The sequence below is a fragment of the Triticum urartu genome, chromosome 3 (genome assembly GCF_003073215.2).
Source record: "Triticum urartu cultivar G1812 chromosome 3, Tu2.1, whole genome shotgun sequence".
Taxonomy (NCBI): domain Eukaryota; kingdom Viridiplantae; phylum Streptophyta; class Magnoliopsida; order Poales; family Poaceae; genus Triticum; species Triticum urartu.
This window is the reverse complement of record NC_053024.1, coordinates 20,354,369-20,426,457: the sequence shown is the minus strand read 5'-3', so window position 1 is coordinate 20,426,457 and position 72,089 is coordinate 20,354,369.

The window sequence follows — 72,089 nt, the reverse complement described above, 5'->3', positions numbered from 1 at the left end:
TTTGCGAGGTAAACCGGGTTGAGGGAGTCCTGGATTAGGGGGTATCCGGACAACCAGATTATATCCTTTGGACGGACTGTTGGACTATGAAGATACAAGATTGAAGACTTCGTCCCGTGTCCGGATGGGACTCTCCTTGGCGTGGAAGGCAAGCTTGGTAATACGGATATGTAGATCTCCTTCCTTGTAACCGACTCTGTGTAACCCTAGCCCCCTCCGGTGTCTATATAAACCGGAGGGTTTTAGTCCGTAGGACAACATACAATCATACCATAGGCTAGCTTCTAGGGTTTAGCCTCTCTGATCTCGTGGTATATCAACTCTTGTACTACTCATATCATCAAGAACAATCAAGCAGGACGTAGGGTTTTACCTCCATCAAGAGGGACCGAACCTGGGTAAACATCGTGTCCCCTGCCTCCTGTTACCATCCGCCTAGACGCACAGTTCGGGACCCCCTACCCGAGATCCGCCGGTTTTGACACCGACATTGGTGCTTTCATTGAGAGTTCCTCTGTGTCGTCATCATTAGGCTTGATGGCTCCTTCAATCATCGATAGCGATGCAGTCCAGGGTGAGACTTTTCTCCCCGGACAGATCTTTGTATTCAGCGGCTTCGTACTGCGGGCCAACTCGCTTGGCCATCTAGAGCGGATCGAGAGTTACGCTCCTGGCCACCAGGTCAGGTTTGGAAGCTTAAACTACACGGCCGATATCCGCGGAGACTTGATCTTCGACGGATTCGAGCCCCTGCCGAGTGCGCCACACGGTCATGATGAGCATGATTTAGCTCTACCATCAGACAGTGTTCGGGAGATCGCACCGGCAACCACTCCGACCCTCAATTCGGAGCCAATTGCGCCATCCATGAATGGGTGGATAGACCCCGCCACGGAGGCCGTATTCTCAGCGGCGATCGAGCTAGGTATCGACCTTACCCTTCATGGGAGCCGTGACCCCGAACTACCGGACTCGTCCCTGGCCACGGACTCTGAATCGCCCGTGCCTATCGAATCCAAATGGGCGCCGATCATGGAGTTCGCCTCCGCGGATATCTTTCAGCACTCGCCCTTCGGCGACATACTGAATTCATTAAAGTCTCTCTCCTTGTCAGGAGAGTCCTGGCCGAACTATGTCCGGCAGGATTAGGATGCGGATGACGAAGAAATTCACCGCCCACCCATCACCCACTTAGTAGCCACTGTCGATTATTTGACCGACATGCTCGACTTCGACTCCGAAGACATCGACGGTATGGACGACGATGCAGGAGACGAACAGGAGCCACTGCCCACAGGGCACTGGACGCCCACTTCATCATATGATGTATACATGGTGGACACACCGAAAGAAAACGACGACGAGGAACGGAAGGACGCAGCGAAGGATCGTTCCCCCGAGAAGCAGTCAAAGCGGCAGCGGAAGCGCCGCTCCAAATCCCGCATTGGCAGAAATAGCGATCATATAGACCAAGCGATAGAGCAGGGTGAGCCAGCGGACGACAAACATGGCATTGAACCACCGTCCGACCACGGCAACATGGAGAATCAAACCGAACAACCCGACTCCGGCGAGGATAACAGTCCGGATGACATCACACCGGACAGGCACCCGGAGCAACAGAATACCCATCAAAGGCTGGTTGCCACTGCGAGGAGTCTGAAAAAGCAAAAGCAAAGGCTCAGGGTTGCACAAGACCCACTCAGAATTAGATGGAGTGAATTACTCAACACTGCAGCAAAATACGGCGGTAGTCGCCACACAAAGAGCTACCCGAAGCGAAAGCTGCTACCTGAATTCGATGAGGAGTCCTTAGATCCGCCGCAATCAAAAACAAAACAGCCATCCGGTCGGATAGACAACCTCGTGGCCAACATAGAGCGGCAAACGACGCCGCACACAAGCCAGTACGTGATCCACGCGAGGGCTCGCATCAAAAGGACAGCGCAAGCAGATCCATCCACGGACCAAGCAAGCGCGCTCCAGCACGCAATGCAACACAACAAAAATCCGAACACCACGATACACCCAAATATAGGGGTGTCGTGCACCCCCTATGTTTCACCGATGAGGTGCTGGACCATGCATTTCCAGAGGGATTCAAACCCGTAAACATAGAGGCGTACGACGGAACGACAGACCCTGGGGTCTGGATTGAGGACTACATCCTCCATATCCACATGGCTCGAGGAGACGATCTCCATGCCATCAAGTACTTACCCCTCAAGCTCAAAGGGCCAGCTCGGCACTGGCTTAAAAGCCTCCCCGAAAACTCCATTGGAAGTTGGGAAGAGCTCGAAGACGCTTTTCGGGCAAATTTTCAAGGGGTCTATGTCCAACCACCGGATACAGACGATTTAAATCATATAACTCAACAGCCCGGAGAGTCAGACCGAAAGCTTTGGAACAGGTTCCTCACTAAAAAGAACCAACACTACAAAAAAATACACTTCCGTGATGATACGTGTTTGTCACAGTAGGTCGCTTTTTTGTCAGGCATGTACATCCATGACAAATTTATGACAGAATCAACATAGTCATACCTGTGCTGTCATAGAAGTGTTCCATGACATTACCAAAATTATCATCAGGGAAGTGTCCACTTCCATGACGATAAATCACGCGTCACAGAAGTGCTTTCGTCAAGGGTGACCGACACGTGGCATCCACCGTAACGGAACGCCATTAAGCTATCGGGTCGGGTTTTGGATCCGATAACCCATTAACAACCCCGACCAATGGGGATTTTCCACGTGTAAAATCATCATTGGCTGGAGGAAACACGTGTCGGCTCATCGTTGGGACAGATGTCAACCACTCATTGGACGGAGGTGCCTATGATACGTCGACACATGGCAAGGCCCAATAGTGGCCCATTCCTATGAAAAGGCCGGCCCGTTTGACTTGGTCAAAAGCTGGCGGGCCGGCCCATGGAAAGCCTGTTAACGGCCTGTTTGAATATAGCCCATTTACAACCCGCTAACCCAAGGCCTGTTACACCCTATCCGAATTAGGCCCAGTAGCGTCATCTGGGCCATCCAATATGATTCCAGCCCATTTTCACTTCTGGCCCATGTATGACCCATGACGTCTTTCGGCCCATATGAGGCCCTATGTAACTCTTGGCCTACTAACGGCCCGTGGTGAAACTGGGCTGTAATGAATAGTGTATCACTTTACACCCATTAACGGCCCGTGGTGAAACTGGCCCGTAATGAACAGTGTATCACTTTATACCCATTAACGGCCCATTATTCCGTTGGGCCGTTTCCAGCCCATGTTATCTTTCGGCCTTCTCAGAGCCCATTTACTCTTGGGCTCATTTCCAGCATTCATTTACTTACAGCCCGTTACTGTCTTTTTCTGCTTGTGGGCCAAATTCAGCCCGTGGTTACAGTCGGCCCGTTTGTGGTCCCTTAATACATTGGGCCGATTTCATAGCGTCATCAAATACGGCCTATTAACGATGGCCCATTATGGTCGGCCCATGAACGGACGATTCCAACTCTAGCCCGTTTACGGCCATAATGCGGTCTGTTTGGCCCATGTTTGGCCAATCGATTACGGCCCGCAAAAGGCCCATTGTTTCTACGGCCCGTAGTAGGCCCATTATTTCTACGGCCCGTAGAAGGCCCACTATTTCTACGGCCGGTAGGAGGCCCAGTGTCACTATAGTAAATATTAGCCCGTGGTTATTGTGGCCTAGTTTTAAAAAATAGGTTATTGCAGCCACTAGCTAACCGCAGAAAAAGAACTGCAATGACTACAAGCAAACAAATAAACAAGAGAACAAGGAAATAAATAAGCAAGCAACTAACGCTAGGCTATCACGGCTATTACACATATTACATCCACTGGGCATCAAAGTTCGCCACCAGTGCAAATATAGGGAACAAAGCAGCATATCATATACACTGGTTGTCAAAGTTGGCGACCAGTGCAAATAAACGCCGCAGCAAAACAAATCCAGAACTGAAACCACTTCAGAAGATCTCAAGAAACAATATCCTGGCTACATATAATGCTGGCAAGATGCTTAGCAAGCTTATTAACTTTCTCTTATTTGGCGCTTAAATCCTTCAGCGCTTGCTGTTGCACCAGAAAATATGCATCTGAATTCTGCAAGGACTTCCTCAGTCCTTCAGCTTCCTGTCGCAGCACATCTGATCGATGTCTTTCAACTTGAAGTTGAGACTCAAGAAGACGAACTAATTCAGGCAGCGAGTTCGAAGAGCTTGTGCCAGCAGTAGTGGCCAGTAACTCGAACACTACATCAAGACAGGACTTTTGGGTTCCCTCACTGTCGTCAAGATAGTTTTTATCAGCTTTCTTGGAGACCAACAGGGATGTCTCAATATCTTGAACCTTATCTGCATTACTTCCTTTACCATTGGATAACGCGATACTGTTCTCCAATATTTTGTCCGCATTCTAAAAGAGAAACAAGCAGACATCTCACATGTTTACCATGTTGTATATGAAACTCATTTTGGTAAATGAGTTCAGTAGTAAAGTGGACAGGATAACAACATGAAACAAACATATATCTATGTACCATGGTCACTTTATGGTGTATACCATTCTAGTTTTTGTTGCCAAATCAAGATAGAGACACAGTTCAAATAATATTTGTTCAAGACAAAGCAGAATAGACAGAATATAAGTGTGGGTAACTATAGAGCAATAGCAACACTTTTAATGTGCATGACATGAGAACATAACTGTTTATTCAATTGAGAGCAATAGCAACATAGAGCAGGTTACAACAACAAACCAGTTAAAGAAACAGGTTTAAAACATACCTGTTGCGCCATTGAAGTTTCAATTCCATCCTTCAAATTTGAAAAAGTTGGTATGAGTAAATACAGTCATGCAAGAGCAAAGGAGTATGAACCATAGATACAGAACCTGATCTAAGAACAAATCTTCTTCTCCTTTAAGCGTTGAGTTGGGATTCGGAGTGGTGGTCCTCGTGCTTTGGGCACTGCAGTTCCCTTACTAACGGCTCGTGTTTGGGTGCTCTGTGGTGGATACGGTGCTGTGTCAACTGGAACTGGGTTACTATCTGCCGGGGTTGGGGTTAGAAGGGGTGTAGCTGGTTCTCTGTCCAACTGGGTAGGGGTACAATCTGCGAGAGTCTGGGTTATGTGTGGTGGATCTGGTCCTTGGGCAAGTACAATCGTGGTTCTATCTGCATCAACTGGTAGCACTATCTTTTCTGAAGACCGTGTTGTTACTCCCTTAGATACTGCCATCATGCTCTCCAATTCAAATGGCTGATAAACAAGAAAAGTAATTGAAAGTATAGACATTGTATGATAGACAGGTGCAATGGATAGTGGGGAATAAAAGAGGGCATGAAATAATTCATATTTATGTTGTCTAACCAAACAGGATAGCATGACACAATTTCACATATATGATGGCTAACTAAATAGGATATCATGACACAATTTCACATTATGATGGCTAACTAAAAAACATGGAAAGACATAGTTCAAAATATGAGACTATGTAAACAGGATGACGTGACATAACTATATAATGTGTTTATTAAATAGGTTGGCATGCCATAATTCACATACATTCACGGATAGAATGCCATAATTCAAAATATGATGACTGTAAACACTAAACAGGATGAGATGATATAACTATATGATGTCTTTATTAAATGGGTTGCCATGCCATAATTCAGATAGATGATGTGTGTGTACTATGTAAACATGATGGCATGATATAATTCAAATATATGATTTATATAGTAAGCAAGTAAGCAGATGGCAATCCATATATGATGTAAAAACTAAGCAATGCAAGACAACATGCATGACATGGGTAATATAACCCTGCCAAGTTTGAGCATAGACCTCAGGAGGAAAATAGGACTGGTCATCAGTCTCTGAATCCTCCTTTGAGGAGCTCTCTGTAACCAGCAAGACGTCTGCTTCAGCAGGTAGCATTGTCTACTCTGAATACCTTGTTTTCATTCCAGATACTTCCATCACCGCTTCAGAAGGCTGATGCACAGGAAGAGTAGTTGAATATACAAACGTTGTCGCCAAATGGAACACGTAATACAAAAAATTGATAGCATGATATAATTCACATACATGATGATTGGCTAAACAGCATGGCATTGCATAATTCACATATATAATGTCTTGCGACAAGATGGCAATGTATAATTCACATATACAATGTCTTGCAACAAGATGGCAATGCATAATTCACATATATGGTAATTAGACACTGAACAGGTGGCATTCACACAAAGCATGTCTAAACTAATCAAATGACATAGCAATGAGAGACACCATATGCACGATATGAGCAACATAACCCTGCCAAGTTAGAGCATACACCTCGGGGGGGGGAATAGGACTGGTCATCTGTCTCTGAATCCTCCTCTGAGGAGCTATCTGTAACCAGCGAGATATGCGCTTCGTCAGATAGCATAGTCTGCTCTGAAGACCTTGTTTTCACTCCAGAATTTGCCATCACCGTGTCAAATGGCTGATGCACACGAAGAGCAGTTGAATGTAATAACATTGTTGACAAATGTAATATGTAACGAAAAAAAGGATGGCCTGATATAATTTACATATAAGATGACTGGCTAAGTAGGATGGCATTGCAAGATTCACATATATGATGCCTGGCTAAACAAGATGGCGTTGCATAATTCACATAAACGATGAATGAACTAAACAGATGGCATTCGCACAAAGGATGTCTAAACTAAGCAGATGACATATTTGATGTATAAAGTAAGCAATGCAAGACACCATATGCATGATATAACCGACATCAGCATGCCAAGTTAGAGCGAAGACCTCAGGGGGTAAATACGATTTGTCTTCTCCTTCTGAATCCCCCTCAAAAGAGATATCTTCCTCTCGATTACAATCCAAAATGCGTGGAGGGGGGCTGCCTTTGCGCCTACCATGGAGCGACGTCTACATGAAATTTTATTGCCACACAAGGCTCGTCTCTTTTGCTCTACATGTTCAGTTCCATTGTTTACAATAACTGTCATGCATAGGAATAAAACATAGTGAGATTATGTAAGGAATGCATGCAGAAATCCAGAGTGATGGTAGCAACCTGTGGATAGACCCAAAACCAATAATAGCAGGCAGATAGTGGCTTCAGTTAAAAAATACAGATAATGGCTTCTTTACTGTTTGTTTCCCACCCAACATGAAACTCATAGTAGACACCAGAGATTAACCAGATAGTAGATAGATACTATTGATAGCGGCCCCGATATCTACCCCACAAACATTTAAAAACTCAAGTTTGACCATTAGTTTGGAGCTGACTCAGAGTCTAGTCGGTGAACAGGATGATAAAGTAGCATGTAATATTAAGCGATGCATAACGTAAGCAGACACGAAAGAGTGCGACCTCTCTTGCGGACCCGTGTAGTCCTCGAGATCATCTGCTCGGTTGATGATGGTAGTGCAATTTTCATGGCTGCCAGCGGCGGGGAAGAAGATCTAAGGCGGCGAAAGACAGTCTGGAGGCCGGATCCCTGCTGTCCTGGACCCTTCTATCGTTGGAGCAGCTGAGCTGGGGTGGACGACGGCACAGCAGGAGTGGGACAAACCACGCAAGGTTTTCTTTGACAACTATCTGTAAGAGATGTAATTCTGTAAGGGCTCGTTTGAATTGGAGGATTACAACAATGAAGGGATAGGAAATAGACAAGAATAGGATAGGAATGCACGTGCAAAACAGAGAATTTAAAAACACAGGATTTCTGCCAATCTGGGTGTTTGATTCACAACAATTGGAAGATCACATGATGCAAAGAAGCATGGTGAGATTAAGTCAAACGACAAGAATATGTACGGTTATAATGCTATTATGCTACTATCTCTTAGTCTTGTGCTTCATGAATAGGAATTTGAAAAGGAGGACAAGGGAAAATTAAAATTCCTACGTTTTTTCTTTCAAGGAGACACTAAAGGAAAAAATCCACATGCTCAGTGGACAATATATATAACATGTAGAGTAAAAAAGAGATGCAACAAGTGTACAACCTCTTTGGCGAAGCCATGTCGATCTCAGCGTGATTGGGTTGGCCGGTGAGGATGCTCCGGCTGACTTGGCTGTCGGAGGAGGGGAAGAAGATCTTAGGCGTCTGGAGATGGAGCCCGAGGTACTGCTCCACTGTGATGGAGGGTTTCGTCGTTGGAGCATCTCCGGTGAGTTGTACGACGCCGAGGCTGAAGCAGGACAAGAGAGACAACGAACAACGTTATCCTGAGTGGAATTCTAATAGCATCTCCAATACATGACGTAAAATACATAACCACAAAGTGCTAGATGTAAAATACATCAGCCGCTCATCTCTGAACTTAACTGTCAAAACTGAATTTAATTGTCGAAACTGAACTTAACTGTCGAAACTGAACTTAACTGTCGAAACTGAATTTTTCCGTCGAAACTGAATTTTGCTGTCGAAACTGGACGCACTAGCAAGGTGAGGCTACACGTCGGTCGACTGACTTTTTCATCTCTGGTCAGTCGATTTTGCAGCCGTTGGATACGAAATCAAGGGCCTGCGGTTCATCTTCAACCTCCACCCCCTGAGCTGGCCCAACAGCAGCCCCCCGCGGCCGGCGGTGCGCCGCCCCGCCCGCCCCGAAAACACTCCCCACCGCCGGTCCACCGCCGCCCGGCCATCCCTCTAGGCCCCCCCGTGCCGAGCTTTTTCTCCGGCGATCCCCACGCCACCGCCCCGCCAAATCCCTGCCACCGCCGGTGACCACCGCCCCCATCCTGAACCCTAAGATAGATAGTGGGGTACCTCTCCGGCGAGCCCCCCTCCTCGCTGCGGCTGGTTCTTCCTTCACCCCGGCGGCATCGGAGTGAAGTGTAGCTAAATTGGAGCAGCATCGCAAGCAAGAGCAATAGCGAGAGCAGCAGCGCGAGCAAGAGCAATAGCAAGAGCAGACCAGGCAGGGGACCGAGAGCAAGAGTAGAGCAGCAGCGCGAGCGAGAGCTAAAGCAGCAGCAGGTCCTACTGATGTGAACTTCACCGCCGAGGGAGCGACACCATGGAGGAAGTGGCCGGCGACGCCGCCGTGGATGGAGCCGCGCCATGTCGGCTCGAGACCGAGCGCCGGCAGCACCTTGAGATCAAATCAAGAAGAAAATGTGGTGATTAGTGTACAACCTCTTTGGTGGCGCCGATTAGGCCGCAGCTTCATCCGAGGAAACGGTGATGATGATGCTCTTCCGGTGGTGCAGGTGAAGATGGCGGTGTGGGAATGGAGGTGGCGCGAAAGACGAGGGGAACATCGGGGCGGCTCCTTGGAGGTGGAGGATGGTGTGGCTGAACCGGTGGGACGATGAGATCGACGACGGATCATCATCCGGTACGGTGGATGAGGGACGTCGAGGTGTTGCTGTGGACGACGTCATCGGGGAAGAGGCTCCGGCTGGGTGGCGGACGGAGCAGGGTGTGGGGTTTCGTCGCGGGTTTTCGCGTCCTCGGTGTATGAATGGGTGGGCGGATGGGATGGCAGTGGGGAACCATGGCTTAGAGATGCGCTTGTCCGTAATGTGGGGTAAGTTACGAAAGTACCCCCACCGATTTGAGGCGGTTCTTTCGGTTCAGGGGTACCACGGGCATTTCGCGTGTCGGGATTTCATAGGAGGTGGGAGTTTTCGCGCGCATTGTAATTTTGGAATAGCAAGGCGCGGGTTGAGATGGAGAGATTTGTCGGAGCACAACGAGACAAAGATATATCTTAAATATTTCGGGCTAACAAGGCGCGGGTTGAAATTTCCGGAAAGGCCTAACATGTACTGTACCAAATCAATGCGCCCTACAAATGTCATTCAAAACTTTGAATTCATGTTATGTTCAATTAAAATATTTCGCTACGTGTATAATGCATGCGACCTACTACTCAAATGAACGTTTTAGTGCATTCCAAACGTATATACTACCGCTTCAATATGAACTAAATTTGAATTCGTTTCTCTATTTGAATAAGATCTACAGTAATGATTGTTGTGAAGTCAAAGCATTTGAATTTGTTTCTTTGTTTTAATAAGATCTACAATCATCATTATTGTCAAGTTAAACCATCATTTGTGTATTATCTTCACAGCACACCACATGATTAGTCTCGAGTTACATATGAACTATGTGTACTATATGAACTTGAACTAGATTTTTTGAATCCACTTTATTTTGATTTCAAATCACATTACATTTCTAGCTCTAGCTAGATTTTCATAATCTAAACCATGTCTCATATGTATAATGTGTTTATCACATTATGTATGGTGCCCCACCCCATACGCCTACAAGTATTTAGATGTGAGTTGCAAACACCACACATTACCACAAATTCAAATAAAATGTGAGAATGTTCGATATATAGTATTCTTTAGATTGTTCGATATTTAGTTGTAAGCTGCAAACGCCACACATTATCAGAAATTCAAATAAAATGTGAGATTGTTTGATGTATAGTATGGTTTAGATTGTTCGGCATTTAGCTGTGAGTTGCAAACACCATGCATTATCACATTATGGTATAACATGTGCACAACACGTGTATCACCGCTATATTCATGCATGCAATGTTTAAAACTCTATGATCTCCTATTCAAATATATGAATCCACTTTCATATCAAATTATGATCTTTGTTAGTCTCTTACACCCACACAATCCTCTAACCTTTGTAGCTATACCACTAACTTTCTCTCGTGCATGCACACGCCCTCCTCGCCCTCCCCCTCCCTCGGCATTCTATGCACCGGGCACATTCATTTTTTTCTTTAGGTCGTTCTCCCAGAGTCTCCACATCTCCTTTCCGACACACACCGATCGATAAACCTCTCCAGCGATGCCTGCCTACAACATACAAACACACCTTCAATCTCCTCCTTTATGTGTCCTTGCCTCGCGTCTCTCATACGGTCAGACACACGTGTAAACTCTCGCCCCTCTTTTCATCGCTCTCTCACAACCGCACACTCCTCCCCCTATCTAGCTAGTAGTTGGGCCTCTCGCACCACCTCCTAGCTCCATTCTCTCTGTCTATCCGTCTCGCTGGGCCTTATTAGCCTCTAACAAATGGACGTACACCGACCGATCTCTCGCTATACATATAGCTAGCTAGGTCCTTATAACTCGTTTTTACCCACACGTCAATCGATCTACCTCATTAGTTGTGTCTCTCCCTTCCTCCGACAAACAACAATTGATCTACCGATCTAGTTAGGTTTGCTTACCAAACACATGGTTCCCCTTCATCATCCATGGATGCGTCCCGACAGATCTATCATGCACAGGCACACGCAGAAACACATCCCCACTCTTATTGATAACATTGCAGTTCCACCCTCAGTTTGTCTAGTAGGCCTCTCCCACCATCTTCGAGAAGCAACTCCATCACCCATCTAGCACTCTACCCCTCTCCCTCCCTCTCTCTCTCCTCTATCTCTCTCCCATCATATTTCCCGTCCTTCAGTTATGTATGGATGTCGACCGATCTCCCTCAAGACATAGCTGGGTTTCTCCTTCTCAATACATATATGAGTCGTTCTACCTCTATAGTTAGGCCTCTGCCTACCCGTCCCACCACCCTCCTCCCCCCACACACACCGATACATCGAGCGCTCTAGTCATGTCTCCCTGCCACACACAAACTTGGCGTGTGCCCTCTAACGTTCCGGTAGGCCAGTCGCCCTATATCTTTGACTTGTACACACACACAATTTCGATGGCTCTCTTCATTGATCTCGCACCCACCCACTTGATCCTCTCTTCGACTCTATCGATAGCTATGACCCCTCCCTCTCTTCTCGTGGATTGCCCGACCCTCTATGTATGATATGGATAGCCCTCCATTTCACACACATTGCATGCAAAATTTTGTTTGAGATGTCATCGACACATATTCCCATAAATAATTCACGAAATCAACCCCCCACCCCCCCCCCCCCCCCAAAAAAAAAAAACTCATGAATGCGGTTTGTATCTCTCACACACACCCACGTAGGTGGGGAACGTGCACGAAGAGAAGAGGTGCATGCACAGCGCATGTACTCCCGTCTCTTTCCCAACCACACCCGTGCGGGTACATGGTGGAGTTCATTTCTGTACAAAAAAGGCAGCCCACGTGGTAATTTGGCACGTGTACTGGTTGTCCACTTGGTGGAGGGAGGATCGTCTACCACGGGTGAATAAACAAATTGTGACTTGACGTGTTATGTTAAAAAAAGAGGCAAACCATGTGGGGCCTACCTTAGAGGCAAGGCTCTATACACTGGAGTACTTTTGATGTGTCCCGTCAACTCGCAGAACGAGGAGAAGCTTGCTTAGTACGCCCTCTCCCCCGCCCACAGGCGCGGTGGCTCGCAGGATGAGGTGAAGCTTGCTTACTACGCCTTACGCCCGCTCCCTCGCCCATGCGCGTGGTGGCTCGCAGGACGAGGAGAAAAATTTACTACTCCCTAGGTTTCCTCCTCATCCCTACTACATTGGTTATAGAGATTATATCATATTGTTTGGAATATATATGTCCTTTAGTACATTTCAATATGAACTACTAGTACATACTCCAAACACTGATGTATATAGACGTATTTTAGAGTGTAGATTCACTCATTTTGCTCCGTATGTGGCACTCTCCCTCGCCCGTCGACCCTCGCCCACGTGGTGGACGTGCAGCAATTCATTCGGTCTCATATAACCAGAACGATATATACTGCACTACCATTATTTCTCGACTTCCTGAAGAGGCGAAGAGCCAATCGCAAGGTCAATATTTTGGAGATGCCAAGCGCAAGGTTATAGGAGAACGAGTAGTAGGTGCCGCGTGATTTATAAATAAAGTGTTTTTCTTCAGTGGCACGTACGCAATATGACAGGTTCATATGGAGGGAAAAGGAGTACATAGTCAGGACAGGCCAGCCTACACGGTTGCTCGCTGGGGTTGCTCTCTTCACACTCTCTTGCACAAAATGACTGTGGCCACATCTCTAACATCCCGGTGGATCACGTCCGCTTGGGGAAGGGGTGGATGCTTAGTGGAGATGCGGTGGCCGTCGCCGACGGTGAAAACCCACTGTCGGCACGTCCCGATCAGGGGTCCCCGCCGTTCTCTCTCACAAAGCCGGTGAGGTTGCCTTCGTCCCTTGCTCATTACCGCGATGTGGGCAGTTGCTGCCTCTCGCCGCCCTCCTCAAGGTTGAGCTACGTCCCTCAGGTACAACTCCCTTTACAGCCGACTTGCACCACTGCTCCAGCTGCCCACATCACTCATGTGGATATTTCTCTACTTCTTTGCCCCGCACATACCTCTACTGGCTTCTATGTACTGTATTTGTGATGAGTTTATGTCTCATCAACTAGTCTCAGTAATCTTATTCTAATCACGCTTGTTCAATTTCTTTGCCACAGGGATGCTCATCTCGATTTTGGTGAAACTGCACAAAATGATCCGATGGTCAAAAGGTTGCAAACTTCATTTATTAGGAATCTCGAACGTTGCCAGCAAATTGAAGCCTGGTCAGGGTTCACGGTTCAAGGGCTAGGGACTGCATGGATTGTTTTTTTCTTTAGCTGCCTCTGTTCCAAAATAAGTGTCAACTTTAGTAGTAGTACAACTTTGTACTAAAGTTTGCACAAAGTTGAGAAACTTATTTTGGAACGGAGGGAGTACATATTTGCTATGATCTGTCAATCATTGAGATGCAATAGCATGCATGTTAGTCTCCTTTGTATTTGATGAAATGTTGCAACGGGCAACCTTGGACGCAAGATACATGTAACAGAAGCTGGAAGCTTCATAGCATTGTACAAATTTATCTCGCTGATAAATTACAGTACGTACTATACTAGTACTTCCTCCGTTCCTAAATATAAGTCTTTGTAGAGATTTCACCATCAACCACATGCGGATGTATATAGACGCATTTTAAGTGTACATTCATTCATTTTGTTCCGTATGTAGTGGAATCTCTACAAAGACTTATATCTACTAGTAATAGCTAGCCCCCACTACTAGGAATTCTCTATCCTCTCCTTGAGCCACATCATCAAAATTGATGTAGCCGTTAGATGAAGTAGATCAGTCCATAATAGCCGTCTGATCTTGACGTTGAGTGGCTCCGCACTAAGCCACATGCAAGCATGCAGAAATACTGTGCCACATGCATGTGAGTGGGTTTTAAATCACATCAACATGTCTGCATGCAAGCATGCACCGGTAGCATGCATGTAAGTGAGCTTTTAAGTCCCATTAACATGTCAAAAAGAAAAATATAATCCCATTATGCAGTAGGAGTTCAGGAGTTGGCTGATCTTTTTTCCTTACGTGGGATGATCTAAATGATGATGGGAGTTTATTTAGTTTGGCTACCACATTTGTCATGCGGTTATAGAGTTTTTTGTTCTATGAAATCGATAATTTTGCGCAGAGAGATATACCGCTGTTCCGCGCCAACGCGCGGGGACTCATCTAGTAATATTTAGGAACGGAGGGAGTACTATGTAAAGAGTTAGGTGTCGCACGGTGATAGTAGTGTGAGGTGGGCCATGTAATCACTGAGCCTGGGTGTTTTCACTGCTCTTGCACGCCTCCGCTGTAAGAATGGAGAAAATTGTAATCTAGTAGTAGTAGTATACCTCCTTTCGCTGAAAGCGTGGGACATCCAACAATCCTACCACCTTAGTAATAAAGACCAATGAGCCGTCAAATCACATAGACCCAGCAGTAAGTTGGACGGACGAAGCAACCATCACTCTTGCGCCAGTGAGAGGTCGCGTCCGCTCTGCCCGGGCATGAATGCGGCATCGATTCTTTGGAGCGGCGCTGACCGTTTCGGGCGGGAAGCGCGCGGGCGATGGAGGGGCTTTGGGTGGGCCAGGCTGGTCAGGAGCTGTCGGGACCCCGATCCTAAGTCACACCGATCTAGCATGTAACACTTCATATCACTTTGCGGCCTCACGCACGATATTCCCACGGGTGCCACCTTACCTGGACCGGGACCGTTTGCGCCTTTTGGCTCACGTATATGATAGTGTCGCTAGCATCCATATGACAGAGAACCCGGGCCGACATGACTAGTCGTGAACCCAAAGTAGCACTAACTTACAGGGACAGGCATACATGAATCAACCTCGAGCATGTCGGTCAACAGCGTATGAATCCGGGCTGTAGCACTGGGCTAACAGGACTCCGGGAACCCGGGCTGTAGCAGGCTAGGCAGGACTCCGGATGTCACCGCGTGACATTTCCCCAAAGGGACAGACACAGGAACAAAGTGAATCACATGCCGGCCAGTCAAGTGTTCCGGAGCAGTAGTGCTGGGCTAGCAGGACTCCGGTGAACTGGGCTGTAGCGGACTACTATGGCTCATGGAAGCATAAGACTACATTTCCCCATAATAGAGGCTACCAGAGGTAAACAACTAGGTTGTCGGATCCCACACATAGCAATACACGTTACACGTACGCATAACATGCAAGTATGTGATGTACAACATGGCATCACAACATAACTCAAACTCATATAGATAAAGGCCCAGAAGAGCCACATAGCATTCAATACAAACAGGGGTCTCATGACCCATCATTCAGAGCATAGAAGCAACGGAGGCATTACATGTCTGAGTACAGACAACTACAAAAGGAAAGGACTAAGAAGCCTGACTAAACACGACCCTCCCAAGGGTACAAGATCGTAGCTGGGATACACGCTACTTGTCGAAGTCACTAGCGTAACCAACTGCAAAACATAAATAAGAAAACGTGAGTACAAAGGTACTCAGCAAGTCTTACATCAGAACTATCTACATATGCAAGATTATCAACAAAGGGGGTGGTGGAGTTTTAACAGCAGCAACCAAGCTTTGACTCAGTGGCTAACCTATACTATGAGTATCAGAAACTTCTTTGAGGTGAAAAGACGCACACGAGTTCGCATATTCACCATATCAATACTCCACTATGGATCCGTCCCCGTCTCCCTACGAGAAGGCCATCCATAGCACTCACACTTATCTTGCGTATTTTAGAGTATCCACTTCAAGTTGTCTATGTACTACATAAGTCCTCCAAGTTTCCATATCCGAGGAAAACGGCTATTCGAATAGATAATATTAACCCTGCAGGGGTGTACTTCTTCACACACGCTCTCGCCACTTATAGCCCTGTACACATCATGTACCTCGGCAACCTTCAAGCGGAAGCCGGGAGAGGGTGTCGGCCATGACCTGACTAACCACACAAGTCTCTCGTCCAGGTTTATCGCCTATTCGGGTTCCATCCGCAAGGAGATCCAGCCGGGGTGTCACTCACGGCCCCAAACGATGTGTGCAGGGTTCCCAAGCCCACCATCCGGGAGCCACTTGGTACACCGTGCCACGGTGCCTAGTCTGTCCCAGGCCCGTCCCGTCAGACACCACCTGGTAGACAAGTAGCACTACCTACAAACGCCAGAAACTAGTTGCAACTCCTGAACAGAGATCGAGTGGATTAATAAGTCGAGAGGGGCCGGATAACCGGAACCCAATGTGTGGTAGTAACTGGACTTGGATAACATACACAGAACTCAGTGCTTAAGGGCGGTTCCAATCAGACAACCCACCATGTACTCCTACATGGCCTCTCATCGCTACCTTTACCAAAACGTGTTCACACACTTAGCCTTTATCGGTAGAACATGTTCACCACTCCGATTCATTTCCGATGAATCAAACCTGACACAACTCTAAGCATAGCTGGCATAAACAAAACAAGCATGGATGAGCAGGCACATCAAGACTCAAGCAACTCCTACTCATGCTAGTGGGTTTCAACTATTTACTATGGCAATGACAAGTCATGCAGAGGAATGGGTTCAGCTACCGCAGTAGAAAGTAGCAGTTTGAATCGTTGTTGTCCTAATGCAGTAAAAGGAGCAGGAGCGAGAGAGTGGGATTTATCGAGATGCTCAAGGGGGCTTGCTTGCTTGATAGATCCACAAAGAAGCACTGCTCCTCAGATAGGTACTCGGGACACCTTCCGGAGTAGAACCTATCGAGGAGGGACGGTGCCGGCAATCAATAAACAACCATATGCAACAATATGATGCATGAAGATGACATTTCAAAGATGCTATGATTTGCCCTAATGCATCTAGCATCAATTTGGTTGAAGTCCATATGAACCAAGGGTTCATATGCAAACCCCAAATTAAGTATATAACATGCCATTATTACGTTTTCACTTATACAGCAAGTATAAGTTTGTTTTTCATGCATGAAACTGGCATAAATGGATTCCTTGCATTTTTCTGATGATTTTTCATATATAAATTATTTCATTCTGAGCTACGGTTTAATTATTATAAATTTTAGAAGTTTTAAATATTTTCTGAAATTCTTTGAATTATTTAAAATCCCGAAAATCAATTACTGCATCAGCGTGACGTCACAAAGGCATCAGCAGGGCTGACCAGGTCAAACCTGACGTGTGGGGGCCACACGTCAGTGACACTGGGGTTAACCCTGAGTCAAACCTGGGCTGATTAGCTTTGACTAAGCCCTGGGGCCCACTGGTCAGTCTCAGGGGGGATTAGGCTGTGGGATTAGCGCTATTGACAGCCACGTCGGCCTCACCGGAGTTCGGCCAGCGACGACCTCGAGCCACGGCAGAGCCCGCTCGGAACTCGCCAGAGGCCACGGGTCGACGCGTCAGGGGCACCAGAAGGAAGCCCGTGCCCGTGCGCATCCGGGGAGACCAACGGGAGGGCGCCGGATGGCCGGAGTTCGCCAGAAGCAAGCTCCTGGCGGCAGCCGGAGCTTGGTCAGGATCGGCTACTCGCTATGGTACATGGGAAGGTGAGCTAGCAGGTGCGTTCGTCTCCTGGGAGCAGCACGAGCACGATGACGTGCTCAGGGGCAAGCTACGGCGTCTGTAGCCACGACGGCGACGAGGCACGGCTGCGGTGGCCAGGGGGGCTAGAGGAGGGATTCAACGGCGGGGAGAGAGGGGTTGGGAGCGGGAGCTCACAGGGAGGCGGCGGAGTAGGTCAGTGGGCTCGGGGACGTCCTTGACGGCGCGAATCGACGGCGAGGGGCTCGGGTGCCCGAGGTTGAAGATGACCATGAAGACGATGATGCAGGGCCTCCTGCGAGGCGTGAGTCGGCGGAGGGGACGTGGGCAGTGTTGCGGTTCTTCCGGACGCGTCAGCGAGGCGAGTGGTGGACGGTGGCCGCGGTGGCAGCGAGCGGCGGCGACGAGCGCGCTCAGGTGTGCTGCGGGGAGAGGACAGAGGAGGGGGAGGAGCGAGAGGGAGTGAGAGGGGGGTCGGGGAGACTGCGTGGCGTCATCCTGGGCGTCGAGGCAGCGGCGGGAAGCAGGAGGTGGCCGGGCGTTCGCCGGCGTGCGTCGGCCACGCGCTCGGCGTCCTCCTGTCGGGAGGTAAGTGGTGACTGGCAGAGGCCAGTGGGCTGGGCCTCTGCTGGGCCGGCTGGGGGTGCCAGGTAAGCCAGGCCTCAGGTAAGTGTTTTCTATTTTTTGTTTTCTTTTTCTATTTCTGACATTTTTTTTGACTTAAAATAAATACTAGCACAAAAGTAAAAATGTTGAGATTCCTTGTGACCACTAGTTATAATATACCAGAGGCCCTCACCAAATTCCAACATTTTTGGAGCCTCTAAAATATTTATATTATTTTAAACAGCTCCAATTCAAATACATATGGATTCATTCAAAAATCCGAAATGTTTAGCAAAAATGTGCATCACCTCTGGTTGTTGGTTGCAACATTTTCCAAAGACCATGAACATTTTTGAAGAGCATTTTGGGTTTATTGAAATTCCATTTTTAATTTGAACCTATTTGAATTTGTTTTGGTGCTAGGGTTTGAAACATCCCCATTTCAACTTCATTTGAAATTTAAACATGATGCACAAAGCAAGCCTAGGTCATACCAGAACTAGGGATGTGACAGGAGCGGGCGTGGCAGCTGTCCGCATGTCCCTACCGGACACGCCCGGAAACGAGAGGATGCACCGACTCTCGCGGCTAAAATCGTACACTACACAACATCTCTCTGTAGGAGTAGGTCGATCTGTCGCTCTCTCTAACACACACATGGTGTTAAACACACAGACACACACACACACATGCACACGCACGCACCTTGGTCCCGTTGCACCTTATAACGTGACTTATTACACCTAGACGGAGGGAGTAGTAAGTATACGAGATACGGTGGTACACTGACTTAAGTCGAATACAAGTGGCCAAAATTTGTGTGCATGTTATAATAAGGATTCACTTAAAATAGTACGTGAGCGAACAGAGGGATCAATTGGACAGTGTTCCCGAGCAGTAGCGAGATGTGTGAGGTAAGATACACCGCTGGCGCTTTTAATTTTTCTTATTAATTTGTTTGTTTCACCCTCTAACTGGTGGGACCCAACGTACTACGTGGAGAGAGGTAAGGTGACTAAGGCTGCATTATTTCTGCACCACTGTGGATAGTCTTACCACCAAAGCTACATGACACGATTATGATTGAAATCCCAATGACTCCCACACACACAAAAAAACACGACATGCTTGTCACACGAATGCAGGAATGTATAAAAGGTTATTTCCCTCTCGTTGAATATAACGGGAGGGTTGTGTAGCTGGTTAGCCTGTTCGCTCACTCTCTCGCCCTCTCCCGCTGGAGCCTCAGTCCTTGTAGTTGCTCTCTTCACACTCTCTCGCCCTCTCCAGATCTAAAAAGGACTTCGTTGGCCTCTCTCTCCCCTCACTGCTGCTCAAAGAGCCGGCAGGATCCGTCCGCCGGGAAGGGAATGAGGCTTAACGTTGTCGCCGTCGGCGAGGGACTACCGGCGCAGCTATTCACTTTCCACCCAGCGGCGGCACGGGAGGGCCTCTGACCCCTTCTTCTTCACCGTCGTCCCGTCGCCCACCGAACCACGCCCCAAGAACCTTAAGGTATAATTTACTTACTCGACATGCATTGCTCTAGCTGCATGTATACCATGAATCTAGGATGTGGTTCAAAGAGGAAAGGAGTGGGGGAAAGTAGTGGGAAAAGTTGTATATAGCATGAATCTAGGACGTGGTTCAAAGAGGAAATGAAGGGGGAAAGTTGTATAGCATTAATCTAGGACGTGGTTCAAAGAGGAAAGGAATGGGGGAAAGTTGTGGGGAAAGTTGTATCGCATAAATCTAGGACGTGGTTCAAAGAGGAAAGGAAGGGGCGAAAGTACTAGTTCAAAAAGGAAAGGAAGGGACAAGGCTTTAGAGTTTGAGCAGGACTAGATTTGCTGCGCTCACATAGGGAAAGGCGTCTAAAGATAATAAAACTGGGACCAACACAAATATGCTCCTTGGTTGCTTGTTCTTTGTTGCAACAGATTGTGCATGACCACAGTACATCGGTAGATGCACATGGTGCTGGTGCGTCCACTGTCCCGTGCAACTCATTAGCTGTTGTTAATCTAAGGCCCTGTTTGGTTAAAAACTCCCTAGTCCCTACCTGCTGGGTTCCAGGGACTAAACATGGACTAGAGGTTATTAAATGACATGCTAAAAGACCATGTTACCCCTAGTAATGAACTAATAGAGACAAGGTGCGATGCGTGGTAGGGGCAACTGTTGGAAAAAGTCCCAAAAAGACTCCCTCGGGGTCTTCTTTATTTAGTCCCAAATGCCCACTTTTAGGCCCTAAAAGTCCCTCCTCTTTGGTTTAGATGGGACTGACACGGAGTTTTTTTAGTCCCTACACCAAAATGTCCCTGTAAACAAACACCCTCTAATAATGCCGCTAGAAAATTGATGCAATGCCATAGTTAAAAGCAAATTACATGTTTAACAAATTTTATTGTTAATATAATCTCTATGTTAATATCAATCAATGCCACCATTTGAGAAATGCTACTCTCTTGCTTTCTTTCCCATTTAGATAAGGTAGATGCTTCTTTTTGTTGGCTTCTGTGTCATCCACCGTTATTGACCACTAATTGTTTCCTTTGCACCTCTGTGTAAACAGGGTTATCTGCTTCACCTCGTTGCCATTGTGACCTTTTGTTGCATTGCACAAAACACTTTTGTTTTAAGAGTGTTTTGTGCAGTTCAACCAAAATGTCACACCGACAACGTTGCTTGATTGCTTGGTCTTAGTGGAACTGCACAAGAGGAGATCTTACTTCCTATCCGTTAAGGTGAATTTGGTTCAGATCTTCTTCTTGTGAGTTGTTTGAATTCCGCATCATGAGAGGTCAGTACTAGCCTTCTTTCACATGATTCTGTAGTGTGCATTCATATGTTGTGCTACTTGTACGATAATGTTGCTTGATTTTAGTGAGCTGCACAAATGGAGACAAGACTTCCAATCTGTATGTGCACCGTAATATCCCATTGAGGTAAGATAAGGATATTTCACAACTGCTGGCCTGTATTTTGCCACTTTCATCAGAAAATTAAGTTTAGTACTATACTTGTGCTCCCTAATTGGCATGCCAAATCTTACATTGAAGGCGAAGCTTGTTTGTTATTGAACCAAGTGATGAAGGGGAAGAACAAGGGGAAGAAAAACAAAAATCAACTCCAGGTGCTGTCATGAAAAAGTGGTATTGTCCTTGAGAAGTGCTTCATCTGTGCTGTTTTAAATAATTCCTTTCCTTTTTTCGAGCAAACAGTGATGCTAGCATTTAGTAGTCCTCTTGTCTTTGCACAACAGGATCATCTTCCTATGAAGAAGAATATGGAGTACGTGAAGTGACTAGTTCCGATTATGCCAGGATGAAGAAGCCATGTCAATCTTATCATCAGAAGGAGCAGTTGAAGGATGGTTACATTACTCCTCACAAGACCAAACTAACTTCAGCTCAGAAGGACTGACAAAATCTCCATTTTTTTGCTGTGATGCGTGAGTACAATGTTGTTCTAGGATTCATTCTGGTGAGTTCCATTTTTCTAAAAGTGTGCTCTACATGGACCATGTATGTGCGTGTTGAAACTGTCAATTCATAGTACAGTTTGCTCTATACTAATCACTTTTTTGTATTTGTGCAAACAGGGGTGCTCAGCTTGATTTCAATGGGAACTGCACAAAATGTTCATGGATACATCAAATCATTCATTTCCACCACAAGAAAGGAGGTGCCGATAAGTTCATGGCGTTGCAACATATAAGGGCGAAATCATACAAGCTACGCGCAAATTTGGTTGATTTCGGTGGAACTGCACAAAAAGAACAGCTGGTTTATTCAGCACGAGGTGCCATGTCAATGTCCGAACTGATGGCAAACCCTGCCCATTCCACAATCATAGGCATTTGATATTTTGGAATGGGACAACCTTGTCAAATTTTGCTCATTGATTTTAGCAAGACATGCGTTTGATATTTTCGAATGGGACGCCCTTTCTGTCAGTAGCGTCGATCAATTTTTACTTTATTCTTCAGTTGTGAAGTAAATATTGCCTCTAACATGTGAGTCGCTGAGATGCATAATCATCGATTGTTTTGAATGTTCTCTATGAATTGCCAGGCCTGTGTGTTTTATTGCAATGTACAGAAACGCTAAAAACCTGCTCAAACTCTTTGTACTCCTTCTATTCCTTTTTACTTCGCACACTGTGAAAGTGCATAATTTTTTGTATAAGATTGGTCAAAGTAGAGATACTTTGACTGCAGACAAAACTTGTATGCAGACTATAAAGGACCGGAGGGAGTACATGTGAAACTGCTGCAAACGAGGTGATCACCCTGGGAATACTGCTAGTACATATTTTTTTGCATGTTCATCCAATGCCAGTGATATAGGAATTCGAACTAATCGAAATAAATTCATTCATACACAGTTCGATTTCATATAAACATGCCAGATTTCATTACATTTCATACATTCTTCAACTAAAAAGGGGTGCGCTGGAGGTATAATTAATTAACCGAAGCTACCCACATGTGTCCCGCTGAGCCGAACGGAAGCTTCAGTGACTTAACTGCAGGTGCAGTTGCGTAACTGACATGTGGCCTGTTGGGCCCACATGTCAGTCAGCCAACTGCACCAGCAGTTAAGTAGAAGCAGCGTTACTCTCCAGTAGAACTCCCCGACTCCACGTCGCCGCCAAGAAGCTAATCGGCCGTCAATGGTCAACCCGCCTAGCTTGGCTTCAACAAGAGGGTAGCAACGGTAGCCTTACTTGGACCCGAGCGGTGGCGACCTACCGTGTTCTACTCTTCCTTGTTTTCTGTGTGGCGCAGCCTCGTTGGCAGCGGGGCGGGGCCTCAGCGGAGCCGGCGATGTCCTCTGTCTCGTTGCCGGCGGGCGGCGCTTCAGCGAAGCGGTGGAAATCCTCCCTCGCGTTGCCGGCAGGGTGGGGCCTCGGCTGAGCCGGCGATGTCCTCTGCCTCGTTGTTGGTGGGGCGGGGCGTCGCCGGAGCCGGCGGTGTCATCTGCCTTGTTGTTGGCGTCGCGGGGCCTTGGCAGAGCAGGGCCTCGTCGACGCCAGCAGAGCGGGGACTCGTCGGAGCCGGCATTGTCCTCTTCCTCGTCCTCGGTCTCGCCAAACAGCGCCTCGCCCGCTTCATCGCCCTCTTTGCTAGCCTCTTTGTAGGCGGCCGCAGCCTCCGCCACCCGCATGCGCTCCCGCCAGCGCTCGAGGCGGCCCTTGCGGGCAGAGCGGTACGAGTCGAGCAGCGCCTCCTGCTCCGCCCGCTCCGCGGTGATCTGCTCCTCCGCCTGCAGGTGCTCCTGGAGGAGATGGTGGTTGTAGGCGGCGTCGGCCTACGCCTCCCAGAACTACTCCTGACGCATCTGCCTCACACTGTCCACATATTGGGCACGGGCCTCGCCGATGGTCATGGTGCAATGCACCGGCGAGGATGGCATGGAGGAGGGGGTTGGCGCCGGATCGTCAACTACCATGTTCTCCATTTGGACGTCGTCGTCCTCCGGCTGCCTGCCGGCCAGCCGGTCGGCAACAATGGCTGCCATCTCCTCGTGGTCCGTCGTCCGCCCGTCCCGAAGAGCGCTGGAGCGCGAGGAAGCCATGGTGGGCAGTAGTGGTGTGGACAGGAGAAAGGGAACGGATGCGGATGACTGCGGCTATGGTCGGCGCAGCAGTTTATATAGCAATGGTGGGCGGGCGGAGGGATGGACGTGTGGCGCCGGAGTAGCCGCCTCGGCAATCGTGTATCATTAATGTGGGCGGCAGATGGACGGACAAATGGCACTTGTGTCACTTGAAGGCGGAGCAATTGCCTGCACCGGGAAATGGGGCGGGCGGCGCTGACTGTTTCGGGCAGAAAGCGCGCGCGGGCGAGGAGATGACTTTACTTGGAGAGGATGACAATGGGGACCCACGAGCTCCATAGCCCCACGTACGCAAGTGCCTCCTTATTTTTTTATATACATATATATATATATATTAGAAGGTGAATAAGTCGTATTAGAAGGTGCATCACGACCTAGGTGCAAGCAGACTGGTGGAAAAGAAGAATATTTCTCTCTTCTAAACACAACATTTAATCACAACATGCCTTATTAGCTACCCATGCAGGCCATCGTAATTCATAGCATGCAAAGTGCTTTTATTTCTTGCCTAATAACCGCATGGACGTGCTGCATGCATTGGTCCTTGCCCGAGCAAAAAAAAGGGAGGAAAGGGGTTTCCACGGGAGACAACGAGGCAGAGGTGGAAGCGCTCGCTGGAGTTTTTTATTTTGCTTCCCCCTAGTTTTCTGACATCACGGTCGCACACTATTGTCAACCTATGTAGTACTAGTCAATAAACGAGAGAATTGCACAAGAAGCGGCCGACATCCGGGACAAAGCAGCTCGAGTAGTATGTGTTTTTGAGGTGTGAGCACTGCAGAGTTTTTCGATGTTTAGCCCAGATATTAATTTTTCTCCTCTAAACAACAACGAAAACATCGCTGCGGGTATTAACTGGGCGGGCTGTGGCCCATCTAGCCCAGGCCAGATATCCAGCCCAGATATTAATTTTTTCAAGCTGAAAATGGCTAGCCCAGCTATACTTTTTTTAGGAATACCCACGCAAGTTCAAGTTGTTATTCTCCGCCCCGCTGGGTTGCAAATCTTTCCTAGGAGGGATGCATTAGGCTTAACAAGAAAATGGGCTTTAAGAAATAATAAATGGGATGTAATTATAACTCGGCAGTAACTATAAAAAATGCACCAAACATGTGATTACTTTATAAAAATATTATTTTTGGATATTGAAAATTTTAATTTCATTAATTGTTGCGAGCGCAATGTTTCGTTGGATTTTTACGTAATATAAATTTGTATTGAAATTGTATTTAATCTGACTAGAAATTTCGGGATAAAAATATTTCGGATCCCATCAAAATGTGGGAAATTTTATTGAATTCTGTTTTGAACGGTTGGTTGAAATGGGCTCTACTTTTAACAAACTGTAATTGGGCTGTAGTAAATTCCATTAGAATTCAAAAATGGGCTACACATTCTTACAAATCTCAAATGGGCTATAAGTTCTCTGCCACACACTTCTGGCCTTACTAAGTTGACGCGTCCCCTAAAAAAACAGAGTTGACACATATGCAAGGCTTTGTCAACTTATAGTCAACACACAGTTCTAGCAGCTATGGCCGTTGGATGTCCATCCAACGGATGCCATGCTTCTTCTTCAATCTCGGATATTCTAACTTCACCCGCCCAAAAAATGATTCCTCCCCCTGACATCTGGGGCGCACCGTTTCGGAAACTGACATGTGGGCCTACTAAGTTGACATACCAAGGGCTTTGTCAACTTAGTCAATATAAATGATTCTAGCTGCAGTGACCGTACGATATCCATCCAACGGCCATAGTGCTTCTTCAACCTCTGGTCTTCTTGCTCCAGCCGCCCAAAGCAGCGCCGGTCGTGCCGCCTGCTCCTGCCTCCCGTGGCCGGCTGTGCTGCCGTGGAGGCCTCACCGCCCCCTACTATTCCCACCGCTGGCCAGGCCCTGCGGCGACGGCAGCCTCACACCGCAGCCGAACGAGTGAACCCTCATACTCCTCTCCGCGTGGGCATCCACTGCCGCGTCTTCACCGGCTCCGCGTCGTCCCCTTCCTAGGCCTCCTCGTCGTCCACCGCCCTGGTGCTCTCGGCGCGGCGTGGTCAACGTGGAAGGAACGACTTCCATCGGACGTGGACAGTACGTGGAGAGGCTGACAGCTGGGTCCACGGCGGCAGCAAGGAAGTGCCTCCTTATTACGCAGAAAATAATGATTCCTCCACCTGACAGCAAGGACCCACCGGACGGGCCACCAGTATTTTCCGAAAAAAATCATTTCCCCCTGACTGCTGGGACCCACCGGACAGGCCACCGTATTTCGTGAAAAAAACGTTCCCCCCGCTGTCAGCTCGGACCCACCTGAAGTGCCTCCTTATTACGCACAAAAAAATGAATACTCCCCCGGCTAGCTGGGACCCACCTTGCTGGGAGGCTCACTTGTGGGCCTACTAAGTTGACGGGGACGAAGGGCTTTGTCAACTTAGTCAATATGAAAGATTCTAGCTCCAGTGACGGGGACGAAGGGCTTTGTCAACTTTGTCCATCCAACGCCCGTAGTGCTTCTTCAACCTCTGGTCTTCTTGCTCCAGCCGCCTAAAGCAGCACTGGTCGTGTCGCATGCTCCTGCCTCCCATGGTCGGCTGTGCTGCCGCAGAGGCCTCACCGCCCCCTACTATTCCCACCGCTGGCCAGGACCTGCGGCGGCGGCAGCCTCACACCGCAGCCGAACCAGTGAACCCTCGTAGTCCTCTCCGCGCGGGCTTCCACTGCTGTGTCGTCCCCTTCCTAGGCCTCGCCGTCGTCCACCGCCGTGGTGCTCTCCGCGCGGTGTGGTCAACGTGGTCAACGAACGACTTCATCGGAAGAGTACTGTATGTGGAGAGACTGACAGCTGGGTCCACGGCCACAACACAGTTTTTTTGTGATTAGCCAAGTAAGTCGTTTTGTCGGGCCTGTTGGCCTGCAAATCTTTCAAGACAAGGAGAGCTTTCATTCGGCTGGCCGAGAAAATGGCCCATCAGTAATGAGAAATGGGCTGTAGATTTTTAAAAACACATCAAACCGGCAATTAGTTTCAAATATCTTTTTTTTCATTTCAAGATTTTAAATTATATTAATTTTTATGCGGGAGAATTTGTTGGATTTTATATTGATATACATTTATTTTTAAAATCAGTTTGAATGTGAGTCGAAATTTCAGGATTAAAAACAGATTGGACCGCATCGAAATATGCAAAATTTCGTATAATTTTTTAAACGTTGCCACAATATGGGTTGTAATGCTAACAAAAAGAATATGGGCTCAAAAAAACCTTAAGAATTAGCAAATGGGCTGTAAATTATTAGAAATAATGGCAGATGGGATGTATGCTGTTTTCCACACATTTGAGGCTTTCCTAAAAAAAGGTTGACGCACAAGCACTGACTGTTGGATGTCCATCCAACGGCCGTCGTGCTTCTTCAATCTCTGCTCTTCCTGCTCCAGCCGCTCAAACAAGCGCTGGCGGGACTGCCTGCTCCCTCCTCCTCGCGGTCGGCTGTGCTGCCGCGCAGGCCTCACCGCCCGACCGTACTCCCATCGCTGGCCTAGCCATCCCTCTACTCACCCACACCTGCTGTTATTCTCCGGCGATGGCAGACGAACCAGTAAACCCTCATACAGTCGTACTCCCCTTCGCATGGGAAACAACTGTCGAGTCTTCCCTGCCTCCGTGTTGTCCCCTTCCTAGGCCTCGCCGTCGTCCACCGCCCTGGTGCTCTCGGCGCGGCGTGATCAACGTGGTCAAGGAACGACTTCGATCGGACGTGGACTGTACATGGAGAGGCTGACAGCTAGGTCCACGGCCGCAGCAAGGAAGTGCCTCCTTATTACGCGGAAAATAATGATTCCTCCACCTGACAGCTGGGACCCACCGGACGGGCCACTATATTTCGCGAAAAAAACGTTTCCCCCTGATTGCTGGGACCCACCAGCTACATCTTCGCACGCAAGGAAGTGCGTTCGGGCAAAAAAAACAATTCGCGCCCTGACTGCTGGGACCCACCAGCTACATCTTCGCAGGCAAGGAAGTGCCTGACAGTCGGGACCCACCTGGTCGAAGCGTCCGTAGCGTTGTCATTCTGGTCGCGAACGTGTACGTACATACTGGTCGATGTAGAGGCGCGCACGTGTCGTAGTAGAGGCGCGCACGTGCCGTAGTAGAGGCGCGCATGTAGCATGTACACGTACGTAAAGCGGCCAGGGTGCAAGAAAGAAAATACGGCCACGTATGTGTACATACGGGCGGGGTCTCGAACACCTACTCGCGCATACGTACGGCCAGGGCTCGTGTGCATGGCTAGGTCGGAACGGAGAAACAACGTCGTTGGCGTGTTCATGGGGAGGCAACGAAATGCGTCGTGTTCATGGGGAGGCAACAGAATGCATCGTGTTCATTGGGAGGGATTGGACGGAACAGGCGATGGAAACGAGGCCTGGCGTACCGCAGAACGGAGGAAACGTCCTTGTGTTCGACCGGCCACATTCGAAACGGGATCCTGTTCATCGGGAGGGGTCTGGCGTACCGCAAAACGGAGGAAACGGACCAACTATGGTCGAAACGGGGGTCCTGTTGATCGGGACGGGTGTGGCGTACCGCAAAACGGACGAAACGGACTTGTGTTGGAGCGCTACAGTCGAAACGGGGGTCCTGTTCATTTGGGAGGGGTGTGGCGTACCGCAAAACGGGACTCCACGGGATACAGTTCATCTCCACCGTCGACCCCCTCCAGCCTCCACGAGCTACTGTTCATCCACCGTCGGCCTCCTCCAGCCTCCACATGCGACTGTTCATCCACGGGCTCCTGTTCATCCAGCCTCCACCGCGCGCTACTCCATCGACTACTGTTCAACCAGCCCTCTCCACGGGCTCCTATTCAACCACCCCTCCACGGGCTACTCTTCGTCCTGCCCTCCACCATATACTGTTCATCCTGCCCTCCACGGGGTGGTCCTGTTCATCTAGCCCTCCACGGGGTCCTGTTCATCCAGCCCCAACCGGCTCGATCGATCGGGGTCCTGTTCATCCAAAGGCAACACCACGAGGTCCTGTTCATCCACCCCCATCGGGAACTATTCATCCACCCCCCCCCCCCCCCCCCCCCGCAACGCTCACTGTTCATCCAGAGGCAGCATCGATCGGCTTCAGTTAGCAGCAGTAGCGAAAGAATCGCTCGATCGGGTTCAGTTAACAGCCATCGATCGATCGCTCGGGTTCAGTAACGCATAGCCTGCAGTGCAATCGCTCGGGTTCAGTTAGAGACCAACGCCTCGCACACACGCGAGCACGTGTACGAGAGAAACGCGCATCGCTCGGCCCCCGACCTCCCACCGTAACCGGGAACTCCCCGAAATTTTCCTCCCCCTCGCTTCTACCACGGTTTTTTCTGTCATGGACGGCCCAAAGAATGTCATGCAGCTGTGTCTCCGGCCCCCCCAAGGATGAAAAGCCCATTTTCTGTCATGATTTTTTGTCATAGAAGTAGGAGCCCACCACATCTATGATGATACCGGGTTTTGTCACAATTATCATCATAGAAGTGTCATATGTATGACAGAAAAAAAAATCGTTCGGCCCAAAATGTCACAGATGTGTCTTTTTTTGTAGTGCAAATAGTCGACTGTCCGAATGCCGAAGCCTTAGCAGCTTTCAAGCACAGCGTTCGAGACGAATGGCTTGCCAGACACCTCGGCCAAGAAAAGCCGAGAACAATGGCAGCATTAACAAGCCTCATGACCCGCTTTTGCGCGGGCGAGGACAGCTAGTTAGCCCGATGCAGCACCAGCGACCCAAGTGCATCCGAAGTCAGGGACAGAAACGGGAAATCACGACGCAGCAAAAACAAGCGCCAGAATAAAGAAGACAACCCGAAGAGCACGGCGGTAAACGCCGGATTCATAAGCTCTCGGCCAGGTCAGCAAAAGCTGCCCTCCAAAGGTAACAGAGATGAACTGTCCAACCTAAACAAGATTCTGGACCAAATATGTCAGATCCACAGCACCCTCGATAAACCTGCAAATCATACCCATAGAGAATGTTGGGTCTTCAAGCAGTCCGGCAAACTCAACACCGAACACAAGGGGCAGGATAGGCCAAGCGAAGACAAGGGCGAGCCTCGCAAGCAAAGCACTGGGGAACGGAAGAAATTCCCACCAGAAGTCAAAACAGTAACATATTACACGTGACGAAGGGGAGAAACAAAACGGCACTCCTAGAGACACAGGCCCCAGGGCCTATCACCGCGGTGTTCTGCCACTGGTCGTCCCAACCGATCACCTTTGACCATCGGGATTACTCGACAAGTATCCGGCATGCAGGATGGGCTGCCTTGGTGTTAGACCCGATAATTGACGGATACCACTTCACATGAGTCCTGATGGACGGCGGCAGTAGTTTAAACCTGATATATCAGGAAACAGTCCGCAAAATGGGGATAGACCCAACAAAAATCAGCCATAGCAATACTACCTTTAAAGGAGTAACGTCAGGCCCAGAAGCCCATTGCACGGGCCCCTACTACTAGAGGTTATATTCGGCTTTCCCGATAACTTCCGCAGCGAAAATTTAACCTTCCACATCGCTCCGTTCCAAAGTGGCTATCAAGCACTACTCGAATGTGAAGCTTTCGCTCGCTTTAACGCAATACCGCATTACGCTTCCCTCATGCTTAAGATGCCCGGTCCACATGGCATCATTACAGTAAATGGAAATATTGAGCGCTCCTTGCACGCGGAAGACCGTGCGGCTACCTTGGCAGCCGCACACTAAACGGCCTCACCAACCAGAGCATCTAACAGGTCATTAAGACCACGGACGCGCTTAGACGAGTCTGGTGCAGCTATATATAATTGATACAGGTTTGATGGCTATACCCCTATAACAATACAAGGGGCTCAACGCGTGTAAACAAGTGACAATTACGCTCAACTTTACTCATTCTGAACTGTACATGGTTTATTTAGTATAACCTACCTTTTTGCACGACAACTTTTCAACTAAGTTCCTCTCTTTTACAGATGACCATCGTGCTACACCCGTCCAGGATACGGCACAACGAAGACACGGGCGCAGACGTGCAGCAGGGACCCGTTCCAAGGATTCCTTTTAGATTAAGACCCTGCGTAAACCTTTTTACTGTCTCTTGTTGATACACATCCCCTGGATTCTCAGTACAATTGAGAAGGATGCTGACGTATTGGCATGTGGCCACGTCAGAATACTGCACGTACCTGGACACTAGGGGCTTATTACAAAGGGCACTGTTTAAGCCTGGTTTACATCATAAAGACCGAATACCTTAGGGAGTGTTCGGCGTCGCGAGTTTGGCCTTATATGCATCAGCTCCGAATCATGTCTTTGGTCAAATGTTGGGTTTGTCCGGCTCCTGTGTTTTGCTGCCTTACGTTTCGCTCTATCGGCTAAGGCGGCACCAGGAGAACTACTGTGATTGTGCCCTGGTTCATCCAGACAAGCACCTCAGTAGAGAAAGTCGAAAACTTACTGTCATGATATAGCGTGAGACTGGTCAACCACTCGATGACCTAGCGGAATCTTCGGGATTCCTCCGCCTTAACAAAGGGCCGTTTCCCGTCCAGACATGTACGTGCCCCGAATTCGGATGAGCACGGAGCCACCAGGGGCTATATGGTAGCCCCACTGTCAAACTCCTCTGGCTAAGTGAAAGTGTTAAAGCATTATAGTCTGATTGCCTAGTTCGCTGCGCTATCACCTCCTTAATGGACCAAGACGTTGGATCAAGTGTGAACATGCGTCTTCTGCGAACACCCCCGCATTATATGCGTGGGGGCTGAAGCCGACGACTGCCATCTTTCAGGTTATATACATATATACATAAACGGCCGCACAGGAGGCATCATAGTACTTTCGAGCAAAAGTATAAATACAGCCTTGATAAACTCAATAAAACATTGTTTTTACAATGGGAATACATGTCACTTAAACATAATATTCTTCGAGCACTGAGCCTCTATCAAACGAGCGCCTTCAAGAACTTCTTCAAAGTAGTGCTCGGCAATCACTCGGCCTCTGGCCGAACCCTGTGCCGCAACAGTGCTAGCATCCATCTCGCCCAGTATGTTTTGACACAGGCAAGGGCCATCCGCGAGCCTTCTATGCACGCCGACCTCTTTACAGCATCGATGCATGGCACAACGCCAAGGAATTGTTGCACTAAGCTAAAGTAGTTATTCGGCCTTGGCCCTCCTGGCCACAAATGATCCACAACGGACCTCATGGCAAGTCTGGATAATCTATGGAGCTCAGCCCAACCGGTCAATCGCTCATTCAGCAACAGTGGACGGACTGGAGCATGAAACTGTGACCAGAACAGCTTCTCCACTTTAGGACCTTTCTGATCCTTGAAGTACTCGGCCGCATCAGCAGCACTTGCAGCCAAATCCATGTACTCGTCCGTAGAACTCCATAGCCGGTCCATAGGAGCATATTTCGGATCTCCAAACTTAGTCCGCAACAAGAAGGGCTTCCCAGAAACGATTTCCGCAGCTTGATTCAGCTCCTCCTTCGTCGCTCTAATTTTGGAGCGGGCTTCCTTGGCAGCCACCCGGGCCTTCTCCAGGTCCGTCGCCTTCGCCCGATTTTCTTCTTCAAGAAGCCAATAACGGTCAGCAGCATCTTTTAACTCCACGACCATCTTGGCAATTTTTTCTGTGCTCTCGCAACGTGCGGCCTGTTCAGCCCTTAACTCTTCGGTCGCCTTTAAAGCGGTCGCATTGCTTCTCCTTGCTTGCTCCTTGGCTCGGGCAAGCTCCGCCCGAAGGGTCTCCACGGTGGCATCTCCATCTGCAGTCACAACATATTAAAGATACTAGCATCATGCTGCTCTTACTAGGTGACATTCACCAGAAAAATAACCTACCCTGTGCCTCGTCAAGCCGCTTGTTAACAAGCACGATGTCGGCTTTAGTTCGCCAAACCCATCAGTCCGTCTAGCCACCGGAGCTTCAACCACCTGCACATAAAGGCGATCTGGTTATTACTTGGGACTATGATCCTCTGTTTGCCGCCGTTTTCGACGACAACCAGAGTCTCAGGGGCTACTATCTACACAGGGCACACCTAAAAATGTTGGGTACTGTCAAAAATGTACATCATTTCATGTACCTCAAAACCTGTCAGTAGACTCATAAAGGCTTCATGCAACCCGCTTTCGGCGGACGAAATCCCTTCAATCACCGCACCCATCAATGTGCGATGCTCTTTTGAGATAGCCGCTTGCTCTAGCAGATCCCTCAGTACGTCCGACCGCACACCAGACGGTGTTGGACCCTTTTGATTGCTCTCTTCAAGAGCCGGATACTGAGGACTTCGGGTGGCCATAGGATTACCTTCTGGCCTTGCCGGATCAGGAGGAACCCTCCGCGATGACACCTCGGGGTTACCCGCCTCGTGAGGCGGTGTGGCAGGGGGAGGCATTTCGCTCTCCATCATCTCTGGAAGAAGATCCCCTGAAGACGAGCTCTGCTGAGAAGGGCTAAGATCTGAACTGCAAGATAAACGCCTCGGTTATTTTCCTCAGAGGTAAAGTGAGATATTTTCATTTACCCTTTTACTTACAGCTCAGTGGAGGGTTGATCCCCTTGAGGGCATAGTGCGGCCAGGGTATCCCCCAGGGCAGGACCCTCCGGCGGAGATTTCTTCTCCCGTTTGGAGACCGTTGTCTCTGGGTCCTCAGAGGCGGTTCTCTTCCGTCCCTGGGGAGAGGAAGTTTCAGTTCCTCCCCCCGGCTAACCTCCTCCGCGGAAGCGCTAGCCTCCTTGTTCCCCACTTTATCTTCTCCTGAGGGCGCTTGATAAGGTGCGATCTCCAGCATCCTGGTTAGCACGGGATTTGGTGAGGTCTCAGGGAGGGGGGCCGAACACCTGATCAACTTTGCCTTCGCTATCCAATCCTGGGTCAAAGAGCGGCTTTTTTAGGGCAATGTTGCGATACATAAACGGACAGTGTGTTCAGATGCGGGGCTACTTACTTGGGTATCTGGGCGATTGCAGCTCAGACCTGCATCCTCAGTGATATCCGGAGACATTATTTGTGGTCCGAAGAACAATTTGTACATCTCTTCGTGCGTCATGCCGAGGAAATGTTGAACAGCTCACGGTCCTTCCGGGTTGAATTGCCACAGGCGAAGGGGCCGGTGTTTGCAAGGCTGGACTTGACGAACTAGCATGAATTGCACTACCATAACCAGACTGAAATCTTTCTCAAAGAGATCTCAGATACGGCTTTGCAGTATTGGCACGTCCTTGGCTGGACCCCAGCTCAGCCCCCTGCTGATCCATGACATCAGTTGTGGTGGGGGCCTGAGCGAAAGGTGGGGGCAGCTACCCACTTGGCACTTCGGGGAGCTGTGATGTAGAACCTCTCCCGCTGCCACAATCCAGAAACCTCTAGGAAGTAACCCTCAGGCCATGGAGCGTCAGCAATTTTGCTTATTGAAGCGCCTCCGCACGCTGCGTGCTGCCCCTCGATCATCTTCGGCTTCACATTGAAGCTCTTGAGCCACATGCCGAAGTGAGGGGTAATGCGGAGGAAGGCCTCACATACGATAATAAATGTCGAGATGTGAAGAAGGGAATCTGGGGCCAGATCATGAAAATCTAGCCTGTAATAGAACATAAGACCCCTAACAAAGGGATCCAGAGCGAGGCCTCGTCCTCGGAGGAAGTGGGAGACGAACACGACGCTCTTGTTGGGTTCGGGAGTAGGGACGACTTGCCCTCAGGCAGGCAGCCGATGTGAAATTTCGGCGGTCAGATATCTGGCCTCTCTCAACTTCTTGATGTCCTCTTCCGTGACAGAGGAAGGCATCCACCGACCTTGAAGGTTGGATCCGGACATAGTTGAAGGTCCGAAGTGCCTAAACTTGAGATTTGGGTGTTGGAACTTGAGGCGGAAGGCAGATTCGATTAAGATCGAGAGGAAAAGGCCTTGTCCCCTTTATAAAGAGGGTGAATATCAAGCGTCCTCCTCGTGGCCATTTGGGACTTGCCTAAGATCTAGGAGTCCTACCAATAGGCACGGTTGGGTTACCCATGTCCGTATTAATGGGAATCTCGTAATAAAGGGGACACGATCTCTGCTTCGACAAGACGTGCCAAGGAAACCGCCTCGCGAGACACGCTGAGATTGGTTATGAAAAATGATTCGAATAAAGACCTAGTTGTGGTGTGATGTCACGCTACGGGGTACGTCAGCAGATTTGATTTGTGGAAATATTATTCTCTCTATGGTGGTATGTGGAACTTGTTTTGCAGAGACGGACACGATCCTCGTGTTCAAAATCTTCTATGAATTATTCGGAGGAGGAACCCGCCTTGCAATGTCAAAGACAATCTGCACGCCGGACTCATCGTCATTGAAGCCTGGTTCAGGGGCTACTGAGGGAGTCCTGGATTATGGGGTATCCGGACAACCGGATTATATCCTTTGGCCGGACTGTTGGACTATGAAGATACAAGATTGAAGACTTCGTCCCATGTCCGGATGGGACTCTCCTTGGCGTGGAAGACAAGCTTGGTATTACGGATATGTAGATCTCCTTCCTTGTAACCGACTCTGTGTAGCCCTAGCCCCCTCCGGTGTCTATATAAACTGGAGGGTTTTAGTCCGTAGGACAACATACAATCATACCATAGGCTAGCTTCTAGGGTTTAGCCTCTTTGATCTTGTGGTAGATCAACTCATGTACTACTCATATCATCAAGAACAATCAAGCAGGACGTAGGGTTTTACCTCCATCAAGAGGGCCCGAACCTGGGTAAACATCGTGTCCCCTGCCTCATGTTACCATCCGCCTAGACGCACAGTTCGGGACCCCCTACCCGAGATCTGTCGGTTTTGACACCGACACGGGTCTTGAATCAATGCGTCAGTTTTGAACAGATGTACATTAGCCCCCAAGTGTTAAGGATAATGCTTGCATTGTACTTGAGACTTGTGAAAGATTTGTTGATAATAGAGCAAATAGGCATTAGCCCCCAAGTACAAAGTGCATAACTTGTTATACGCTTGGTACTTAGAAAATACATATCCCGTTGTTGACATATCTTCGCCTTTGCAGGCCGAGCTGAGCAAGAGGGTTGCTCAAACCGCTGATCTTCAAGAGAACGTAAAGTCTCAACAAGCAGAGGCTTCCGAAGCCAAAGAGGATCTGACCAATGCCCTGGAAGCTATGGATAAGTTGAAAGAGACTTTCAACAAGGAACGTGCTGACTGGGAAACAGGAAAGGCTAGTTTAACCAGGAAAGCCGAGGACGCAGAAGCAGCCCTGAAGCCAGTGGTAGACGAACTGACCGGCTTGAAGCGGCAGATTGATGCCACGACATCCGCTGTGTTTGGTAAGTACCTCCTCATGCCATTCTTCTAATTCATAAGATCTTATCACTGACCGGTTTACTGATACTAAACCATGACAGGCACTCGTATTGCTCATCTGGGCTCTGACATGCGGATGAAGCTTAAAGCGGCATACACCTTAATGGAAATGTTATATTCTGGATCCTAGCATGCTATTTGCACTGCAGCATACAATAAGCCGGCACCATCATTGATAAAGGAAACCCTTGAGAAGCTAGCCATGCTACCTGCCCGGATTACAGAACTGAAGAAAGCGGCCGCAAGAGCAGGAGCGCTGACCACACTAATCCGGGCCAAGGCATGGATTCCGGATCTTGAAGCGGCAGATATCATTAAAGGGTATCGAGGTGTGAAGGAGGACGGTTCAGACTTCAACAACGATGATCTCCAAAAGCTGACAAAAGAGATGCGGCCAATAGCCAACAAACTGGGAGAGGACACAGACTTATCTCATTTCCAGCCGGTTTACGATGCTGAAGGAAAGAGACAGCCTGCCGTGATCCATGATGTTGAAGAACTTGTGCCTCCAATCCGTAAGCATACTTACGCTCCTGATATTGACCCCTCCAGCCTTATCCGTGAAGAGGCCGTGTTTCAAGCTTTAACCGGAATCGATTGGTCAACGGTTGATTTCCAGCGTCTGGGGAGGGATGAAGAGGAGGTGACTGCACAAGATGACCCTCAATTGTCAAGCCATCCCGATGAAGCATCCTAAACCGGCGACCGGTTTATCAGCTACACTCTGCCACCGCTTGAAACAATTATTCAATTTGGGCCGTTTTGAAGCTCCTTGTAATAGGATAGTAGAAACACCTTTATCTGCCATTCCATCGAGCATGCTTGTGTTGCTTGATATTTGGAAAACTTGTTCCACTTTTGGGATCTATTTATGCATAGTCCATTATACTTTGTGTTCCTGCATATAAGAACTTGAAAGCGTCCTAGTGGTTTACCACTAGATGGGTCATGATGCCCAAAAGATATACATATCTTGGATGGATAACCAAGATTCATATTAACCAGATAAAATAAATACTATCTGTAACATACCTCGTTGGCTGACCAACTACTTGTATGGTAAAGGTGAAAAAACACCAATCCGGAGTGTTGTCAACTCCTTACCCTCTTGCCGGTTCATATAGAAACCATATTGGGCTATAATAGCCTCATAATGCTGGTGACATTGAGTCAAAAACCAGACCGGAAGAATATATTACCGATTTAAAATTGATCATGTACTGACAACTAAGCGTTGGAAGTCATGCCGGGTTGTAAAGAACACCGGTTTATCAGAAAATACTCATAAATCCTTTATCATAAAAAATAGCAATTACAAGAAATATGCAAGCCTTTTCATGGGCTGCCAGGCCCTAAATCGAGGCTTTTCATGGGCTGCCAGGCCGCTGAGTTAAACCATTTTGCAAAGCCTTTTAAGATGGACCTCAGTCTTTAACCAATCACCGTTTTAACATTGACAAGTTTAGGGTCCATGGGATTGACTTGTCAAACGTTCGATGGGTCATACCAGGTTTACCTCGACGGAGTGGCATACTTAAAGAGGCAGGATAACCCGGGGTTTTAGGTGAATACAACTGGCTTCCAAGCCTGGCTTGATAGCCTATTACAAGGGTTCAAGCTCACTGTTCTTTGAGAAGCAAGGAGCCACCAGGTAATATGTGAGCTATGCCCAGTGGTTACCTATGTTTGAACTGTGCTTAATGCAACAGATTCTCTTTGGCTCCACATAATTTCCTTTTGGCTTAAAGCCTATCAAGAGGTATAGCTATGGTGTGAAGACAACCAAGCCCCCTAGTGATATCCCTTTTTGGTCTTAAACCGATCAAGAGGTGTAGCTATGGTTCGGATACGACCAAGCCCCCTAGTGATTTTCTTTATATCCGTGTGGCCGTAGAGGCCGGTTTAACAAAACTCCGCTTTGTCAGTAGAAGCTTTTGTAGGCTCACACATTATGTAAAAAAGAACAGAGACCCCGCTTTATTCGAGGATCCGGTTTATTATATAATATATACATTGTCATAAATATGTACATAAGAAGAGCCTGTGGCTCAAGTATAGTAAGGCCGAAGAAGAGCTATATTCCATGGCCACTTGGTCTCCTCCTCCGATTTACGTGAGTCTTTGTGGTCTCGAACATCAATGAGGTAGTATGACCCGTTGTGCAGATTCTTGCTGACCACAAAAGGTCCTTCCCAAGGTGGGGATAACTTGTGCATATCAGTCTGATCCTGCATGAGTCGGAGCACCAGATCGCCCTCTTGAAAAGTTCTGGTCTTAACCCAACGGCTGTGATAACGTCGGAGATCTTGTTGATAAATCGCCGAACGTGCTGCTGCGAGATCACGCTCCTCATGTAACAGGTCTTGTGAGTCCTGATGTGCCTTCTCATTATCAGCTTCAACATAAGCTGCCACACAGGGCGAGTCGTGACGGATGTCACTAGGAAGAACTGCCTCTGCTCCATAAACCATGAAGAAAGGCGTGTAACCCGTAGACCTGTTAGGTGTGGTGTTTGATACGTCTCCAACGTATCTATAATTTTTGATTGCTCCATGCTATATTATCTACTGTTTTCGACATTATTGGGCTTTATTATCCACTTTTATATTATTTTTGGGACTAACCTATTAACCGGAGGCCCAGCCTAGAATTGTTGTTTTTGCTTGTTTTAGGGTTTCGAAGAAAAGGAATATCAAACGGAGTCCAAACGGAATGAAACCTTCGGGAACGTGATTTTCTCAACGAATAAGACCAGAGAGACTTGGACCCTATGTCAAGAAAGGAAACAGGAGGCCACGAGGTAGGGGGGCGCGCCCACCCCCACCAGGTGCACCCTCCACCCTCATGGGCCCCCTGTTGCTCCATCGACGTACTCCTTCCTCCTATATATATCCACGTACCCCCAAACGATCAGAAGAGGAGCCAAAACCCTAATTCCACCGTCGTAACTTTCTGTATCCACGAGATCCCATCTTGGGGCCTGTTCCGGAGCTCCGCTGGAGGGGGCATCGATCACGGAGGGCTTCTATGAAGCGACCTGACCTCAGATGGTCAAGTCTCTGTGCTTCAGTGTCATCCCTGGATCGGTAATGCTGACACACATAGTACTCGAAGAATTTATAACAAAGTAACAATCACACACTATTACATCGAATGTCTCCAAAGAGAACTTATTACAATAATATGGCTTAAGGCCATCTAATGCGATAACAGCGGAAGGCCTGGAAGATAGGGTGAGTCCTTCAACTCCAACGGCATAGCTGAGCTGCACGGCAACGACCTAACGAACCTTACTCCTCGTCTGAAAAGTCTGCAACATAATACATTGCAGCCCGAAAACGGGTCAGCACATGGAATATGCTGGCAATATAACACAGTAGAGCAAAAACAGAATAATGCTATCACTACATGCATATATGGCTGGTGGAAAGCTGTATGGTTGTAGTTTTGCGAAAAGCCAATTTTTCCCTACAACAACGGAATAGAATTTAATTTTACTATCATGGTGGTTGAAACATCATTGAGAAGGTATCCCCAACTCAATCCCAATTAAAGTGATTAACATCCCAACAGTATTAATTAAGCATGGTGAGATACATGTGGTAACCCAAGTACTAGATACTCAAGAATTGTCCATAACCGGGGACACGGCTAACCATGATTAGATTGTACACTCTGCAGAGGTTTGCACACTTTTCCCCACAAGACTCGATAGCCTCCGTTGGATTTCTCGCACTACATGGTGTTTGAGAAACGGATGACCGAGACACAGTCTTTCAGAAATGTTAACTCTCTACTCCGGGTAGACCATACCAAACCTACAAAACCCACTACCTGCTGATCTACCTCTTCAAGAGCTTCACGTAACTTACTCAACTATGCTAGAGCCCATAATAGCTTGTGGCTGCACACGGAAGTTTCTAGCATGAATCATCTCAGTTCCCTTTGAGCCTGGGTGGCGGTCCATAGGAAGATCACACGGGTACCCCGGGATTTCCAAAAAAAAGACAACACTGGGTTCCCCAGGTGCCACAATCCACCCAGTTGTTTGATTAAGTTGCCACCTTAAGTTGAACCATTAATTAACAATCTCACATCTGACATGAATTTCACTCAAACCCAAACCACGTCTACGAGCATAGCATAGCAATAAGCAATACGTAGAAGTAACTCCCAAGGTTTTGAATGTAACAGGGCAATAGGTTCTACCTCAGCAACTACTTCCCAACCCACAAGTTAATGACATCCTAATCATGCAATGTTTGAGGATTGGAACTAATGCATAAAAACTGGGTAATAATGGGATATGATCAAAGTGTTACTTGCCTTGCTGACGATCCGTGAATCGGAAATTCTATCGCAAGCAAACAATAACATACATAAGTAACAAGCAACGATGCATAAGCAAAACTCAAATAAGAGAGGTTGACCAGAAAGTTCAAATTACGAACTCCGGTTCGCAAAAAGAATCAAAACAAACGGAGCAACGAAACTCAAACGGCGAAAGAAAGAAGCTTCGTTTACTAATCTGAAACTAGGTCAAATTTTACAGTAGCAAAAACTTGTTTGAGTTGGTTAAACGGAAAGAGGGTTTCGAGACGAAACTCCAGGCGCTTGAATCGCCTGATTCCGTTGAACGAGCGAAAAGATAAACAGAAACTAAGATCGGATCAGAAATGACGATCAGAAAAATCGCGGAATAAATCCGATAAAAGAAAACTCACTAACAGACTAACGAACGAGCGTTCGTTAGATGTAACTAATGGGCCAAAACCATTCGTTAAAACGAACGTACGGACGAACGTCCGCTAACTGGAAGAACCGAGAAAAACCAGCGAATCCGAAAAAAACGGATCTAGGGTTTCTGAAAAAGCCGAACGGTTTTTATAAAAAAACGGCCGCGGGGCGCGGTGGCTACCTCCGGCGAGAGAGCTCCGGCGAGGCGGGGCAGCGGCTCGCGAGGGCGGCGGGGCTTGGCGGCGGCGGCGGCGCTAGGCGGCGGCGGCTGCGGCGGCGAGCGCGGGCGGTGGCGGCTGCGCGAGGCGGCAGCGGCTGCGGGCGGCAAGGTTGGCGGCGGTGGTGGTGTTGGGGCGGGGGTGGCGGCATATATAAAGGGGCGGGGCGGCGACTTGGAGGAGGGGGCAAGGCGCGGCAGAGGCGAAGTCCAACTCGGACTCCGGTCCGAGTGGCGGCGGCGGCGGCGCGCGCACGCAGGAGGCAGCTGCGGCGGCGGCCTGGCGCGGCTGGGCCTTAGGCCCAGTCGGCGCGGAACCATTTTTTTAAACTTCGCTGACCGAAATAAAATCCTAGAAAAAAAGCTAAAAATGCCAAAACAATTTTTTCACCGTCTAAATAAAATATTTAGAACAAGATGAACATTTTCTTGGCCCTAAAATGCAATTTTGAAAAACATGCAATTTTTCTAATGCAAATAAAATCCGAATAAAATCAAATAAAAATCAATTTAATGATATTAATATTTTTCCTCCAATATTTCATTTATTTTGGGAGAAGTCATATTATCTCCTCTCTTTAATTTTTAATGTGAAATATTTTTCGGAGAGAAATAATTAAAATCAAATCCTCTTTTCATTATTTTATAAAAGAATCAAATATGAAGACCGGGAAATCCCCAACTCTCTCCGAGGGTCCTTGAGCTTCTTAGGATTTCGAGGATTACGGAACGGAAAAGCAATAAAACATGATATGCATGGATGATCTATGTATAACATTCCAAATTGAAAATTTGGGATGTTACAAACCTACCCCCCTTAAGATGAATCTCGCCCTTGAGATTCGGATTGGCTAGAAAATAGGTATGGGTGGTCCTTGCGGAGATCATCCTCTCGTTCCCAGGTAGCTTCATCCTCGGTATGGTGGCTCCACTGAACTTTACAAAACTTGATAACCTTACTGCGGGTAACTCTGCTGGCAAACTCAAGAATCTTAACTGGCTTCTCCTCGTAAGTCAAATCACTGTCCAACTGAATCGCCTCCAAGGGTACTGTATCTCTTAATGGTATTTCCGCCATCTCGGCATGACACTTCTTCAGCTGTGAAACGTGGAACACATCGTGGACTCCTGACAATCCCTCAGGTAACTCCAACTTGTAGGCGACTTCTCGCATCCGTTCCAAAATGCGATACGGTCCTACAAATCTCAGGGCTAACTTTCCTTCAACTCTAAAACGTTTCACTCCTCGCAAGGGCGATACTCGCAGATATGCTCTATCTCCAATTTCGTAGGTTACCTCCTTGTGTTTTGAGTCTGCATAACTCTTCTGCCTGGACTGAGCAATCTTCAGTCGGTCTCGGATCAGTTTTACCTTCTCCTCAGATTCTTTAATCAAGTCTGGTCCAAACAATTGTCGTTCTCCTACCTCATCCCACAACAACGGTGTTCTGCACCCACGTCCATACATTGCTTCAAACGGTGCCATCTTCAAGCTGGCTTGGTAGCTATTATTGTATGAGAACTCTGCATACGGCAAGTTGTCATCCCAACTGGATCCATAATCTAGCGCATAGGCTCTCAACATGTCCTCCAAAATTTGATTGACTCTCTCAGTCTGTCCATCTGTCTGCGGGTGAAATGATGTACTGAACTCCAATCTCGTTCCCAAAGTCTAGTGTAATTGATGCCAAAACTTTGAAGTAAACTGTGTTCCTCGATCCGATACGATGGTCCTCAGAACTCCATGCAGACATACGATTTTGGACATATAGATATTGGCCAACCTTGCACTTGTATGGGTGGTTTTCACTGGGATGAAGTGAGCTACTTTGGTCAAACGATCAACTACTACCCATATGGAATCATATCCTGCTTTAGTCCTGGGTAATCCGGTGATAAAGTCCATGCCAAATTTATCCCACTTCCATTCGGGTATCGGCATAGGCTGTAACAGTCCTGCTGGCTTCTGATGTTCTGCCTTAACTCTCTGACATACATCACATATGGCTACATACTCGGCAATATCCTTCTTCATACCAGTCCACCAGAAACGTTCCTTCAAATCCAAATACATCTTGGTGTTTCCGGGGTGTATCGAGTATGGTGAGTCATGGGCCTCTTGAAGTATTAACTTCCTGATCTCCTAGTTGTTGGGCACATAAACTCGGTCCTCAAACCATAGGGTATCGTGCTCATCCTCACGAAAACCTTTGGCCTTTCCTTTGCCCATCTTCTCCTTTATCTCGGCAATCTCTTTATCATCTTTCTGAGCTTCCCGAATCGTGTCCAGCAATGTAGACTGAACCTCCATTGTGGCAATGAACCTTCTAGGTACAATCTCTAACCGAAGTTCCATGATGTCCTTTGCTAATTCCTTCGGCAGTCCTTTACTTTCAAGGATATTAGCATAACTCTTCCGACTCAATGCGTCTGCTACGACATTGGCCTTTCCTAGATGATAGTGTAGCTCATAATCCTTTATAAGCTCCAACCATCTCCTCTGCCTAAGTTCAGCTCCTTCTGGGTGAAGATGTACTTCAAACTCTTGTGATCCGTGTACACATCACAACGGTTTCCAATAAGGTAATGTCTCCAAGTCTTCAACGCATGCACTACGGCTGCTAGCTCCAAATCATGCGTGGCATAATTCAACTCATGAGGTTTTAGTTGTCGTGAGGCATACGAAACAACTATTCCGTCCTGCATAAGCACACATCCAACTCCTAAGCGAGAGGCGTCGCAATACACTTGGAACTCCTTATGTATATCTGGCAGTACTAGCACTGGGGCTGTAGTCAAACGTTTCTTCAACTCCTCGAAACTTGCTTCACAATCTTCTGTCCATTTAAACTCGGTATCCTTCTTCAACAGTTCAGTCATTGGTTTTGCAATCTTGGAAAAATTCTCAATGAATCTCCGGTAGTATCCTGAGAGTCCAAGAAAACTGCGGATCTCGCTAACTGAGGTGGGTGCCAACCATTCAGTGACTGACTGAACCTTGCTGGGGGTCTACTGCTATACCTTCTCCTGATATAAAAGGTCCAAGGAATCCGACTTCCTTCAGCCAAAACTCGCATTTGCTAAACTTAGCATACAACTGGTGTTCCCTGAGCTTCTCGAGAACTAAACGCAAATGCTCTTTGTGCTCCTCCTCGTTCTTCGAGTATACCATGATATCATCAATAAACACCACAACAAACTTGTCCAAATACTCCATGAACACCTTGTTCATCATGCGCATGAAATAGGCAGGGGCGTTAGTCAGTCCAAACGACATGACCGTGTACTCGTATAATCCATATCGCGTTGTGAACGCAGTCTTTCGTATGTCCTTCTCTCGTATATTCAACTGATGATACCCCGATCGCAAATCGATCTTCGAAAACACTTTAGCTCCTTGCAACTGATCAAAAAGATCGTTGATCATCGGCAGTGGGTACTTGTTCTTAATCGTCACTTCATTCAATGCTCGATAATCAACAACCATCCTCAGGGATTTATCCTTCTTCTCAACCAAAAGTACTGGGGCTCCCCAAGGTGATGAACTTCTTCGGATATATCCTTTCTCCAATAACTCCGTGATCTGTTTCTTAATTTCTTCCAGATCATTTGCGGGCATCCGATAGGGTCTCTTGGATATTGGTCCTGTTCCTGGTAACAGCTCTATCAAAAACTCAATATCTCTGTCCGGTGGCATGCCTGGTAACTCCTCTGGAAAACATCTGGGTAATCCTTCACTACAGGCATTTCCTCCTGAACAACTCCCATAAGGGCATTCACTTGACTCCTCCTAGGCACATGCCTAGATACATACTTAATCCTTCTTCCTTCCGGGGTGGTGAGATAAATCGACTTATTAGCACAGTCAGTGCTTCCTCCAAACTTTGACATCCAATCCATACCCAATATCACATCCAATCCTTGTGACTCCAAGATAATTAGGTTGGACGGAAAAACATGTGTACCAATGGTTAAGGGTATCTGGTCACACCATCGGTAGCCATATACTCTGCTCCGGGTGAACTCACTAAAAGAGGGGTCCTAAGGGTTTTGGTTGGTAGTTTAAACTTATCCACGAATCCCATTGATATGTATGAATGCGATGCACCAGTATCGAAAAGAACAAGAGCGGTAAATGACTTAACCAAAAACTTACGTATTACCGCGTCTGGCTGCTCTTCAACCTCCTCCACATTAACGTGGTTGACTTGTCCTTTGTTGAATGGATTGGGCTTCTTCCCAGTGCTTCCATTTCCGTTTCCATTCCTTCCTTCGGGGAAATCATTGGCATAGTGCCCTGTCTTCCCACACTTAAAACAGATAACCTGACTTAAGTCTCTTTTGGCGGGAGTGGACGGGTTGGAGCGATTCTGATTGTTGTTAGCTCTGTTCCCATTCCCATTCTTAGCACCACTGTGGTTGTGTGATCCTCCTCCAGTGTGGTTGTGACCTCCATGGTTGTGAATAAGACCTCCCGTGTTCAGGGTTATGCGAGGCTTCTGCTGAGCTCCTGAGTTATACTTCCCTTGTCCATACTTTCTCTTGCGGCTCTCAATCTGCTGCTGTTTCCCTTCAATCATAAGAGCCTTATCTACCAACTCCTGGTAGTTGTTGAAGGTTTCTACCATCAACTGCATGCTCATCTCATCATTCAGCCCTTCCATAAACTTCTCCTACTTCACGGTATCTGTGGCCACATCATCAGGGGCGTAGTGAGATAACTTGCTAAACTCATCCACGTACTGAGCCACAGTACGGTTCCCCTGGCGTAGGTTGCGGAACTCCCGCTTCTTCATTTGCATAGCTCCAGTGGAGACATGGGTTGTGCGGAAAGCTTGCCGAAACTGGTCCCAAGTGACATTGGCTATAGGAAAAGTGGCTGTGTAATTCTCCCACCATGAGGATGCTAGTCCATTCAATTGATGTGCGGCAAAGCGCACTCTCTCAGCATCTGTGCAACCTGCGGTGGTCAACTCCCTTCCAATACGGCGTAGCCAATCATCAGCAACTATAGGCTCGGTGCTACTGGAAAACACCGATGGATGTAACCTTAGAAAACGGGCTAGGTTGTCCACTGGCGGTGGGTTGTTGTTGTTGTTGCCCTGGTTCTGAACTAGAAATTGCATCAAGGCATTCTGCTGCTGGATCAACTGGGTGAGCTCCGGTGGGAAGGCAAAACCGGTGTCATGTCTCGGAGGCATCTGAGGGGTTTAGATGGGAGAGATTTAGAATACAAGAGGTCTAATGAGAGAACACTACCCATATGCACATGAGACAAACACAATCATTTCACTCAATCAATCAAGCAAGGGCATACAAACGGTCTAGAACTATCGCAAAAGTGCTCACTACTACTATATACATGGGGGAAATACTACTAATATATGGTAGTCATCTAGAAATTTTGATCGGTGGAAGACTCCATGATGTCTGCTCCAGCTTCGTCTTCAAAGTCATCATCACTAGGGTCGGAGTCGGTGTCGTCGATGATGATGTAGTCCTCGGGGCGTATTTCCTTGGGTTCTTCTTCTTCTTCTATTGGTGCTGGTCCTCCCATGAATACTCCGATCTTCTTGACTAAGTCGTCATTCTTCTCTAGTAGGGTCTTGATTTCCTCCTCATATCCATCGCGGGTAAACTTGAGTTCTTCCTCAGCTCGATGATCCTAGTCTTCGCCTTCTTCAAGTCCATCATGTCCGCTCACATCTGGTTCTCCTGACGTCGAATGTGCTGGTTTAACTCCTGGATGAAAGCCGCAATGGATCTATCCTTCCTGGTGTTGATTACTTCCCATTGCTCGTCTCGGCGCCCACATATTTGGTAAATAGTGTCCTTAAGCTCCCTGTTGTAAACTTCTCCAATGCATCCCATGGTGATGTGAGCTGCCATACTCTTTCCTAAACACCAGGTTGGTGCGTCGAAGGAAAATTCTATGGGTTTAGAAGTTGGTGAGAACGTCCTTCCTGGAACTTGTACTTGAATCATCCAACGCTCCTCTTCAGGTAAAGTGGCGTTGTACGTCCCAGTGAAGCTTGGTATTCCAATGTTCAAGTATCTAGTGACTTCCTTCAAGTGGTGTCCAACAGGTGTGTCTTCATCCGGCTGTGCAAACTTGTTCTTCATCTCCATCATCCTAAAGAGTAGAAAGTGGAGATGAGTCACAAATGAGAAGAGAAGTGTGACCTAGGGTTTATCTTAGGGGTTGTGTCCTACACTCAGCGTGTGCTCTGATACCATCTTGTAGCGACCCGACCTCAGATGGTCAAGTCTTTGTGCTTCAGTGTCATCCCTGGATCGATAATGCTGACACACACAGTACTCGGAGGATTTATAACAGAGTAGCAATCACACACTATTACATCGAATGTCTCCAAAGAGAACTTATTACAATAATATGGCTTAAGGCCATCTAATGCAATAACAGCGGAAGGCTTGGAAGATAGGGTGAGTCCATCAACTCCAACGGCATAGCTGAGCTGCACGGCAACGACCTAACGAACTTTACTCCTCGTCTGAAAAGTCTGCAACATAATACGTTGCAGCCCGAAAACGGGTCAGCACATGGAATATGCTGGCAATATAACACAGTAGAGCAGAAACAGAATAATGCTATCACTACATGCATATATGGCTGGTGGAAAGCTGTATGGTTGTAGTTTTGCGAAAAGCCAATTTTTCCCTACAACAACGGAATAGATTTTAATTTTACTATCATGGTGGTTGAAACATCATTGAGAAGGTATCCCCAACTCAATCCCAATTAAAGTGATTAACATCCCAACAGTATTAATTAAGCATGGTGAGATACATGTGATAACCCAAGTACTAGATACTCAAGAATTGTCCATAACCGGGGACACGGCTAACCATGATTAGATTGTACACTCTGCAGAGGATTGCGCACTTTTCCCCACAAGACTCGATGACCTCCATTGGATTTCTCGCACTACATGGTGTTTGAGAAACGGATGACCGAGACACAGTCTTTCAGAAACGTTAACTCTCTACTCCGGGTAGACCATACCAAACCTACAAAACCCACTACCTGCTGATCTACCTCTTCAAGAGCTTCACGTAACTTACTCAACTATGCTAGAGCCCATAATAGCTTGTGGCTGCACACGGAAGTTTCTAGCATGAATCATCTCAGTTCCCTTTGAGCCTGGGTGGGGGTCCATAGGAAGATCACACGGGTACCCCGGGATTTCCAAAAAAACAGACAACACTGGGTTCCCCAGGTGCCTCAATCCACCCAGTTGTTTGATTAAGTTGCCACCTTAAGTTGAACCATTAATTAACAATCTCACATCTGACATGAATTTCACTCAAACCCAAACCACGTCTACGAGCATAGCATAGCAATAAGCAATACGTAGAAGTAACTCCCAAGGGTTTGAATATAACAGGGCAATAGGTTCTACCTCAGCAACTACTTCCCAACCCACAAGTTAATGACATCCTAATCATGCAATGTTTGAGGATTGGAACTAATGCATAAAAACTGGGTAATAATGGGATATGATCAAAGTGTTACTTGCCTTGCTGAGATCCGTGAATCCTAGAGACTCGTAGTAACATGCTTTGCACTCCGGAAATTCTATCGCAAGCAAACAATAACATACATAAGTAACAAGCAACGATGCACAAGCAAAACTCAAATAAGAGAGGTTGACCAGAAAGTTCAAATTAAGAACTCCGGTTCGCAAAAAGAATCAAAACAAACGGAGCAACGAAACTCAAATGGCGAAAGAAATAAGCTTCGTTTACTAATCTGAAACTAGGTCAAATTTTACAGTAGCAAAAACGTGTTTGAGTTGGTTAAACGGAAAGAGGGTTTCGAGACGAAACTCTAGGCGCTTGAATCGCCTAATTCCGTTAAACGAGCGAAAAGATAAACAGAAACTAAGATCGGATCAGAAATCACGATTAGAAAAATCGCGGAATAAATCCGATAAAAGAAAACTCACGAACAGACTAAGGAACGAGCGTTCGTTGGCTGTAACTAACGGGCGAAAACCGTTCGTTAAAACGAACGTACGGACGAACGTCCGCTAACTGGCAGAACCGAGAAAAACCGGCGAATCCAGAAAAACGGATCTAGGGTTTCTGAAAAAAAAAACCGAACGGTTTTTATAAAAAAACCGGCGGCGGGGCGCGGCGGCTACCTCCGGCGGGGCGGGGCTTGGCGGCGGCGGCGGCTGCGCGAGGAGGCGGCGGCTGCGGACGACAGGGTTGGCGGCGGTGGTGGTGTTGGGGCAGGGGTGGCGGCGTATATAAAGGGGCGGGGCGGCGACTTGGAGGAGGGGGCAAGGCGCAGCGGAGGCGGAGTCCAACTCGGACTCCGGTCCGAGTGGCGGCGGAGGCGGCGCGCGCGCGCAGGAGGCGGCGGCCTGGCGCGGCTGGGCCTTAGGCCCAGTGGGCGCGGATCCTTTTTTAAAAAAAAAACTTCGCCGACCGAAATAAAATCCTTGAAAAAAAAACCTAAAAATGCCAAAACAATTTTTCACCGTCTAAATAAAATATTTAGAACAAGATGAACATTTTCTTGGCCCTAAAATGCAATTTTGAAAAACATGCAATTTTTCTAATGCAAATAAAATCCAAATAAAATTAAATAAAAATCAATTTAATGATTTTAATATTTTTCCTCCAATATTTCACTTATTTTGGGAGAAGTCATATTATCTCCTCTCTTTAATTTTTAATGTGAAATATTTTTCGGAGAGAAATAATTAAAATCAAATCCTCTTTTCATTATTTGATAAAAGAATCAAATATGAAGACCGGGAAATCCCCAACTCTCTCCGAGGGTCGTTGAGCTGCTTAGGATTTCGAGCATTACGGAACGGAAAAGCAATAAAACATGATATGCATGGATGATCTATTTATAACATTCCAAATTGAAAATTTGGGATGTTACATTCTACATCAACACCATAGCCCCTCCGATGAAGTGTGAGTAGTTCACCTCAGACCTACGGGTCCATAGTTAGTAGCTAGATGGCTTCTTCTCTCTTTTTGGATATCAATACAATGTTCTCCCCCTCTCTTGTGGAGATCTATTCGATGTAATCTTCTTTTTGCGGTGTGTTTGTTGAGACCGATGAACTGTGGGTTTATGATCAAGTCTATCTATGAATAATATTTGAATCTTCTCTGGATTCTTTTATGTATGATTGGTTATCTTTACAAGACTCTTCGAATTATCAGTTTGGTTTAGCCTACTAGATTGATCTTTCTTGCAATGGGAGAAGTGCTTAGCTTTGGGTTCAATCTTGCGGTGTCCTTTCCCGGTGACAGTAAGGGCAGCAAGGCACGTATTGTATTGTTGCCATCGAGGATAACAAGATGGGGTTTTCTTCATATTGCATGAGTCTATCCCTCTACATCATGTCATCTTGCTTAAGGCCTTACTCTGTTTTTAACTTAATACTCTAGATGCATGCTGATAGCGGTCGATGAGTGGAGTAATAGTAGTAGATGCAGGCAGGAGTCGGTCTACTTGTCTCGGACGTGATGCCTATATACATGATCATACCTAGATATTCTCATAACTATGCTCAATTCTGTCAATTGCTCAACAGTAATTTGTTCACCCACCGTAGAATACTTATGCTCTTGAGAGAAGCCACTAGTGAAACCTATGGCCCCGGGTCTATCTTTATCATATTGATGTCCTACTACTTAGTTATTTCCTTTGCTATTTACTTTACCTTTATTTTACTTTGCATCTTTTATCATAAAAATACCAAAAATATTATCTTATCATATCTATCAGATCTCACTCTCGTAAGTGGCCCTATAGGGATTGACAACCCCTATTTGTGTTGGTTGCGAGGATTTATTTGTTTTGTGCAGGTGCGAGGGACTCGCGCCTAGCCTCCTACTGGATTGATACCTTGGTTCTCAAAAACTGAGGGAAATACTTACGCTACTTTGCTGCATCATCCCTTCCTCTTCGGGGAAAACCAACGTAGTGCTCAAGAGGTAGCAGTGTTGATGCTCCATAACACAGAAGGTAATTCCGCCACCCAACAACCCGGTGTCCGCTTTAAAGGAACCATAAGCCGGGGTGAGGGAGTCCTGGATTAGGGGGTCTCCGGACAGCCGGACTATATCCTTTGGTCGGACTATTGGACTATGAAGATACAAGATTGAAGACTTCGTCCCGTGTCCGGATGGGACTCTACTTGGCGTGGAAGGCAAGCTAGGCAATACGAATATGGATATCTCCCCCTTTGTAACAGACCTTGTATAACCCTAGCCCCCTCCGGTGTCTATATAAACCAGAGGGTTTTAGTCTGTAGGACAACATACAATCATACCATAGGCTAGCTTCTAGGGTTTAGCCTCTCTGATCTCATGGTAGATCAACTCTTGTAATACTCATAACATCAAGAACAATCAAGCAGGACGTAGGGTATTACCTCCATCGAGAGGGCCCGAACCTGGGTAAAACATCGTGTCCCCTGCCTCCTGTTACCATCGTCCTTAGATGCACAGTTCGGTACCCCCTACCCGAGATCCGTCAGTTTTGACACCGACATTGGTGCTTTCATTGAGAGTTCCACTGTGTCGTCACCATAAGGCTCGATGGATCATCCGATCATCGCTAGCGATGCGGTCCAGGGTGAGGCTTTCCTCCCCGGACAGATCTTCATATTCGACGGCTTGGCACTGCGGGCCAATTCGCTTGGCCATCTGGAGCAGATTGAGAGCTACGCCCCTGGCCATCAGGTCAGATTTGGAAAATTGAACTACACGGCCGATATCCGTGGAGATTTGATCTTCGACGGATTCGAGCCCATGGCGGACGCGCCGCGCAGTCACGACGAGCAAGACGTAAGTCTACCATCGGACAGTGTTCGGGAGATTTCATCCGCAGCTACTCCGGCCTTTAATCTAGAGCAAGTCGCGCCATCCGAGAGCGGAGGGACGGACCCCGCCATGGAGGCCGCACTCTCAGCGGCGATAGAGCCGGATACTGACTTCACCCCTTACAAGAGCCGTGTTGCCAAACCACTGGATTCATCCTCGGCCACGGACTCCGAGTGTCGGTGTACAAAAAGAGGAGTACACTTTTTGTACCCCTATAACTGCGCACGGGCAGTCTGAGCCGCGGGCACCACCACACCAAGCAAGGCAAGGGAGGTGAGCCAGGGTAAGACCAAAGCTCAAGAGAACTAGAATGACACCAAGGCCAAGACCACGAAGAGCAAAGGGAACGAAGCGGACTCCCCCAGCAAGATCCTTGCCGGGGGACAGTTCTAGCAGCCCCGGCAAGACCCTTGCCGCGGCAACTCGTCCCGCGCCTAGGGAGCAAGTCACCCTTGAGTCCACTACCCCCAAAGGGCAAGGATTCGGGAGACATCCCCGTGGCGGCATGCAGATCTTTGTGAAGACATTCAAGATCAGATACGCACTAAGGAGACGATAACCCTTGGCGGGATCCCAGCCGAGGAAGACCACAAGGCCCCCGGCAAGCGCCTTGCAGGGGATGACAGCAGGCGCCTTGGCAAGACCCTTGCCAGGGCCCCGGCAAGGCCCTTGCCGAGGACACTCACAGGGCCACCATCAGGCCCACGCCGACTAAACCTCCACCACCGCATGCACGCAGCTGCCGACCCAACCAGCTGGGCAGGCACCTGCGTGGCGGCATGCAGATCTTCGTGAAGACCCACCACTATGCCACCTCAGCTGCCTGCCTACCTACGTGGCATCGCAGGCATCGCTGGCCAGGGCGCGTGTCGATGCAAGAAGGAGCGGCGACGGACAAGACAGGTTTCTCCCCCGTCCCCGATAAAGCAAGGACACCTAAGCAAGACGCATTAAATGCGCCTTGTCATGTAATGCGAGGGATAACCTCACATCACTGTACCCTTTCCACCTCCTGTGTGCCACTGTGGCATCCCTTTTTTCTATAAAAGGAGGCCCAAGGCGACCAGGAGGAGGATTCGGCTTTTTGGAGCTCCTCACGCCCCATAGCTAGCTCAAGAACACCGATATACAATCCACCAAAGCAGGAGTAGGGTTTTACGCATCCTTGCGGCCCGAACCTGGGTAAAAAACTGTGGGCTACCTGTTAGATCCGCTCTTCCCATGACCCCGCGCCCCGCTAACCGTAGTAGGGATTCTTGTGATCCCATAGGTGTCATTCCGCACCGATATCTTTGGCGCGCCAGGTAGGGGGGCGAAGTTGTGAGAATCGGCTTTAGCAGTTAGTTCGGCGCTTCTTCATCATCATGGCGCCCAAGAAGAAGACGACGGTGGCGGTTGGCCAGACGGAAGCCGGACAGCCCGTCCCGACGCGGGCGAGCAGCGGACCGGTCACAGAGAGGACCCGGGGCACTGCTCGTGAACACCAACACCATCCCAGCAGCCAGAGTTTGGGAGGCGGCGATGTTTGCGCCTGGTAGCGGGCCACACGTCGCCAAATCCAAAGGCGGAGCCGAGTCCTTCACGGGTGGAGCGGGGCCTTCCAGGGTCCCCCCCCCCCCCCCCCGCCCGAAGGCGACGCGAGGGCCTCCAAGACTCCCATGCCGGCGTCAACAGCGCGCGCCTCTCGGGCAGCGCGCGACGAACGGCGTAATCACGTCGAAGATCCCGGGCGTCGCCGCAGGAAGAGCCCGAGCGCCACTCCCGGGATATAGAAGACCTGCCCACTCGCCGAGGCGCTGGTGAAAACGGCATGCGACCGCGGGGTCGTGATAGAGCTCCTTCTGACATGGTCAGAAGTCGAAGCGCGTCGCGATCCATGCAGGTTTCGCTGCCACCGACGCTAGCAGAGGCCCTGGCACGCGCGCAGTTGCTCCTCGACTTTCCTCCCGCCACGGGGAAACTCGACGAATGGAGAGCCACTATCCGAAGCCTTGTTGCGGTGGCCAACAAAGACGAACCAAGTCCGGTGGGGCCCCGGGTCGATGCTCCGATGGAGTCCCGCGGACCAGCGGCGGAAAAGCTGGCGGCGTCGCGACCACGGTGCATTCACCTCTTCCCCATCCGGTACCGCGAATGCCGGCTCATCGCGACGCCGCGGGTGACTCCATCTCCATAGCATCGTCTAACCCGCGGACCCATTGTGACCAGTGCCAAGTTCTTCGGGAACGAGCCCATGAAGACGCTCGAACCACTATCGAGCGCCGGCGCGGAGCGCGCCACCAGTCAGACAGGCGAGCAGGGCCTGCTGTGAACCACCCGGCCCCGGAGAGCCCTGGAGGCCTACCTTACGAGATAGGTTGTTCGGCTTTTACCCTGAGCTGCGGCAGTTCCAGTGGCCCACTCACCGCACCTTCAAACCTGACGTTGGCGAAAAGTACAGCGGCAAGACTCACCCGTCTAAGTTCCTCAGCATCGACACCATCGCGATGCAAGCCGCCGGAGCCTGCGACGATAAGGTGCTTGCGAATTACTTTCCATTGGCTCTTAAACCCAACGCCAAGTCGTGGTTGATGCACTTGCCGGTAGACTCTATTTCCTCCTGGTCGGATTTGTGCCATGAGTTTGTGGGCGCCTTTACTGGAGGTCACCAAGCCCATGGCCAAGCAAGCGACCTGCATGTCATCCCCTAGAAGGGAGGCGAGAGTCTGCGCAAGTATATACAGAGGTTCAGCCGGGTACAGTACAATATCCCTGATGTTCACCCTGCCACCATCATCAGCGCATTCCATCAGAACGTGCGTAACCGCAAGATGCGCGAAGAACTGGCAATGAACAAGGTGAAAGATGTGGCAGAACTCTATGTTCTTGCTGACAACTGTGCCCGAGCTGAAGAGGGAAGGAAGTACCCCGGCGAAGATGCCGGCGTGGAAACCGACTCCTCAGATGAGGATACTGCCGCCCCGGCGAAGAAAGGCCGGTGCCGCAACAGGAAGCGCAAAGGTAAAGCTGTGCTTGCCGTCGAGGGATCTGGCGACTCCAGCTCCGCCAAGAAAACCAAGGCAGATGACCCTGGCAAGGAAATTGCCGGATGTGTCGCCTGTCGGGCCTTGGCGGCGGCCGAGAAGCCAGGAAACTCCGACAAGCAATACTGCAAGATCCATCGCACCAAAGGCCATGATCTCCAGAATTGCCGACAGGTTGAGCTCCTTGCTGAGAAGCAGAGGGCTGAATATGAGAGGCGGGACAAGGAGAAAGGCCAGGACGGTGTTGAGGGGTCCGGCAAGAAGCGTGACGGCCAGGCGGGCCATCGCGGCAAAGATAAACAGCGGGAGAGGCCCGCCCGGGGCCGTGACAAAAAGCCAGAGGACGATGATCACAAAGAGGACGATGAGTCTGGTGACCAAGGATTTCAGAAAGCTACAGAGGCCATGTGCGTCGATGGCGGCGCCTCGCTGCATACCTCTCACCGCCAGCTTAAACAGTGGGCGCGTGAGATTACAGCGGTGGAACCGTCGTTTGATGCCCAAAGGCCGCTGAAGTGGTCCAGCACACCTATCATTTTTGACACTGAGGATCACCCTGATCGCACTACTGCAGTCGGGTGCTTGCCATTGTTGCTTTCACCAACAATACGCAACCTCAAGGTGACAAAGATGCTAGTCGATGGCGGGGCCGGTCTGAACTTAATCTCTCCTGTCATGATCGAGAAATTGCAGATTCCTGATGGAGACCTCGAAGAGACGGGCACGTTTCAGGGGGTCAACCCGGGAAGAAGTCAACCAAAGGGAAAGGTCAAGTTGCCTGTGGCTTTTGGGAGTGATCTGAACTACACGACAGAAAGGATTGTGTTCGACGTTGCCAAGATCCCCTTGCCTTACAACGGGATCCTTGGCCGCCCAGCACTGGCCAAGTTCATGGCGGCGTCAAATTATGCCTACAACACCCTGAAGATGCCGGGGCCAGTGACGATCATCACCGTCCCGTCAGACAAGAAGGATGCGCTAATTTGCGCTGACCAACTCTATCAACAAGAAGTTGCAGCAGCCGCCACTGCTAAGGCACTTGCTCCTACCGCTGGAGCCCCGGGAAGGCAAAAGAATAAGACCGGTGAGACCTTAGGCACCCACTCCAGCAAGCGCACCTCTTCGGAGTGTAGCGCTCCCGTTGAGGACGTGCCAGAGAGCTCCGCCGACAGAAGCAAGAAGTCCAGGGCCACACCACCGGGAACCAAGAAGGTTTCTGCCAAGGAGGACGGCACGGGTGGAGCTTTTACCATAAGCTCCACCCTTGATGACAAATAGGAAGGCGCGCTCGTCACCTTCCTGCGGGCGAATGTCGACGTGTTTGCATGGCAAGCATCCGACATCCCCGGCGTTCCCAGGAAGGTGATTGAGCACCACCTTGCTGTCTGTCCTCATGCGTGGCCCGTCAAGCAGAAGGTCAGAAAGCAAGCTTTGGAACGACAAGAGTTCATCACAGAGGAGATCCGGAAACTGGAAGCAGCGGGTTTGGTAAGAGGAGTGCTCCATCCAACATGGTTGGCCAATCCGGTGGTGGTGCGCAAGGCAAATGGGAAGTGGAGGCTGTGTATTGATTACACAGATATTAATAAGGCTTGTCCCAAAGACCCCTTCCCGTTGCCGCGCATCGACCAGATTGTTGACTCCACAGCTGGGTGTGACCTGTTGTCATTCCTCGATGCCTACTCCGGCTACCACCAGATCTTCATGACAAGGGAAGATGAAGAGAAAATGGCATTCATCACCCCATGTGGTCCGTATTGCTTTATACGGATGCCTTTCGGGTTGAAGAGTGCTGGTTCAACATTTGCAAGGGCGGTCCAGATTGGTTTTGAACCCCAGCTCCATAGAAATATGGAAGCTTATATGGATGATATAGTGGTCAAAACCAAGAACAGGGCAACCCTCATATCAGATTTAAAAGAAACATTTGCAAACCTACGCAAGATCAATCTCAAGCTGAACCCTGAGAAGTGCATCTTCGGCGTCCCGTCTGGCAAGCTTCTCGGGTTCTTTGTGTCACAGCGTGGGATAGAGGCCAATCCGGACAAGATCAAAGCTATAGAGCAGATTGAAGCGCCCAAGCGAGTCAAGGATGTGCGTCGGCTTGCTGGTTGCGTTGCCGCCATGAGCAGGTTCATTTACAAGTCTGCCGAGCGCGCCCTTCCCTTTTTCAAGATTTTGAAAAAGGCGGGCCCGATGGAGTGGACGCCAGAAGCCGCAGCAGCGTTGCAAGGTTTGAAGAGGTACCTCTCCTCTGCGCCAATACTAGTTGCGCCTAGGCCACACGAACCGTTGCTGCTGTACCTGGCGGCAACGAACCAGGTGGTCAGCGCCGCACTAGTGGCGCAGAGAGAAATTGATGATGAGGTAATAGCAGCGACAGAGCCCGATGCCACCAATGCCGAGATGACGCAGCCGGTTGGAGTGCCGCCAAGGAAGAAGATGATGCAGCACCCGGTCTACTTTGTTAGCTCCCTTCTGCAGGGGGCTAGATCAAGGTACTCCGGTGTGCAGAAACTGCTCTTCGGCCTTCTTATGGCCTCGAGGAAGCTGCGCCACTACTTCCAGGCGCACGAAATCACTGTCGTCACTCGCCTCCCCCTGCGACGGATATTGCACAATCCAGACGCAACGGGAAGGATCATAGAGTTGGCACTGGAATTGTCCAGCTTTGGCCTCAAGTTTGACAGTACCTCGACGATTCAAAGCCGAGTCCTGGCGGAGTTCATTGCAGAATGGACCGCGACGCCTGACGAAGAAACCCAAGAGACTGCTCTCCCCGGCAAGGAGGCAAGTTGTGACTGGATCATGTACTTTGATGGAGCTTTCTCCCTACAGGGCGCCGGGGCTGGCGTACTGCTTGTCGCGCCCACCGGAGAGCACCTCAAGTACGTGATCCAGATGCACTTCCCCAGGGAGGTGTCAACAAACAATACAGCTGAGTACGAAGGGCTGCTTGCCGGTCTTAGGATCGCGGCGGACCTCGGAATCAAGATACTCGTCGTTAGAGGTGACTTGCAACTTGTCATCAAGCAAGTCAACAAGGATTACCAGAGCCCGTTGATGAAGGCCTACGTCGATGAAGTGAGAAAGCTGGAAGAACGTTTTGATGGTATACAGGCGGAATACGTTCCCTGAGCGGAGAATGATATCGGTGATTACCTGTCAAAACACGCTGCCCTCAAGCTACCTGTGGAACCAGGTACCTTTGTGCTTCAGCTAACTCAGCCATCCGTTGATCCATCAACAGAGCAAAACAAGAGGAGGAAATTAGGGCCCAGCAAGTACTTTCCCACCGAGCTCCCCGGAGCCGCCGGCAAGGATGTTGCCGGAGACACTGAGCTCGCCACGGGACGGCTAGCTCCGGCGGAGCATCAAGCTCTTGCCATCGAGACAGCCGCTCCTATAGCGGAGGAAACGCCTTTAGTCCTCGCCGTCGAGCCCAGGCTCCATCATGGGCACAGCATACCATCCGATTCCTCCAAACAGGGGAACTTCCTGAGGAGTAGGAAGAAGCGGAAAAAGTAGCCCGTCGCTCTACTATGTACCAGTTCGTCGATGACGTCCTGTACAGAAAGAGGTCGAACAGCGTGAAATTGAAGTGTATCCCTCGAGAGGAAGGACTGGGGCTGTTAGCGGAGATACATGGAGGCATATGTGGATCCCACATCGGGTCAAGGGCCCTTGCTGGAAAAGCGTTTCGGCAAGGCTTCTTCTGGGCCACCGCCCTCCAGGATCCGACGACACTAGTCACCAGGTGTGAATTGTGTCAGTTCCATTCAAAGAAGATTCATCAGCCAGCTCAAGCCCTTCAAATCATTCCTCTCTCCTGGCCCTTCTCGGTCTGGGGGCTCGACATACTGGGCCCTTTCCCCCGTGCTGTCGGGGGCTTTGAGTACTTGTACGTCGCAATCGACAAGTTCACAAAGTGGCCAGAGGTGGAAGCAGTGAGGAAGGTCATAGCTCAGTCAGCCGTCAAATTCTTCAAGGGACTAGGGTGCCGTTTTGGTGTACCCAACAGGGTCATCACCGACAACGGTACACAATTCACAAGCCGCACCTTCATGCAATATACCCAAGACCTCGGCAGCAAAGTCTATTTCGCTTCCGTTGCTCACCCACGAAGCAATGGTCAAGCTGAGAGGGCAAACACTGAAGTACTGCGAGGCTTAAGGACAAAGACCTTTGACAGGCTGCACAAGAGTGGAAGGCGCTGGATTGATGAATTGTCGGTGGTTCTTTGGTCAATCAGAATGACACCAAATCGAGCCACCGGCCAGACACCCTTTGCCCTGGTATACGGGGCAGAAGCAGTTCTCCCCACTGAACTCATATACGGGTCACCTCGAGTACTCGCTTATGATGAGCTTGAGAAAGAGCAACTGCGCCAAGATGACGCAACGCTCCTTGAGGAAGATCGTCTTCGGGCGGCTGTGAGAGCAGCACGCTACCAGCAAGCCTTGCGCCGCTACCATAGCCGCAAGGTTCATGCCCGAAGCTTTGAGGAAGGCGACCTTGTTCTTCGGCGCGTTCAATCGGCCAAAAATTCCAACAAGTTGACGCCAAAGTGGGAAGGCCCTTATCGGGTAATACGAGTCATCAGGCCCAGCGCAGTCCGCCTAGAGACCGAAGATGCCGTTCCGGTGAGTAACTCCTGGAACATTGAGCATCTTCGCAAGTTTTACCCGTGAGGCGCGGCTTGCCGGGCCCCCTGGCAAGCCACCTTTTGTACGAGCATTGCCGATGACGCATGTAACCCTTTTTACAAAGCCAGGTGCAGACCCTGAGCATAAGTAAATGAAGCGCTGGCGCCCTGAGTTATAGCATGCATGCTAGGTCGAGTCTCGTCCTTGGTTAGGGTTAATAGTGCTTAGCGGTGACTAACCCCTAGCTTAGAGGTCGAGTGTGCGTCTCTTTGTCTTTCTTTTGTCTTCTTTGGTTCATAGGACACACGGATATCCGTGCCGAACCACTTGGGGAGGGAAAAAAAGAGGAACAGACCAGCATCTAGCCCCCGGCAAGCCAGTATTGCCGGGGGCTGCAAGAGCAAAGATTCACCCACGGCGAACCAGGGTTGCCAGGGGCTGCAGCTTCAAATAAGTTCTTCATCCCTTATCATGCATTCTATTATGGACTGAGGTATGTGAAACCTCGTTCTTCCCCTAAGCTACCGCGCTCCCATAACTCTAGGCCCTAGGGCTCATTCCTGGGGCCAAGTTTGGTCGTAGTCGGGGCAACGAAAGGACGAAACAAGGAGCCTGAACCCGCCTCATCCCTGCCTTCGCCAAAGGCGTGAGGAAGGTCGAGCGAAGTGGAGAGACGGCAAGGTCTGCTGCCGGGCAAGGAAATGTTTATCTTAAAGATATCAAGGATTTATTCCTTGCTGTGGGTTTCACCCACAAACAAATGACCGGCAAGCATCCCTTTTTCATTAAAAACATTCCACTCAGGTACAGTCCATAGGGAATGAAAAACATGAATGATGGGATTACAAGTTTTAAATTCAACAAAGGCCCGAAGGCTTACAAACTAAAAAGATATAAGATGCCCGTAATCCCTTTCTTGTCCCTCTCCTCAGGAGGCAGGTCAAGGAGGCGAAAGGGACAACAGGAGCGCCTAGGCAAGCTACAGGTGGCAGAACACACCAAGAGAACATCCTAGTGGCCGTCCAAAGGCTGGATGGTGATGGCAGCGCCGGAAGCAGAGCTCAAAGACGAGGCGGCAGGACGTCAGCACGCGTCGAAGGCGTCGGTGCCCACGTACTCCGACTTGATGGCCTTGCCGCCCGCCCTCTTCCTCTTCCGCAGCCTCCCAACGCCAGCCGCCCAAGGAGACGACCCCGAGAAGTTCAGGGAGCCGGTGACGCGGATGATGGGGTCGCCGGTGCCACACGGAGCGGTGCCCGACACCTAATCGGACCCGTCATCCTGCCGCCTGCTACCCTCGTCGTCGCTGCCGCTGTCCTCCTCGTCACTCTTGCCCGAGGAGGAGTCTTCACTATCAGAAGAGTCTCCACGCAACACCTTGCACGGGTCCCAAAGCACCTGAAAACCTTGATGGAGAGAAGGCCATCCTCCATCAGCTTAAAATGGAGAGTGAGCCCCTCCGTCAAGCGGTGGATATGAGAAAATGTCTTCCATCCCCGACGGAGATACATCACGTGAGGGGCGGGGAAGTCGATGCGGGCCCGCGGGCCACTGATCCCGCAGCCCCTCATGTGCAGCCACAACGACTCCGGCGGATCCAGCTCCATCTCCCGCGCAAATGGAGTCGGGAGACGAAGGCGATGGTGCGGCGGCCGGCGCAGCCTGACGAAGAACTCACAAGGGTCATCCCCAACATGGCCCTCCATTGGAGGAGGAGCTGCTGGTGGAGGCGAGGCCGGCGCGCCACCCCGTCCTCCTCTTCCCCGAGCGCCCCGGCCTCGCCCCCTCCCCCTTCCCCTCGCGTCTGACTCTGCCGCCGCAGGCGCAGGAGAAGGAGGGACACGTTGTCGAGCGGCGACCCTCCCCGCCACCGTTGAAGGACCGGGATTCCCTCTCTCCATGACGGATGGAAGAAAGGGGCAGAAGCTGATGGAAGAATGCAGGACGCCGTCCTCCCCTCCCGCTCTTTATAAGGGAACGGGGTTGGGGCTTGGCCGCCCCGCTCGGCCAATCAAGACACGGAAGGCGCAGGGAGCCAGGGCCGACCCGCTGCCCCAACCAGCGACGGCCCGGTTTCCCGCCTCCACCGTTTGCCACCCCAGGCGCATGGGAGACACCTGGCGGACATGCAAAACCGAGGGCACGGGTGAGACGACCACTCCCCACCCCGTGATCGTGAGGAGTGGACGCCTTGAAGACCGTGCCTCAGTCCCATTCAGTAAATGGGCCGCGCCTCCACGCCCCCCTCCGTTTGCGGGGAAGGCGCGAACCGCCCTTTTACTACGATGTGACGCATGCCTGCGGGAACCAACCCCACGCATGCCACCCACGTCACACGCGCCTCCCCATGCCGCGCCACGTGCGGGGATCGTGGGAAGTGTAGCACGCGAAGGATCTTACCGCGGTAAAAACCGCCCCGCCTGCCCGCGCACCGTTTTTGGGCCTAGCCCAACAACGCGTTGCGCTTATGTGTGGCCCAGGCCAGGGGCTCCTGTCGGTGTACAAAAAGAGGAGTACACTTTTTGTACACATATAACTGTGCACGGGCAGTCTGAGCCGCGGGCACCACCACACCAAGCAAGGCAAGGGAGGTGAGCCAGGGTAAGACCGAAGCTCAAGAGAACTAGAACGACACCAAGGCCAAGACCACGAAGAGCAAAGGGAACGAAGCGGACTCCCCCGGCAAGATCCTTGCCGGGGGACAGTTCTAGCAGCCCTGGCAAGACCGTTGCCGCGGCAACTCGTCCCGCGCCTACGGAGCAAGTCACCCTTGAGTCCACTACCCCCAAAGGGCAAGGATTCGGGAGACATCCCCGTGGCGGCATGCAGATCTTCGTGAAGACATTCAAGATCAGATATGCACTAAGGAGACGACAACCCTTGGCGGGATCCCAGCCGAGGAAGACCACAAGGCCCCCGGCAAGCGCCTTGCCAGGGATGACAGCAGGCGCCTCGGCAAGACCCTTGCCGGGGCCCCGGCAAGGCCCTTGCCGAGGACACTCATAGGGCCACCATCAGGCCCACGCCGACTAAACCTCCACCACCGCATGCATGCAGCTGCCGACCCAACCAGCTGGGCAGGCACCTGCGTGGCGGCATGCAGATGTTCGTGAAGACCCACCACTGCGCCACCTCAGCTGCCTGCCTACCTACGTGGCATCGCAGGCATCGCTGGCCAGGGCGCGTGTCGACGCAAGAAGGAGCGGCGACGGACGAGACAGGTTTCTCCCCCGTCCCCGATAAAGCAAGGACACCTAAGCAAGACGCATTAAATGTGCCTTGTCATGTAATGCGAGGGATAACCTCGCATCGCTGTACCCTTTCCACCTCCTGTGTGCCACTGTGGCATCCCCTTTTTTCTATAAAAGGAGGCCCGAGGCGACCAGGAGGAGGATTTGGCTTTTTGGAGCTCCTCACGCCCCATAGCTAGCTCAAGAACACCGATATACAATCCACCAAAGCAGGAGTAGGGTTGTACACATCCTTGCGGCCCGAACCTGGGTAAACAAATTGTGGGCTACCTGTTAGATCCGCTCTTCCCACGACCCCGCGCCCCGCTAACCGTAGTAGGGATTCTTGTGATCCCATAGGTGTCGTTCCGCACCGACACCGAGCCGCTCGTATCCGTGCCCGTCGAGTCCGACTAGGCGCCGATCATGGAGTTCACCTCCGCGGATATCTTTTAGCACTCACCTTTTGGAGATGTGCTAAATTCATTAAGGTCTCTCTCCCTGTCAGGAGAACCTTGGCTAAACTATGTCCGGCCAGAATGGGATGCGGGCGACGAAGAAATTCGCCGCCCACCCACCACCCACTTAGTAGCCACTGTCAACAACTTAACCGACATGCTCGACTTCGGCTCCGAGGACTTCGACGGTATGGACGACGAAGCCGGAGATGAACCGGAACCACCGCCCACAGGGCGCTGGGCCGCTACTTCATTAGATGACATGTACATGGTGGACACCCCCAACGAAGCCAATGGTGATGAGAAAGCAGAGGATGACCCCTCCAAGAAGCAACCCAAGCGCCGACATCAGCGGTGCCGCCCTAAGTCCTGCCATAGCAAAAACAGCGATAACAATAGTCCACGCAACTCTGGAAAAGACGACAACTGCACCACCCCGGCAGCAGAAAACAATCAAGATGCAAACAGCAAACATAGTACGGATCCGACGTCCGAACACGATGACGCCAAAGATAAGCATCATCAATTCCCATCTAGGGAAGAAAACAGTCCGGACGATGATGCACCCATCATCCCGGCAACACACTTGGAGCAAGAAAAACTCCGCTGAAGGCTTACTGCCACATCAAGAAGCCTCAAGAAATAGAAGCAAAGGCTCAAGGTCGCACAAGATACGCTCAACATCAAGTGGAACAAAGTATCGTAGAAGCTGGTACGTCTCCAACGTATCTATAATTTTTGATTGCTCCATGCTATATTATCTACTGTTTTGGGCATTATTGGGCTTTATTATCCACTTTTATATTATTTTTGGGACTAGCCTATTAACCGGAGGCCCGGCCCAGAATTGCTGTCTTTTGCCTGTTTTAGGGTTTCAAAGAAAAGGAATATCAAACGGAGTCCAAACGGAATGAAACCTTCGGGAACGTGATTTTATCACCGAATACAACTCAAGAAACTTGGACCCTACGTCAAGCCAACTAACAGGAGGCCATGAGGTAGGGGGCACGCCTGCCCCCCAAGCGCGCCCTCCGCCCTCGTGGGCCCCCTGTTGCTCCACCGACGTACTCCCTCCTCCTATATATATCCACGTACCCCCAAACGATCAGAACAGGAGCCAAAACCCTAATTCCACCGCCGTAACTTTCTATATCCATGAGATCCCATCTTGGGGCCTGTTCCGGAGCTCCACCGGAGGGGGCATCGATCACGGAGGGCTTCTACATCAACACCATAGCCTCTCCGATGAAGTGTGAGTAGTTCACTTCAGACCTACGGGTCCATAGTTAGTAGCTAGATGGCTTATTCTCTCTTTTTGGATCTCAATACAATGTTCTCCCCCTCTCTTGTGGAGATCTATTCGATGTAATCTTTTTTTTGCGGTGTGAGGGAGTCATGGATTAGGGGGTCTCCGGACAGCCGGACTATCTCCATTGGCCGGACTGTTAGACTATGAAGATACTAGATTGAAGACTACGTCTCGTGTCCGGATGGAACTCTACTTGGCGTGGAAGGCAAGCTAGGCAATACGTATATGGATATCTCCTCCTTTGTAACCGACCTTGTGTAACCCTAACGCTCTCCGGTGTCTATATAAACCGGAGGGCTTTAGTCCGTAGGACAACAATCACAACATACAATCATACCATAGGCTAGCTTCTAGGGTTTAGCCTCTCTGATCTCGTGGTAGATCTACTCTTGTAACACCCATATCTTCAATATTAATCAAGCAAGACGTAGGGTTTTACCTCCATCAAGAGGGCCCGAACCTGGGTAAAACTTCATGTCCCTTGCCTCCCGTTACCATCCGGCCTAGACGCACAGTTCGGGACCCCCTACCCGAGATCCGCCGGTTTTGACACCGACACGGTGTGTTTGTTGAGATCGATGAATTGTGGGTTTATTATCAAGTCTATCTATGAATAATATTTGAATCTTCTCCGAATTCTTTTCTGTATGATTGGTTATCTTTGCAAGTCTCTTCGAATTATCAGTTTGGTTTGGCCTACTAGATTGATCTTTCCTGCAATGGGAGAAGTGCTTAGCTTTGGGTTCAATCTTGCGGTATCCTTTCCCGGTGACAGTAAGGGCAGCAAGGCACGTATTGTATTGTTGCCATCGAGGATAACAAGATGGGGTTTTCTTCATATTGCATGAGTCTATCCCTCTACATCATGTCATCTTACTTAAGGCCTTACTCTGTTTTTAACTTAATACTCTAGATGCATGCTGGATAGCGGTCGATGAGTGGAGTAATAGTAGTAGATGCAGGCAGGAGTCGGTCTAATTGTCTCGGACGTGATGCCTATATACATGATCATACCTAGATATTCTCATAACTATGCTCAATTCTGTCAATTGCTCAACAGTAATTTGTTCACCCACCGTAGAATACTTATGCTCTCGAGAGAAGCCACTAGTGAAACCTATGGCCCCCGGGTCTATCTTTATCATATTAATCTCCTACTACTTAGTTATTTACTTTTCCATTTACTTTGCCTTTATTTTACTTTGCATCTTTATCATAAAAATACCAAAAATATTATCTTATAATATCTATCAGATCTCACTCTCGTAAGTGGCCCTATAGGGATTGACAACCCCTATTTGCGTTGGTTGCGAGGATTTCTTTGTTTTGTGCTGGTGCGAGGGACTCGCGCATAGCCTCCTACTGGATTGATACCTTGGTTCTCAAAAACTGAGGGAAATACTTACGCTACTTTGGTGCATCATCCCTTCCTCTTCGGGGAAAACCAACGCAGTGCTAAAAGAGGTAGCAAGAAGGATTTCTCGCGTCTTTGCCGGGGAGGTCTTCGCAAAAGTCAACATACCAAGTACCCATCACATACCCTTATCTCCCGCATTACATTATTTTCCATTTGCCTCTCGTTTTCCTCTCCCCCCAATTCACCCTTGCCATTTTATTCGCCCTCTCTCTCTATCCTCCCTCTCTTTCTTTATTTGCCTCTTTTTGCCCGTTTCTTGTTTGCTCGTATGGTTGGAATAGTTGTTTATTTATTACTAAACAGAGAACCTAAGATCTATGGATCCTCATTTGCTTGCTAATCTTTTTAAGAGATCCAATTATTATGAACCAATTGCTAGTGAGTTTTGTGCACTAGATTATCTTTATGAAGTTTTGCTTGAAATTCGTGAATCTGAAAATTGTGATGAAGTATTTTATGAAGTAATTCACGATAGATATTTGAATAAAAAGCATGATTGCAATGATGCTATTATAAAATCTATTAATGTCAATTGTGCTAATAATATGCAAAACCCTAAGCTCGGGGATGCTAGTTTTGCTATGTCCTCTACTTGTTGCAATGATCATGATTGGGGTGATTCTTCTTTTGATCTTGAAAATTTATTTAAACCCCATGATGAATATGAGATTGATTAAAATGTTTGCAATAATATTGAAAGTGGGTTTGGAACAATGTCAACTTTAGATCCCACATATTTGGAGAATGTTCAATCTCATGAAGTTTTTGATAAAAGTGGGTTTGGAAAGGTCATGACTTTAGTTAATGTTGATCCCACTATTTCGGAAGAGTGTCAACTTTGCATGCATGTGGATCATGTTGAGAATATTTTATGTGATAGCTATATTGTTGAATTCGCTTATGATCCTACATGTAATTATTATGAGAGACGAAAATATGCTGGTAGAAATTTTCATGTTACTAATTTACCTCTCGTTATGTTGAGATTGCTATTGTTTCTTTCCGCTTCCTTGCATATGCTAGTTTTTGCTTGCCTTGATAATTTGTTTGCTTATAAGATGCCTATGCATAGGAAGTATGTTAGACTTAGATGTATTTTTCACATGCTTTATGATGCTCCTTTTGTGCTTCAATTCTTGTCTTTCATGTGAGTATCATTAAAATTATCAATGCCTAGCTATAAGGCTTTAAAGAAAAGCGCTTGTTGGGAGACAACCCAATATTATTCCTTGCTGTTATTTAATAAATAAATTATTTAGCCTCTGTTTTGTTTGTGTTTTTTGTGCTTAATTAGTGTTTGTGCCAAGTAGAACCGTTGGGAAGACTTGGGGAAAGTCTTGTTGAACTTGCTGTAAAAAACAGAAACTTTAGCGCTCACGAGAACTGCTGTCATTTTTATTTGGAAAGTGCTATTTAGTTAATTATTTTTGCAGATAATTAATAGATAAATTCCTAACGTCCAGCAATTTATTTTAGAATTTTTGGGGTTCCAGATCTTGCGCTAGCTACAGATTACTACAGACTGTTCTGTTTTTGACAGATTCTGTTGTGCGTGTGTTGTTTGCTTATTTTGATGAATCTATGGCTAGTAAATTAGTTTATAAACCATAGAGAAGTTGGAATACATTAGGTATAACTCCCATATAAATAAAGAATGTGTTCATTACAGTACCTTGAAGTGGTCTTTTGTTTTCTTTCGCTAACGGAGCTCACGAGATTTTCTACTTTAAGTTTTGTGTTGTGAAGTTTTCAAGTTTTGGGTAAAGATTTGATGGATTATGGAACAAGGAGTGGCAAGAGCCTAAGCTTTGGGATGCCCATGGCACCCGCAAGATAATATAAGGACACCTAAAATCCAAAGCTTGGGGATGCCCCGGAAGGCATCCCCTCTTTCGTCTACTTCTATCGGTAACTTTACTTGGAGCTATATTTTTATTTACCACATGATATGTGTTTTACTTGGAGCATCTTGTATGATTTGAGTCTTTTCTTATTAGTTTACCACAATCATCCTTGCTGTACACACCTTTTGAGAGAGCCATACATGATTTGGAATTTGTTAGAATACTCTATGTGCTTCGCTTATATCTTTTGAGTTATATAATTTTGCTCTAGTGCTTCACTTATATCTTTTAGAGCACGGTGGTGGATTTGTTTTATAGAAACTAGTGATCTCTCGTGCTTCACTTAGATTATTTTGAGAGTCTTAATAGCATGGTAATTTGCTTAAAATCCTAATATGGTTGCTATGCAAGATTAATAGTAAAACTCTCTTATGAGTGTGTTGAATACTATGAGAAGTTTGATACTTGATAATTGTTTTGAGATATGGAGATGGTGATATTAAAGTCATTCTAGTTGAGTAGTTGTGAATTTGAGAAATACTTGTGTTTAATCTTGTGATTCCCGTAGCATGCACGTATGGTGAACCGTTATGTGATGAAGTCGGAGCATGATTTATTTATTGATTGTCTGCCTTATGAGTGGTGGTCGGGGACGAGCGATGGTCTTTTCCTACCAATCTATCCCCCTAGGAGCATGCGCGTAATACTTTGCTTTGATGACTTGTAGATTTTTGCAATAATTACATGAGTTCTTTATGACTAATGTTGAGTCCATGTATTATAAGCACTCCCACCCTTCCACCTTTGCTAGCCTCTCTAATACCGCGCACCTTTCACCGGTATCATACACCCACCATATACCTTCCTCAAAACAGCCACCATACCTACCTATTATGGCATTTCCATAGCCATTCCGAGATATATTGCCATGCAACTTTCCACCGTTCCATTTATTATGACACACTCCATCATTGTCATATTGCTTAGCATGATCATGTAGTTGACATAGTATTTGTGGCAAAGCCACCGTTCATAATTCTTTCATACTTGTCACTCATGCATCATTGCATATCCCGCTACACCGCCGGAGGCATTCACATAGAGTCATATTTTGTTCTAAGTATCGAGTTGTAATTGTTGAGTTGTAAGAAAAATAAAAGTGTGATGATCATCATTATTAGAGCATTGTCCCAGTGAGGAAAGGATGATGGAGACTATGATTCCCCCACAAATCGGGATGAGACTCCGGACGAAAAAAAAAAGAGAAAGAAAAGAGGCCCAAAAAGAGAAAAGGCCCAAAAATAATAAAAAAATGAGAGAAAAAGAGAGAAGGGACAATGTTACTATCCTTTTACCACACTTGTGCTTCAAAGTAGCACCATGATCTTCATAGTAGAGAGTCTCTCATGTTATCACTTTCATATACTAGTGGGAATTTTTCATTATAGAACTTGGCTTGTATATTCCAATGATGGGCTTCCTCAAAATTGCCCTAGGTCTTCATGAGCAAGCAAGTTAGATGCACACCCACATAGTTTCTTTCTGAGCTTTCATATACTTATAGCTCTAGTGCATCCGTTGCATGGCAATCCCTACTCACTCACATTGATATCTATTGATGGGCATGTCCATATCCCGTTGATACGCCTAGTTGATGTGAGACTATCTTCCCCTTTTTGTCTTCTCCACAACCACCACTCTATTCCACCTATAGTGCTATATCCATGGCTCACGCTCATACTTCTCCACAACCGACATACTTCTTCCTCCTATATATATCCACATACCCCCAAACGATCTGAATAGGAGCCAAAACCCTAATTCCACCGCCATAACTTTCTGTATCCACGAGATCCCATCTTGGGGCCTGTTCCGAAGCTCCGCCGGAGGGGGCATCGATCACGGAGGGCTTCTAAATCAACACCATAGCCTCTCCGATGAAGTGTGAGTAGTTTACTTTGGACCTACGGGTCCATAGTTAGTAGCTAGATGGCTTCTTCTATCTTTTTGGATCTCAATACAATGTTCTCCCCCTCTCTTGTGGAGATCTATTCAATGTAATCTTCTCTTTGCGGTGTGTTTGTTGAGACCGATGAATTGTGGGTTTATGATCAAGTCTATCTATGAATAATATTTGAATCTTCTCTGAATTCTTTTATATATGATTGGTTATCTTTACAAGTCTCTTCGAATTATCAGTTTGGTTTGGCCTACTAGATTGATCTTTCTTGCAATGGGAGAAGTGCTTAGCTTTGGGTTCAATCTTGCGGTGTCCTTTCCCAGTGACAGTAAGGGCAGCAAGGCACGTATTGTATTGTTTCCATCGAGGATAACAAGATGGGGTTTTCTTCATATTGCATGAGTCTATCCCTCTACATCATGTCATCTTGCTTAAGGCGTTACTCTGTTTTGAACTTAATACTCTAGATGCATGCTGGATAGCGGTCGATGAGTGGAGTAATAGTAGTAGATGCAGGCAGGAGTCGGTCTACTTGTCTCGGACGTGATGCCTATATACATGATCATACCTAGATATTCTCATAAATATGCTCAATTCTGTCAATTGCTCAACAGTAATTTGTTCACCCACCGTAGAATACTTATGCTCTCGAGAGAAGCCACTAGTGAAACCTATGGCTCCCGGGTCTATCTTTATCATATTAATGTCCTACTACTTAGTTATTTACTTTGCCATTTACTTTGCCTTTATTTTACTTTGCATCTTTATCATAAAAATACCAAAAATATTATCTTATCATATCTATCAGATCTCACTCTCGTAAGTGGCCCTATAGGGATTGCCAACCCCTATTTGTGTTGGTTGCGAGGATTTATTTGTTTTGTGCAGGTGCGAGGGACTTGCGCGTAGCCTCCTACTGGATTGATACCTTGGTTCTCAAAAACTGAGGGAAATACTTACGCTACTTTGCTGCATCATCCCTTCCTCTTCGGGGAAAACCAACGCAGTGCTAAAAGAGGTAGCAGAAGCTACCACCCAAATAGCTATCCAAAGGGCAAGCTATTACCGGAATTCGACGACGAGGCCTTAGAGCCCATACAGCCGATAAGTGATATGGCCAACCGGCCGGATCCACCACCTGTGAACGCAATAGAGCGGCTAACAAAGTCATGCATCAGTCAACACATGTTCTACGTGAGAACTTGCGTCAAAAATCCGGCGCGGCCAGATCTATCTATGGATCTAGGAGGCGTGCTACGGTACACAACCAGCACCGAACACTACAACCGTCCGAACACTATGGCGCATCCCAACACAGGGGTGCCGCACACCCACTATGTTTCACTGATGAGGTGTTGGATCACGAATTCCCAGAAGGATTCAAACTAGTGAACATAGAGGCGTACGACGGAACCACAGACCCTGAAGTCTGGATAGAGGACTTCATCCTCCATATTCATATGGCTCGTGGAGACGATCTCCATGCCATTAAATACTTGCCCCTCAAGCTTAAAGGGCCAGCTAGGCACTGGCTGAAAAGCCTCCCCGAAAACTCAATTGGAAGTTGGGAGGAGCTCGAGGACGCTTTCCGTGCCAATTTTCAAGGGACTTATGTCCGATCTCAGGATGCAGACGATTTAAGTCACATAATCCAAAAATCCGGAGAGTCCGCCCGAAAGCTTTGGAACAGGTTCCTCACCAAGAAGAACCAAATAGTCGACTGTCCGGACGCCGAAGCCTTAGCAGCTTTTAAACACAGCATCCGAGATGAATGGCTCGCCAGACACCTCGGTAAAGAAAAACCGAGAACAATGGCAGCCCTAAGAAGCCTCATGACCCGCTTTTGTGCGGGCAAGGACAGCTGGTTGGCCCGTAGTAGCACCA